This window comes from Aplidium turbinatum, chromosome 13 (assembly GCF_918807975.1).
Source record: "Aplidium turbinatum chromosome 13, kaAplTurb1.1, whole genome shotgun sequence".
Lineage (NCBI taxonomy): Eukaryota > Metazoa > Chordata > Ascidiacea > Aplousobranchia > Polyclinidae > Aplidium > Aplidium turbinatum.
Window position 1 is genome coordinate 4,927,225 of NC_137484.1, and position 72,089 is coordinate 4,999,313.

Sequence of the window (72,089 nt, forward strand, 5' to 3'; positions counted from 1 at the left end):
TCTACAATACCTGAAACCCCTGAAAATGTTCGACAACCCCTGAAAATGCTCCACAACCCCCCAAAAATCCGACAATGCCTGACAATGGGTATTTAGAGGTACTCTCTGTGACTGTGATTTGTTTTCAATCGCCAGAATCTCCATAAAGCAGTCCATGCGGAACGAAAATGTGACGTCATCACAAGCAATCCATACGTCAACTTGAAAACGAAGAAAGTTTTATTTAAACAAAAACCAAAAAAATATATTAAAAATAAAGTTGTTTTGCTGTGCCAAGTTTGAAGTCAATGCATACAGCCATAGCTACGCTGTTAGCCTTCAAGCATCGTTACGCACCACTGAGTTGCATATCTATATATAAGATATCTATGATGATAGCCTACATAAATAACAAAAACAAGGCAACTGTAAGGACCTTATTATGATCCTCTTTTTAGGGTGAAACAAGCTGTCAAGAGTTTAGAGCAGTGGTTCTTAACCTTTTGCCTTGTCGGCACCACCTTGAAATTACCAACCAGTTCTCGCATCCCCTCCTATGATTGGCTGAAAATAGTCGCCTACAGTTCGAAATTTTTGTTGAAACCTAGTAAACCAACCTTGCTTCTTAAATCATATTACAACAAACCTTGATAATTCAGCATTCCCGCACCGCCTAGGCACAGGTCTTGCACCCATTAGTGGTGCGTACACCCCTGGTTTAGAGAGTAATAACTATTTTTAAATTAAAGACACAGAGGTATGTGCAAAGAGATAAGCAAATGATATGTTTTAGGAGTAATTATTGTACAAATTCAGTTTAAAAACGTTTATATTTAAAGTACTAAAATCACGATCTATCCTACTAAACAAATCTAGCTTACACAAGAAACTCTTGCAGATGCAGACACACTGGGTGGGACCACTGGCTAATGACAAACCTGTTTTTGTGCAAGCACTTTCTCTGTCAACAATCTAAACATAAACCGCAACTCCGCAAGTCTATTCTAGCTATTCTTTATTTTATAGACTTCCTAAGGTTTAAGTTAGGCTACGTGTCCTATATCAATCACATGAGCAGTGTAAAAATACACACCACTTTCAACTTTGCTCGGAAACTACAGTGCAAGCAATGAAGCAAACATTGCATCAGCATCGATTCGAAGTCAGACTCAATTTCAACCAAACAAAAAGCTTCAATGACGTCACATACGTCATACGGTGATGAAAAATCACATGACCAAAAAAGCTACAGTAGAAAGCTTGGACCAGTAGGACCACCCCACCATCACCAGTCACCACATTCTGTGTATTCGTTAATGATAACCAGTCTCGAGTGACAACTTGTGCTATATTTTTCAATTTCTTGATCACTGAGCTAACGGGGCGGAATAGGGGCATGGAATAATTCACAGAAAACGACACTTCAACAACAAGCGGAAAATTCACTCTATCAATCTCGGTCACTGGCCGCGTCAGTAATTTAAACCTCAAATAAGTAAGCAAAACTTCCAGGATTAACATCCCATAGAAGCTTTCTCAGTCTGAAGACAAAGATTCAATCAAAACAGCTGAACTGAACAATTGAGTGCACAATTGCTTTCGACGGATTTTAGTTGTAACTGTTTTTTTCAATTAAAATAATTTAGGAATGTGAAACGAGGAGGCTGCTGGAAATAATTAACCACACTGCGTCAACTCTGAGAAAAATTGACAATCGCTTCAAGCATCACCGTACTGACATAAGTCGAGGATAATGTATAGTAAAAGCACAAAGGAGTGAAAAAATCCTTTATTTCCAAGCAAACTGACCAAGCGTAAAAGGACAACAGTTTTATCGTTCTAGCGAATTCAAGGCATTTACTCAATTATTGATCAATTCACACTTCATAAGTTCACAGCAGACAAGAGAGCACAGTGCACAGAGTACAGACCATTGGTGTGAATTATGATCAACTGATGATAACCCTAATCCAGAAGTAGTCTATTTTTCTGTAGGCCTGAACAAAAGATGGGTAAAAAAGAGAAGTCTCGTAAAGATGAGCAGTCCAGAAAATCGAAGCATCATAAGGATTCTCATAAAAAGAAGAAAAAGCATCGCTCACAATCATCTTCTGATTCACGATCTTCATCACCTTCACCGGACAGGTACACACTCATGCAATAATCATTTTGTTTATATATTTAAGCCTTCAGTGCAATTGCACATGCAGTATGCTACAACAAATGGCGCAGTATCAAATGCAGCACAACATGAAGCAGCTAAATGTGTACAATCAGCTGCTTATGTTTTACTACACATGTACACAATACCAGGGTTGAGAAAAACCCGGGTTTTTTAAAAAAGCCCAACCCGCCCGAGTTTTTTTTGGTTTTATTGTTTGTTTTTTTTTAAAACGTGCAAAAAAGGTAGATTCATGCTTACCGTATTTCACCTCAAAACTGCTTTTTACCAATGAAGTGCTCACTCACAGTACATGCTGGCATAACTAAATAAAATAATGCACTAGGGCTGTTTAGCTATGAGGCCTTCTTGCATAAATGAGTTTTAGTGTATAGTAAAGTGGCATTACTTGATTTTTGTGTAGCCTACTGTACAGAAATATCCACTGCGTTTTCACTTTGTCCTTGGAAATTTACTTCACAATCACATCCTCAAGTTCTAATTTGAAGTTTGTTTTAAGTGCCTTGCAGAGTCTTTGCTCATTTTTTCAATTTTCTAATAAAAATTGGACAAATATGATGCTTTGGGCGTTTTTACGGGTTTTTTGGGTTGGGTAAAATACCGACAACCCTGCACAATACACATCCCAGGCCTCGAAACTGAAGGCGGCCATCGCGGCCATGGCCGCGATTCACCTACAAAAACCGCCATTTTGTCTGCCGGGTCTCGCACTTCCGTCGGCCACATTTGTCCGCCATGAAGTTCCGAGAAAATTTTACGCAATCGGCATTGTGAATCAAGTATTTTGCCACTTATAATCACAAAGGATTAGAAAGCAGTCAAAGCACCCGATAAATCACAATACACACTGTCTATGCTTGAATTGTTAACATCATTCATTGAGCAAGCAGCTGATGTCTGACGATAAGCAGGATGCAAGTGACATTACTATACACTTTATTGATGCGATAAATCAACAGAAAGGAGTGAAAGCCGAGAGTGAATAACGATCATCGATCAACACCATCAAAGGAAGGTTTTAAAACAGAAAAAATTACCAGTACCTTAGATAAGATTGGTGGCTCTGACAGTGCATTGAAGTTTTATTTAAGACTAGCACTGTAGTAGTTTAATAGCAAGAGCGTCAACAAACAAATTCCGAAAAAAATTTACTCAAGCGGCCGTGTGAATGAAGTACTTTGCCACTTATAATCACAAAGGATTAGGAAGCAGTCAAAGCACCCAACAAATTACAATACACGCAGTGTGTAACTGTCTATGCTTGAATTGTTAACATCATTGATTGACCAAGCAGCTGATGTCTGACGATAAGCAGGATGCAAGTGACATTACTATACACTTTATTGATGCGATAAATCGGAACAAAAAGGAGTGAAACAAAAAAAGCGAATGCCAGAGAATGAATAACAATCATCGATCAACACCATAAAAAGAAGGTTTTAAAACAGAAAAAAAAATACCAATACCGTAGATAAAATGAGTGACAGTGCATTGAAGTTTTATTTGAGACTAGCAGTTTAACAACAAGAGCGTCAAAAAACAAATTATGCAGAAAAAGCTGTTTAGCTTCTGGGCGCCAGGCAGCAAGAGGGTAAGAGAAGAAGACAATGCACAGCAGCAAGATCAGGAGAGCACTCCAAAGAAAAAGTCTAGAACTTGCAGTGTAATGACAGTTAAAAAGTGGATTAGTCAACACGACTTCAAGTGGCTGCGCTACGAAGAAAACGATGGCAATGCTACAAAAATTTGGTGTGAATATTGCAAGGCTTATCCTGCAATTGTGGCAGCAAATATGCACAATTCCGGTAACCTCACAGACAAGAATGCATACATCAAGGGCACTACAAACATTAAGTTAAGTGCCGTTAAAGATCACGACTCTTCCGCACCACACATCTCGGCAGCATCAGCTTTCAATGCAGATAGTGTGCCTGCACATCAGTTTCCAATTGTGAAGGCCCTTGACCTAAATGAAAATCTGAAATTGACGATGAAACGTTTATTTGAAATTGCCTATTTCATTGCTAAGGAAGAGCTACCCTTTACGCTTTATCCCAAACTTGCGGCCTTGGAGAAGAAACACGACGTTGAATTGGGTGTGATGTACTTAAACGACAAACAATGCGCCAATTTTATTCATTATATCGGCGATACCTTATCACATGAATTAGACGAGGAATCAAGAAAATACAATGGATATTTCTCTATGATGTTCGATGGAAGCACGGACAAATCGTTCTCAGAAAGGGAAATCCTCTGCATGAAATACGTTCACAAAGGCAAAGTTACCGCTAAATTTATAGGGTAAGTATTCTCTTATTGACCACTGTTCTTTGAATATGCTTAATAATGAATATGCCTTACATCAATTTTTTTATTTATTAACAGAATCATGGAACCGCTCACCTGTAATGCTGATGGCATCAAAGCTGCGTTGAAAAACAAGTTCGAATCCTTTGGTATGGAGTGGAAGGAACGGTTAGTCGGGGCTTCTGCAGATGGCGCGGCTGTGAATTTTGGAAAAACAAACGGTATACTGGCTTCCTTTACAAAAGACGCACCGTGGCTTGTGTCGGTTCATTGCACTGCTCACAGGCTGGAACTTGCTATCAAAGATGGCTTTAAAAACACCTTCTTTAGTCAAGTAAGTTGGCATGAACATTTGTTTTTTTCTTTAACCGAAACACGTGAAATGATAAAGCCTTGCGATTAGTTTATATAGTAGTCTCAATAAATTAGAAATAACAATAGAGTATATTAATTTAAGTCTACTAGGCCTATATGGTGAAACAATCATTAGATAAGGATTGAGGTAATGTTTATCTTTTTATTTTAGATCGATGAAATGCTATCAAGTCTTTACTACTTGTACCGCAACTCTCCCAAAAAATGGCGTGAATTGAAAGAGTTGGCCAACATTTTAGAAACCAACATCACGAAGCCAACACGATCCAATGGCACACGATGGGCACATCATAAGCTCACAAGTTTGAAAGGGCTGTTGCAAAGCTATCCTGTTGTGATAGCACATTTCGAGGAGATGGCAGAAGGATCGAGAAGAGACGTGGCCGCTGAGGACTCAGCCAAGATAAGAGGCTATTTGAAAAAAATGCAAAGTTACGATTTCGTTTATTGGTGTCACCGATATGTAGACATTTTGCAAGAATTGTCTCAACTCTCTCTAGCATTCCAGAAGGACGAAGTTATCATTTCAAGTGTCATAGATTCACTTGAAGGTACAGTCGCCTCCTTGAACTTGCTGAAGCATCAAGGCACGGAGTTAGCAAAGTTCAATACCATGATGAGGAACGGTGACGCCATACTATACCGAGATGTCCAACTACATCCATCTCGCACGCCAGACCTACAAACAAAAGCCGAAAAATTCATTGATGCAGTAATTGCATGCATTACTCGTCGTTTTTCTTCATTTAATACTAATCCCGTACTAAGAAATACGCAAATTGTAGACCCAAGAAAATGGCCCATTGACGAAGTCGATTTACGTGACTATGGCAACGTTGAAATCGAAAGTCTAACCAATCATTTCCAAAGCATACTGCTCGCAAAATCTTGCGATGTTGGCATGATTTTAAATGAATGGGTAAAGTTGAAATTGTTTATTAGAAGGCTAACCACTTCAAATTTCACTCAAATATGGCCAATTATCTTCGAAAATCACTACAGTACATTTTCAAATGTTTTGCATGTAATAGAGATCGTACTGACCTTGCCTTCATCATCTGCGCACGTAGAGCGCTGTTTCTCTCTCTTGAAGCGACTGTTGGGAGATTGGAGAACTTCATTAAAAGCAAAAACAATTGAGTCATTAATGCGTGTATCTCTGGATGGACCAGACTTATCAGCATATGACCCCGAACCTGCCGTGATTGCGTGGCATACGGACACCATTATGACCCGTAAACTTGAGTAACTATGCCTGTAATACACCCTCATTATTTTACTAGAACACTCGTCTGAATTTAGCCAGCAAAACCTGCCTGGAAAAACAAGTCTTTGGACTATAAGAAAAAATATGCACTGGCACAATGACTAATTGTTTCTGGTTTTATTGAAGACTAATCTCCTTCGCTCGCTTTCAACCAAGAGAAGCATACCTTTGCAGCAATACATCTCGTGGATCTCGTGTTGAATTTTAAAGGTCTCACACGAAATTGGTTAATCACATTTCCAGTTCGTCATAGACGTAGGATTATCTGATATTGTTTCATCTTTGTTACATTGGTTTGGGATTTCAAATTATTTGTACGCAATAAAACGAATACGTTTAAGCGGTAAGCAATTAACCAATTTCGACTGCATTCTAGTTTTGCCTGAAATGTCCTCTCTTTGACCTTGATGTAGACTACACTACATATAAACTAATAAATCACCACCAGCTTTGGTAGGCTATGTTTGCACTGCCTTTTGTTTGAGAGCAGGTGATTATAACTACAGGTAGGCCTACCAAATACCATTATTTCTCGACCAGCTTGATAAAATACATAGGCCTTTGTAGCTGTAAAGTATTTCAACAAACCTTTTGCTTCAGATAAGCTGTTTGTGTAGATTTTATGGTAAACTTTTGTTCCTTCCCATACAACAAAATCCGTCATTTTCACATTGATTCAACCACTACAGACGTTGAATCAATGTAAAAATGGCGGATTTTCCTGTCTGGGTTATCAGTTAATTATCGCGCAACAGGCAATGCGATTTACTCATGCGTGTCAAAGTTCGGATGGCCGCCATGTGCTTGTGAATGGCCGCCGAACAGCTTGCTTCAGTCGGACACGTTTGGCCGCCGGAAGAAAAAAAACGTTTCGAGGCCTGCACATCCAGTCACATACTTTTGAGTTCAAACCAACAAAAACTGTATAATATTATATCATTCAGATACTTTCACCACACAGCTGGATGGATGGTCATTTTATTTTTATTTGGATGCGAAACGCCGAAACGTACATAAAATAAAAACGTACAGTGTGCATCCAATAAGAGAGTACGAAAGACCGTAGCCCTGAAGGCGTAGGAGGTTGTCGAGTCTGCACTCTCTCATTCAAATAGTTATACGAAAGAATGTACTGCGTTTTTTAATATTATACTGTAGCAAATTGACACAAACAAGAAGTAGAAAGAAAGCACAAAAAAAAAAGATACAGACGCAAGAAATACAAAAAATAATAACAATGGACATAAAGTCAGGTAGTGGATGTCGTTTCTATAGCTCTTGATTATTGAAGAGGTGTTTTTTGCACATTTTACTGAAAAATCGTTTACTCAAGATCGTTTATGTAAACTGAAAACAAAAAGGGGCCAAGTAGCCTACACTTCCTTGAGGAACTCCAATAGTAATATTTGGTACGTATTGCTGCCTATTGGTTAGATTTGAATGAATAAGGTTTTTAACATTTCTCCTTATGCCATAATGATTCAACTTATCAATTAAGATTTCGTGATTAACTGCATCGAATGCTTTTTTGAGATCTATAAACACTGAGCACTAGGGTGGTCCAAAAAACTTTTTTTTGTAAATGTTATCGTCTCACCCTAAAATATTGTTGCCATTTGATGAGAAAATGACATACGTGAATTTTCATAAAGATTGGTTGATATTTAGAGGTTGCTACCGGGGTTCAAAGTTTTGTCGTTTGCCCCTATTTTAATGTTTCGAGAGGATATGATACAGATATGATATGGTACAGTCACAGTAAAAAATACGGTCAGTGTCATGGTATATTGCAAGAAAAATACAGTTTAATAATTACTCTATAGTCTATACTCTGTTTATAAACTCGTGTGTCTGTATTACGAATTATACTAACTGGTATACATATACAAAATGTGCGACTTTGTATAACTTTGTGTTTAAAATTCAGAGACTAAATTTGACATTCAATAACAACTTTAAAAGACAGTGAATAAACTACATGTTCAATTGTTCATCTTAGTGCATGTACATTGTACAATGTATTAAATGTACATGATGTAAACTAATATACATAGTCATAGGCGCCGGGTTTTGAAAATTGCCGGGGGGGCAAACTTTCTAGCCGTCCGATTGCTTACATTCAAAATGCTGATGTTTGTTTGTCAGCATTGATGTTTGTTTGCGTCTATCTGCCATAGTATATCGCCAAGCTTTATAATGTAGGCTCAGGCCTCAAAGTTCACGGCGGACATGTCCGCCGTCACAGCATGTGATGTCCACGGGAAGTACCATCTAGATCGGTCATATTTGTCCGCCGAGAAATAACACAGGAACTAGCGATACAAATCGTTATTGCATAGCACGAACAATTGTTGCGATAATATATTTTCCAACGCATTTTAGCGCGCATCTAGAAAATGTGAATACTGTATCCCTTAGCTTCCATTCAAGGAGGAAAACTTTCGATTTTTACGTTGCTTCAACGATTGATGACGTTGAATCAGCGTAACAAAGGTGAATTCTTTGCTAAGAATCGATAGGAGTACAGGTACTTCTACACTAATCACGCGCAATTTAGTTCAAGTTTTACGTCACAATGTCTGGCTTCGATTTTCGAGTAATAATGATACGGCGCTGCCCCAACGAGCTGCCACATATCCCTCCCCAGTTTTCAGTTATACCAGCACTCTCCATCCTTCCTGGAGCAGACCTCTCAAGAAAGGCATGAGTCACATTGAACAGGATCAGATGTGACGTTGGCTGCACTGGAGCTAATCTATTTAGGTGGGGGTTGCATAATACGCCGATATGTGTCTGCGGAGCGGTAGAACAAACAATGCAACACATACTCCACGAATGCCCCATCTTACGGCCCCCAAGTGGAATCATTGGTATTCGAAAACTGGACCCAACTACCGTATCATGGCTGCACGATGAGGCATTGCCAATCTAAGCTACAGTACTACAAGTCAAACGAGAGAAGAAGAAGGCAAGGTTGGTTACTAAATTAGATTATACGAGTAGGTTATTACAGCAAGATGCAACAAAATTTGTTAAGTTGTGGTATTACAGTAAGAAAGAAAAGACCCAAGAAAAATTCACTTTCGCTCACATGACATGCAAAAATAAACTTAAAGGGCGGGGAAACTCAAATTAACTTTGCGAGTTTTTTGTTTCGGCGTGATGTCATTGTGTACAACATGCGTTTTAGCAATAAAAAAATCCAAATTTTGTTGCCCTCGTCTCGCTAAGGCCGCCTTTGTTTGATACCCGTTTGCGAGGTCTCATTGTGCATCAAGCTGTGATGCTGTTCGCTGTGACGTCACAAGGTAGTTGTGGCCAAATGTTTCAGACGAGACTTGATTTATGACGATTTTTGCATTACTTCAAAATACTGCATCAGATATAAGATGATGCATAAACATGATGCAACTGAAACAATATATGATGCAGTATTTTGAAGTAATGCAAAAATGGTCATAAATCAAGTCTGGTCTTAAACTTTTGGCCACAACTATATGTACCTTGTGACGTCACAGCGAACAGTATCACAGCTTGATGCGCGCGAGACCTCGCAAACGGGTATCAAACAAAAGCGGCCTTAGCGAGACGAGGGCAACAAAATTTGGATTTTTTTTTTGCTAAAACGCATGTTGTACACAATGACATCACGCTGAAACAAAAAACTCGCAAAAAGTTAATTTGGGTTTCCCCGCCCTTTAAAGAAAAAAGCCTGTGAAACTTTGCGCAGCAGAAAATAGTAGCGTTGGTGTAGAAATTTTCGGACTCTTGCCCAGAGCATTGTGACGTAATAAGCCACACGACCACGTTCGGTGGAAGTTAATCAGTTATGTGACGTATTGACCAGCTACACGGCGCTTTGACTCTTCAAGCGCAAGTCGTTCTGATGAAAGCCTTTCAGAGTGACTTTACTGGTTTTTTAAAAAGCCTTCTAAAACTGTGCGAAGAATTATTATCAAGATAAAGTAATTAAGCATGACGATCGACGGCTAAAACTGGTGTGTCCGCCGTGAGACTTGATTTGTCCGCCAAGATAGCTGCTCAGACCGGACACTAGGGTGGCTCTTAAAATTGAGTTTTTGAATTTTGCATGGGACACCCTTTCAAATGGTGAGGTTGTCAGAAAAAATAACTCTTGCAAATTTTTTTTTAATTTGAAGTTGATTTAGAGGTGGCCCTCCCCCCCTAAAGTTCCGTGCCCTCCCTCGAAATACCAAATCTGCGTATCTCGAAAACCACTTGAGCTAGAGATACGGTTTTTGTTTTAAAAGATGCAAAAAACATGGTTTTCTATCTGCTTTCTGAACATTGAATGCATCTATCTTGAGTAGAAAAGCAGTTATTTAGAAAAAACGCATTTGACCAAATCTTGATTTTACAACCTTTTTTGTGACCACGAAACCGTCTATAAAATTTCGTTTTTTTTCTTAATTTTTGCACCTTAGAGGGAACACTGGTAACGATATTCATTTCAAAATGTAATTCTGGTCAGTACTGCAAGAAGCGATATTATCGACAATATTTTACATATTGCCTTGCGTATCGTGACAGGATGTCTGCGACCTACACAATCGGACAATTTCCCTGTCCTTGCAGGCAACCAACCAGCTGAGTTTTGTCGCGAAGAAGCCATCCTGTCTCTTTCTCGGCATTACGAACCCCAACCACTTGCTCCACTCAAGTCTCTACAAGTCTGTGAGCGAGCAATCGAGAATCCTCGCCAACTGAAATCGAGACACCCATTTGTATGTGACGCACAACTCCTGATGAAAACCGCTGAAAACCAATCCATCAGCGCGGCTACCTGGGAGGACAACAAATGGAGCTCAGAGAGGAAGAAGAACTCCTCAAGGCTCTAAAGTTTTATCTTCGACACCAGCCCCCATCCAACCAGAATGCATAATTTGCCAAGGAAGGCCTGGGTGTGGCACAACCGCCTGCGTACTGGGCTACTGGAGTCAGACTATTCCGCTCAAATATGCACAAATTGGGGATGGCTCCATCCGCAATCTGTGAGTGTGGCATAGAGGAACAAACCACTGACCACACCATCTGTAACTGCGCCAAATGGTGTGCGTGGTCTGCTTGAACTGGATGACGAATCAATGCAATTGCTACTCGACACCTGCTCAAGCATCTAAACCACATCGGCACTGCCCAAGGGTGGTAAAAGATAGAGCCCCTTGACCCCTGGAGTAACAAAGAAGGTTTAAACGAAGAAGAATCGACAATATTGTTCTTGTTGGAATTTGGATTCAACAGTTTCCTGTGTTCAGTAACAACTTGCAAAAGAAACTGAAGTTGGTACTCATCTTCAGTTGAGAGTTTGTTAAAATCCGGGATTAGACTGAGAGCAACTCCTCTCTCTGCTTTGTCATTGACTACTGAAAGTCCCTTCGCCATGTGTAAACCTTGAATAAATGCATCATCTTCAGTCCAATGAGCAGGATCCTTTGAAAGTCTAATTATTGCTTCATCTTCACCCAACAGCTGAAGCCATTTTGAATTAGAGGTGCAATACTGTTCTAGACCCTTATTGCTAAGAAACGCTTCAATTCTACTTTGATGCTTCGTCTCCTTGGTGGACGTTCTGCTGTTTCATTTAACATGGTTGCCACCATTAGCTTTTTACTTTCCACAGACAATCGAGAGTCAAACAAGGCTAGTTCAACCATTTCTTCAGACAGATACCATAAATGCAGACCAAGCTTTTGCATAAATCGCCTTCGCCATCCAACAAGTGCAATGCATAGCACCTGAAGCTTGAAAGCGGATTCCACGCTCAGGAGTTTCTCCAAGGAATATGACAAAAAACGGGCATTTTAGCTATGCATGAATGCATAAAAGTTTAGGAATACTTATTTCGTTTATTACTTTACCAGTTTTACAGGTTAGTTTATGAACTTTGTTTATTGAATAGCTTGGGCCACAATACTTGTTTAGCACTGTTTTGTGCTAGAATACCGAAAACAGGTTTTTTCTAAATAACTGCTTTTCTACTCAAGATAGACGCAATCACTGTTCAGAAAGCACATAGGAAATCATGCTTTCTGCATCTTTTGACACAAAAACCGTATCTCTAGCTCAAGCAGTTTTTGAGATATGCAGATTTGGTATTTGGGAGGAGGGCGCAAAACTTTAGGGGGGGAGGGCCACCTCTAAATCAATTTCAAAGTCAAACATTTTTTGCAGGAGTTATTTTTTCTGACAACCTCACCTTTTCAAAGGGTGTCCGACACAAAATTCAAATTTTTTTCATTTTTTGCCAAATAAGAGCCACCCTACCGGACACGTTTGTCCGCCGTCAACAAAAACGAATTTCGAGGCCTGTAGGCTACCGTACTTCGAATTATATGCTCGTCACTTTGAACTTTAGCTCTTAATACGCGTAGATACTAAACTGAGCAAGCAGCAAACTTAGGGACTGCACCTCGTTATTGACACTCCCAAGAAAAAGCAAAGCGGAAGAAATCAAGAAAAACGTTTTTCAATCATTGTTACTATGCTTCAACGGCACCATGCTGGCGTTTATCAGCTACCGTATTTCTGTTTCTTTTGTTATCTTAGGAGCAGCGCTCTTGTTGCAATAAATAAGATCAACAAGATCTTTTAATTGAGATCGATCCGCAATGAAGGTCAAGCTAACACAAATCTGAACTTGGAAACATTTAATTTACGATTTTTTTTAAATAATTTGCGGGGGGGCAGCCACCCCGAGCTAAATTCACGGGGGGGCGCCGCCCCCCCGGAGTCGGCGCCTATGTACATAGTTACATACTGTAGTTCACAGTGTAGATTTTAACGATCTGTTTTAGCCTGATGCTGCGAGCTCGCTGTGGCAATATCAAATTGCACTAGCTTTCGGAACGCAGTTCCCTAGACGTGTGCTATGACGAACTCGCAGCATCAGGCTAAAACAGATCGTTAAAATCTACACTGTGAAGTAAGCAACGATCATGCTGCTAAAAGCAACTCAATCAATTGCAATACAATTACATAGTACACTACATACATACAGAAATTATTGCCCGAAGGTCTTTCTACTACAGTCTACGTATCGGTGACGGTGATCGGCAACAACGCGCAAAGATACTGTTTCTGTTCTTCGTCACATGTGTGTAATTAATGTGTTGTATTCCATGATCAACGCCACTCCACGCTCGGCAATGTCATTTACAACCTTAATTGCACTCACAATTGCTCTCGCTCTTTGATACGCGTCATTTGTCTCCCAGTTATCCGGGTCTATCTCCAAAAATGATGAAGACAAATTCAGGGCTTTAAAAAATCGGTTTGTATTTGAAGTAACAAAATCTTCCAAACTTTTGTGTGCAATTTCTTTATGGCCAATTACAGCTTTTTTCCTAGGCTCTACTCTTTCGCCCAGGGTTCGATCTTAGCGCTGGTCCTCTGGCCAATGTCTATTGCGAGTTCCCCGCGGACCAGTATGAATCGTTTCGCACTGGTCCGACTGTCCAGTGCAAAAATATCATTGTATTATGACTGTCGTTTGATCGTTTAGAGTGCGTGGTTCTCGTTTGCGCTTCTATTCAAACAAGAAAACACGTGATCCGTACGTGTTAAACCGTAAGAAAAAGGCAGCAACATCACGTGTTAAATCATAAGAAAAAAGTAATCGCAACATCATGTTAAATCGAAAGAAAAAGGGGAATCCAGGCCTCGAAATTCGTTTTGGTTGGCGGCGGACAAACGTGTCCGGTCTGAGCAGCTATCTCGGCGGACAAATTAAGTCTCACGGCGGACACACCAGTTTTAGCGTTGATCGTCATGCTTAATCACATTATCTTGATAATTCTTCACCATTTGAGAACTATAGCTACGGTTTAGGCTTTTTAAAATTCCAGCGAAGTCCCTGATTCTGAAAAGCTTTCATCAGAACAACGACGTGCGCTTAAAGAGTCAAAGCGTCGCGTAACTGCTTAATACGCCGCATAACTGATTAACTTCCACCGAATGAGGTCATGTGGCTTCTTGCGTCACAATGCTCTGGGCACGAGTCGGAAAACTTCTACACTAACGCTACTAATTCTGTTGTGCAAAGTTTCGCTAAGCTTTTTTCTTTAGGTTTATTTTTGCGTATCATATGAGCGAAAGTGAACTTTCCCTGGGCCTTTTCTTTCTTACTGAAATACCAAAACTAAACAAATTTTGCTGCACCTTGCTGTAATAGCCTACTCGTATAATCTAATTTTGTAACCAACCTACCTTGCCTTATCAATATTACTCGGAGATCAAAGCCAGACATTGTGACATAAGACTTGAACTAAGTTGCGCGTGATTAGTGTAAATTGTAAAAGTACCGGTAGTCCCATCGATTCTTAGCGAAGAATTCACCTTTGTTACGCTGATTCAATGTCACCAATGGTTGAAGCAACGTAAAAATCGAAAGTTTTCCTGCTTGAATGGAAGCTACGGGATACAGTATTCACATTTTCTACATGCGCGCTAGAACGCGAGGAAAGTATATATTCGCAATAATTGTTCGTGCAATGCAATGACGATTTGTATCGCTATTTCTCGGCGGACAAATATGACCGATCTAGAGGGTACTTCCCGCTGACATCACATGCTGTGACGGCGGACATGACCGCCGTGAATTTCGAGGCCTGTAATTGCAACAACGCGTGAGCTCTGGTAGCCTAGCACAGTACTCTCAAGAGATTTGATGCATAAAAATGTTAAGATTGGGCTAGAGTTTAGAGAGCATGTGAGTGATGAGGCATAAAATTAACTTAATAAATAGGTTAAATTAATAATGATTGTTGACTGTTATTATTGAATTAGGTACTATTGAATAAGAATACCGTACTTAAGGTTTATGCAAGATTGCATAAAGAATTCGCGTTCTGTTCAATAAAGTTCTCTTTATTACAAAATTTATCAGTAAACGGACGGACCAGTGCGATCTCGTGCGGACCAGTGCAAATGGTGAGCCACTAGTCCGGTTGGCCAGTGCGAAAAAAAGTTAAGGTCGACCCCTGCTTTCGCCACATGTCTTTATTGCAGACACCATCTTTCGTTTAGTGTCTGATGATACAGAATTATCAAAGAATGCCAACGTGATAAGCTCCTCTCCCAGGTACCACAAATGACGCAACATCTTGTTCTCTGCAGCCTTTGCCATCTCTGAATTAATATCCTTGTACTGATCGAGTTGTTTGAGAAATGCGAGATCCTGAGATGGTGCAAGAATCGACGATGGGGCAACAAACCAAGCTTTCACGTACACTCTCACAACAAACACACAGATATTGCGCAAAGCGACATCCTCCCTTTTAGTCAACGTGTACTGTTTTCGGTACATCCAAACTTTGAGTGCATAGATGGCTTTCGCCATCCACCTGGCACGATGAAGGGCACCAGGAGCCATGATTTTGATTCCACGAAGAGGAACTCCACCCAAGAATATGATGGTCAACTCAAGGAGCTCTCTGTAGTCGTCACGATGTTGCTGTATTAACAATTGTTCATTAGCGAAGGTTATTATGGCATCTGCTACGTCTGTAACATGCTTCAAAGCCTCATCGTCAGTTCTCGCACATTGTACATCATCTTTAGCAATGAATGACCATTTCATTTAAAAACGCTTAAAGAGTAGAATGTCCGGACCAGTCGAGGGACCCATCGCACATGAAAATATTGCCTCGAGAACTATCTCGTGAATATGATGACGTAAGCCAAATACAACAAGCCTTTGCCCAATTTCTGTTCTAGCAATATGCACGCGCCCAAACGACATCCTGTGTTGGAACTGGTAGTATCGAAGCACATCGCAGCGACACTATCCGTTATACCCCAGTCATCTAATGTTTCCTTCAGTGTTGTAGCCATTCCTTTGCCGGTGCCTGCTCTAAGTTTAGGTACTGCTAATAGTTGATTGACGTCTGCACCGCTTACAAGTTACAAGTATCGGAAGACGGTCTACGCTTTGTTTTTCAGTATTGTCGCATAAAATTTTCCCATCCCAATGAACGACCAATGGCACGGATGGCGCAAAGTCATCTTTCAACTTGCTCGCAACATTTTTTCTGAATTCAATTCTTTTGCGACAAATCGATGAGCGACTGCATACCACATCTTCCAAATTTTCGCCTAGACTTTTGACTGCTGTAGCCACAATACACGTTGCACTACGGTCACTGACTTTTGTACGATCAAATACGGTAGCTAGATCTGGACAAATAGTTTTACGTCTCTTCTGCTTGGATTGACTTATTTCGTACGTCGTACTGGTACATGTGCTGTCCTCCTCTCTGCTTTCGGAATCTTGTAAGATCGAACTCTGGCTATCTTCTTGTTGTCGCATACTTGAATTTGTCGCATACTCGCATACATAGAATTTCATCCGTGACTACAGTCGCGCTCTCATGTAGAGACTTTTTATTTGTGAAATGATGATGGAACAAGACGAACAGTATCTCGCGCTTAGACGGGAATTTGGCGCCTTTCAGTTCAGCTGAACGTTGTCCGATTAGCCAGATATTTGTAGAGCCATAGGCGGCGCCCCCCTCGTGAATTTAGCTCGGGGTGGCTGCCCCCCGCAAATTGTTTTTAAAAAAATCCTAAAGCAAATATTTCTAAGTTCAAATTTGCGTTAGTTTGACCTTCATTGCGGATCGATCTCAATTAAAAGATCTACTTGTTGCAACAAGAGCGCTGTTCCTAAGATAACAAAAGAAACAGAAGTACGATAGCTGATAAACGCCAGCATGGTGCCGTTGAAGCATTGTAACAATGATTGAAAAACGTTTTTCTTGATTTCTTCTGCTTTGTTTTTTCTTGGGAGTGTCAATAACGAGGTGCAGTTTGCTCCGTTTAGTATCTACGCGTATTAAGAGCTAAAGTTCAAAGTGACGAGTAGGGTGTACCATTTTTCAAAAAGTTTTTAGAAATTAGTGCGGCTATGTATTACGGGTTTCCACTTTTGTTAAAACGTATTTTGGTGAATTTTCAGAATTTTCCCGCCAAAACTGTGTTTCTGCCGCCATTTTTTCAAAATGGCGGCCAGATGAGATATCATCAAAATTTACAGCCTAAAACTGACGCAATGTGATCATATAATATGTCGATTACGGGGTTTTTGGGGTCACAGAACACGAATCTGAAGTCAAAAACGCTCTACGACAACAATTTTGCAAAGTGAAATTTTACCCTTTGAAATTTATGGTGAAATTTTACAGACATGGACACAACCTGACCAAGAATACCTCACGCCAAAATGAATAATCCTGAACTTTTGTCAAACTTTTGAAATAACAACACGATTCATTTACAAACAAATTGAGTTAATCACTCTTAGCCATGATCTATCCCTGTTTCTTCTGCATGCTATTCCTTATGGTTCAGTCCCGATTGATTTCAATTCGCGGTATTTTATCAATACATTACCAGAGTGCCGTTACACAGTACCAGAGTGCCGTTACTCTGTGCCGTTACACAACAACCAAGAGAGCTTGCCGGTGGCTCTCGTCAGAACACCTGCCAATAAAATCAGTGAATAGCTTAATCCCGCGTTCCACAATATCGTTGACCACCCTTACGTTCAAAGCGAATTTGTTTAGTTTCTCATGAATTTTCGAAATTTTTCCATTCTGATACTGGCATTTGTAGCCACTCTTGATCAGTATGTTCCAAATTGCTTTCCCAATTGTTGCCTCCAGCAATGTACAAGCACCTTGCCACCTCCCTGAATTGTCAGCAGGCGTATCAAACAACATACCACCAATGACAACTTTCATTCTCCAGTCTTCCACCAATCTTATTACGGCCTGTTCCTGAGATGATCCGGTGCCGTCTGGTATCTCAGGCACTCCCAGCAGCTGCATCATTTCTGCATTACCTTCATCATCAAAACTAACGTCAGACACATATACACAGTTAACCGTTCTGATGAAATATATCCTCCCATTTTCAGAATCTTTCCGTCCCAGTAAATTATTTCCAAATCAGGGGCCTGGAGCTCATCTCTGATATTTTGGGAGTGAGAGGACCTAGTCTTATTAGCCAGTCTATGAGCTGTTGTGGCTGAGATATTAGTATCTTCGACTTGTATGCCGAAAGCTTGAGCCACAGCAGCCACGAACATTGTTCTTTGCCGATAGCTCAATTAAAGTCGATCAGATGTTAAAGCTGTAGGCGACATAATATTCATTTTCTTTCTCTTCCTTTCAGAATTTTTCCAGTTGTCACTGTCACTTTCTGTTTCTTCATCTGTACTCCAACTTCACTGTTTTAAGATTGTCAGCAACATCGTCTTTATATTTCTTTTCACCAGCTGTACTGTGTCGTTTTTTCTCTAGTGAAGTCCCGTCTCTTCTACAGAGTATCTGTGCACAATGCGCAACCTAATTGATCTCGCTGGAGCGGATTTTTCAGATGTTCCAGATCTGTCTCCCAGTCAATGATACCAAAATGCATGCGAATTGACAGCGAGGTAGTCTTACATATGTTCAGAGCATCCTTGAGCTTTTCTTCCATATCACGCAAACGTTTTTTAAATGAATCACTATTATTCCTCTTCACGCCTGGAATCAAGTTCTCGTTGATACCGAGTTTCACACAAATTCCTCAGATGCCGGTCTATATCCGCATTTTTAACAATAAGCTTACACGATTCCTTGTCTGTTCCAGATTGCTTCTCGTTCTTCTTACCAAATACCAAACCAACGCCAAAATGATGTTTCCATACCTGGCAAATTTCCTCCCTTGCTATCACGATGGATTGGTTGATCGTTCTGTGACTTTCGTCTCTGAGGAACAACAGCCTAGCTAGAACGTCAGAGCTTTTAGGGAGCTTAGAAACACTTAGTCTTTGCTAGTGTTTCCAATAAGGAAGTACTTTCTTTTTGGTCTTTGTGCCAATAACCGGTATGCTTCACCGGCCGTCTCATTCAGTGACATAACTGAATCTTGTAGCTTGGGTAGAATCACTAGCTCCTCTTCGAGTCATTGTAGCTTATGATGATCTTCGTCGTGTAGAAGTAAGGCATTTACCCAGTTGGTAGAGTTTACTTCTGCTTTTCGAACCTTTTGGTCTGCCGTGGGGTACTCTGCTGTTGCTGCCCATTAGTTAGTAAGTAGGTATAGGTTAGCAACTAAATATACAGGTTACTGTAGACTAGTTAGTAGATTTTTATTGGATCTGAAGTACACGAGAAAGTACATGTTCATTTTTCCCTCGTACTGATTGATATAATCACACCGACTAGAAAAGATTTTGCATACAATACATGCATTTCAAGGTTAAAATGACAATAAAATGCTCTTTTCATGTAAATATGCAGTCCAAAACAGTGTGATCACATCTTATGTCAAAATTCACTTTACAAAATTGTTGCCGTAGAGCGTTTTTGACTTCATATTCGTGTTCTGTGACCCCAAAAACCCCGTAATCGACATATTATATGATCACATTGCGCCAGTTTAAGGCTGTAGATTTTCATAATATCTCATCTGCCTCCATTTTTTCAAAATGGCGGCAGAACCACAGTTTTGGCGGGAAAATTCTGAAACTCCACCAAAATACTTTTTAACAAAAGTGGAAACCCGTAATACATAGCCGCACTAATTTCTAAAAACTTTTTGAAAAATGGTACACCCTAGTGACGAGCATATAATTCGAAGTACGGTAGCCTACAGGCCTCGAAATTCGTTTTTGTTGACGGCGGACAAACGTGTCCGGTCTGAGCAGCTATCTCGGCGGACGAATCAAGTCTCACGGCGGACACAACAGTTTTAGCCGTCGATCGTCGTGCTTAATCACTTTATCTTGATAATAATTCTTCGCCATTTCAGAACTATAACTACGGTTTTAGAAGGCTTTTTAAAAAATCAGTAAAGTCACTCTGAAAGGCTTTCATCAGACCAACGACTTGCGCTTGAAGAGTCAAAGCGCCGTGTAGCTGGTCAATGCGTCACATAATTGGTTAACTTCCCCCGAACGAGGTCGTGTGGCTTATTGCGTCACAACACTCTGGGCAGGAGTCGGAAAATTTCTACAATGACGCTACTATTTTCTGCTGTGCAAAGTTTCACAGGCTTTTTTCTTTAAGTTTATTTTTGCTTGTCATGTGAGCGAAAGTGAATTTTCCTTGGGTCTTTTCTTTCTTACTGTAATACCAAAACTTAACAAATTTTGTTGCATCTTGCTGTAATAGCGTACTCGTATAATCTAATTTAGTAACCAACCTTGCCATATCATTATTACTCGGAGATCAAAGCCAGATATTGTGACGTAAAACTTGAACTAAATTGCGCGTGATTAGTGTAAAAGTACCTGTACTCCTATCGATTCTTAGCGAAGAATTCACCCTTGTTACGCTGATTCAATGTCATCAATCCTTGAAGCAACGTAAAAATAGAAAGTTTTCCTCCTTGAATGGAAGCTAAGGGATACAGTATTCACATTTTCTAGATGCGCGCTAGAAAGCGCTGGAAATTATATTCTCGCAACAATTGTTTGTGCTATGCAATGACGATTTGTATCGCTAGTTCCTGTGTTATTTCTCGGCGGACAAATATGACCGATCTAGATGGTACTGCCCGCGGACATCACATGCTGTCAGGGGCGGCGCCAGCCAAAAATGAGTGGGGTGGACAAAAATATTTCGAGGTAAAATGCTACCGTACAATATGGTCACTAAGATTACCGATTGCGAAGTGATTCACTGCAGCTCGGTTGTGAAATTTATTGAAAAATAAACAAAGGAAATTGAAAGGGGGCAAAAGCTTGTTTTCCATTGAGCGCACTCTAAATTATGAACAAAAGAATAGAATGGGGCCAAACGCTCCCATACATTTCCTATATGCGGTCCATGGAATTGCTGACTACGATCTTGATGTTAGCAAGCTTGTCGTTATTTTATGTCATGGAGCTGCTGCAATGATAGGCGGCGTCATAAAAATTTATTGGGTGGCCCCTTAAACAGGATTAAGCTCTGCAAGAAGCTTTCCCAGTCCGAGGATAAAGATTTAATCAATTTTAAAAATCTTAGCTATTACCCAATAATAGCTATAGGTTAAGAATCACTGCACTAAAGTTTATTTTGCGCTCGCAGGTCAGCTTAAAAGCTTCCACCAATTTTTGAAGATCAGTGTTATCTTCAATGTCTCGCTCACTGCTGATCTGCACCAGATGTTCAAGTCTTTGTGATAACACGGCAGGTCGCAGATAATTGTTTATTGTCTTAACTTTGCTGTGGATACGTTCACAAGACGCCACAGTCATGGGCAAAGTAGCAAAAATTTGAAACAAATCGCTGTACAAATGATTTAAGGTCGTTTTGTCCACACAATTTCAAAAGTGAAGGCAAACACAATTAACCACGCGGTCTTAGTCAATCCAGTTTGGTGCTTTTTAAATTCTAGTTTCCACTTGTGACAATTATAGCTGATCTCAAGAAAAGAAGATCCTATTGCTGCTCAACCTGATTTTCATCGAAATTATAGAATTTGACTAAATACTCAACTTTAGGCAAATTTGATAGAGACATGTGCGTGAAATAAAATGCAGCTGCATTTGACATTAATTCACAAGCTTGATCCGAGTAGCCTAACGCTTTTTAAGTTCATTTAGCATTCTGTCAAAGGGTAAAGAAAAATCTCTTCTCAACTTTTCTGTAATGGATTCTGATTCACTCCACGGAAGACTGTTGCAACCCATCAATAATATCTGACCATCTCGGAAATGGTTTGGTGGGTAGCGGCATCGTTTAGCCGGCGTGGTGGTTTCACTGGTAATTTGATTTCTACCGCAAACAGCGATGAGATGAAAACCAATTTGTTAAAATTTTCCTCTGAACGCAGTGAGTCAAATGCTCTTGTCAAAGGAACGTTCAAATATTACGTAACGCCTTCGAGGGGGAGGGGGGGGTTTATGCAAAGCGTTACGTTAATTAGCGTCACATCGGGGGGAGGGGGTTCAAGCAAAACGTTACGTAACGCTTTCGAGTACGGAATGGTAGTTTTTTGTGCTGAATTTGTAGTGAAAAAGCGTTACATGGGGGAGGGGGGGTTAAAAATTCGGAAAAAAGCGTTATGTAATATTTGAACGTTCCCCAAGTCGTTGATAGCAGCAACCCCAGTGGTGAGATCTATTTCTTCACTTTTTAAATAATCTGAAGCCTGTTTATTTAACGAAAAGCATTTATGAGGAATAAGACTAGCAGTAACAAATTCAGTTTGCTTGATGCGGAACAACAAACCAGTAGCTACACCATTACCTTCGTTTGACATTTGTCGGAACATTGACAGCAGTGCTGGATATAGGCTACATTAATAACAACATCCAGATCATCTAAACCTGCAGACCATCTATTAGTAGCCTATCAGATAACGAGTGCAATGCAATTTTTCCAGACATGATTCCCTCCTTTTTCAAATGCTCTTTATACAAAAAATGTCTGTTGGAAGAACAGTCCATAAAGTGGTAGATGTTACCAATTGTTTTAAAAATTGTTTTGACTGTCGCTAGTCGCTACGTTTTCAACACTGTGCTCAAGCACAAGATTTAATTGGTGTGCAAAACAATGAAAATATGCCGACAGTTTGACACCCGCTGCAACTAGGTGTTGCTGTGCACCGTCATCCTTGCCTGACATGTTGGTGGCCCCATCAAAACCTTTGCCTATTAGGTCTTACAAAGCTTGTGTCTCAGCTGTGATAAAAGCCATCACCTCAAAATGGTAAAATTATAAGCCTACTACAATCAATCAATACAACAAAGCGATAACAATGAAGATTCTTCATTTCTTCTTATGTCAATGCTGCAAAAGTAATTCATACGTAAGAAGTTGAAATTAATTTATGACGCAGTCACTAGGCCCCCTCTAACTCCCTGCATACACCCCCCAAGTTTTCTCATCGGATCTCGACAAATTACAAAATTGACCTTAAATAGGAGTGGGGTGGACATGTCCACCCCAGTCCACCCCGTGGCGCCGCTACTGCATGCTGTGACGGCGGACATGTCCGCCGGGACTTTCGAGGCCTGAGCCTACATTATAAAGCTTGGCGATATACAATGGCAGATAGACGCAAACAAACATCAATGCTGACAAACAAACATCAGCATTTTGAATGTAAGCAATCAGTCGGCTAGAAAGTCTGCCCCCCGGCAATTTTCAAAACCCGGCGCCTATGTGTAGAGCGCCTGGATATCTGAAACAGTAAAGACTAAAGATAGCTAACTGCTCTAGACTGCTGCTGAGTCGGAGTCTGCCTCGCTTTCTGACCTAGTCTTGTTCTGAAACGATCCTTGGTCCATATCTAGAAAGCTAATACCTCAATTGCAATTGAGGTTTTAGCTTCACAGTAAAGATAGCATGGCTATTATTAAATTATCCAAACATGATTAATTAAACATTACATTTACAAATATTCATCATATATTATGCGTGCTGAATTGATACAATTTGATTATTACACTTTGGACGATTTACGGATATTAATAAAAAATTCTTCTAAATATATTATGACAAATAATAAAATGTTTAAAGTTTAACTGTAAGCAGTATTAAATTGCTAGTGTAGTATAAAATACACATAACACTGTATAACATGCTTTATTTTGTTAAACTATCATAATTGCTTACCATGTTGTTGAACAATCACGTGCAGAACTGTATTTTGATCAACAAATTTAGCCAAGAATATAATAATCACTTCAATGTCACAACCTAGAAGACTACAGCCACCTAAGATTGAAAACATAACAAATTAACAATGCAGTATGAGGTGTGACAAACAGGTAATAGGACTGTATCAGCCACGCTCTTGGCTCAATGCCAATTGGCAAACTGCTTGTTTCATTGTGTGGCGCAACTTCTTAGCAGTATTGCGAAAGACTGACGCTGGCTCGTAACGGTAGCCGAAATATATTTCTGCTGATATAAGAACACAGACTGTTGACAGATCCCTGGAATCTCTAGTTTGACATGAAACTATTCAGTATTGATTGCATTGCAATATTTTTGCTCCAGATGACACCGTTATACCATATGTTTAACCGTATTGCATATACGGTGAAACTTCAAAACACGGTAGCAACCTCTAAATATCAACCAATCTTTTTAAAAATTCACGTATGTCATTTTCGCATCAATGGTAACAATATTTTAGGATGAGACATTAACATTTTAAATTTTTTTTTTTTTTGGACCACCCTACTGAGCACACAATGTGATTGTTGTTTAGTTCATTAATTCATTTATGATATCTTCATGAAAGTGAGTAATTGCTAAATTAATTGAGTAGTTTTTGCGAAATCCAAATTGCAAAGGGGAGAAGAGTTTATTTTTTTCCCAGAAATTAGCCAAGCGTTTGTGAATGATTGTCTCAAATATTTTGTTGAAAGGCGATAAAATCGATATCGGTCTGTAATTCTGAGGTTCCTGCTTGGAGCCTGATTTATAGATAGGTATGACTTTGGCTATTTTCAAAGCTTCAGGATAGTGTCCACTAACCATACAGTTATTAAAGACTCAGGTAAGATAAGGAGCTATTAAGAAATTGGAGCTCTTTATAGTAGTCAAAGGAATGTCATTGTATCCTGGGGACTTATTATGCTTGAGGTCATCAATTATATTTATTACTTTGTTATCATCTGTTGGTTGCAGCTAGGGGTGTTCAATTTCGATTTTTGATTCGATTTCGATTAAGGTGATATTCGAAATTCGTTTTCGTATCGGAAATATTCGAAATTATAGCCGCCCTTTCGGCTGAACGCGGTTGAAAGTAACGGGAGTGACGCGAAATCTGTCTTGTCGCATTTTGCAAGCGAAAAAAGACTTTGACGCATACGCATCGTCGATCACATGAGTATCACACGCTCTCGCGGCCCAACGGCCAGTCCTGCACACGTGCGTTGAGGAAAGTCGTGCGCAACGTCGTTGACTTCCACGCACGTGCAGCCAACGGGAGGTGTCAGTTCTTCCGATTCCGATAGCTTCGACGTTGAGCCAACACAGGCGAAGAGCGAAGACGCCAGACCACTCTGACGGAACTCTTCTCCATGGGCAGGGTCCAGACGCAAGACTCCAACAACAGTGATGATGATGAAATCAGCTCAATCTCAAACGAGATTTTCTAGATTTTTTATTTTATATAAAGCAGAAGCTTGCTTCTGGGCAAGCTGATCCGCTTTCCTGGTGGAAAGCAAACGAAGGCGAGCTACCGCTGCTGAAAAAGCTAGCCGAGAAGGTTTTTGTGATCCCAGCAACCTCGGCTCCAGCGGAGCGATCGTTTTCAAAAGCTGGCCTGACCGCCACGAAGCTGAGATCTCTACTGACGGGTGACCATGTCGATCAGCTTGTGTTCTTAAACACCAACATGGGCCTGGAGCTGTAGACGTTATTTTGTGTTCTTTTTTCGCAAATTTTCATGGCGTTTTTTCGTGTTTTCTAGCGAATTTTCATGGCGTTTCTTTCAATAAAATCACATTTTGCAGTGTGGTGAATAGTTGTGATATTCGAAATTCGGAAGTCGAAAATATTATAAATTGAATTTCGAATATACAAATAATCGAAATTGAACACCCCTAGTTGCAGCTGATGGAGGAAACAGGGCTAGACCGTCCATTTTGAGAGTATTTCTGTAATTTGTTTATTTTTGGCTAATTTATGACCAATATAATACAAAATAATTATACATTCATTTCCTCGCTGATTTCTTCTGGTTTTTCTGTGGTTGTGTGATTGTTAAGAGAGATTTTGGATGGTAATTCATTAGTTTTGTTTTGTTTACGTATTATCCTGTTGATAGTCTTCCAAGTATCTGAGGAACTCCTACCCAATTTGAATATTTCTTTGTAACAAGCCTTTTTCGCTTTAGTTTTTATGCGAGTTAATTTTTTAGGAAATTGTTTATATTCACAGTGTATTGTGGGATCCTTATTTTTGAGAAATTTTCAAAAAAATTTATTTTGTTTTTTGATAAGCTTCAAGATATGATTAGAAATCCAAGGTTTACCTGATGAGGTATGTTGTTTACGTGTTTGTTTAACTTTAGGAAAATGTAGGTTTGTTAAGAAGATCATTTTAGCAATAAGCCATTCAATACTATTATTGCAGTTGGAGTTTGAAGGATAGAGTCAAGTTCAGCTAGATATTTTTCAAGCTTTTGTGCAGTGATTTTTCTAATCAATGGCCTCGACTGCTGTTTATGTGATACCGTAAAATTTGTTTTGACCATAATGGGCAAGTGATCTGATACGTCACTTGAAATTGGTTTCATTTTATGGGCATGTAAACAGTTGGTGTATATTAAATCAAATATAGTTATTACTATCTGAAGCCTTTACAAATTGTTTCACCTCACCTAACGGATCATCAGAAGGTCTTATTCAAATAGAAGTTGGTGTATATTATATATGATCAATATTATAGTTGTGCTGGTAGTTGTACTTATTCTAGTTGGTATGTTTATTACTTGTAACGCACCCGCAGCGGTAACTTCATCAAAGTAAAGTTTGAATTTATTGTTTTCATTATATATACATACTTTCCAAAGTCTATGTTGAAGTCACCTAGAATCAGATACTTCTGCTTAGGTTTGAATGATTTAATCCAATTAATAAAGCTTTCCTGAAAGCAGCTTATGTCACTAGAAGGATGGCGGTAAATCAATCCGATGATAAAGAACTCATTGTTAGGCAACGAGATTTCAGCCCAGATGTCTTCGCAGTTTTTAAATTAAGGCGGACAGTGTCTAAGTTATTGAAAATTAATTTATTTGACAAGTAGATACCAGCTCCTCCTACTTTTGTGCTGGAATTGACGTTAATTGGTTTGTACCCAGGAAGCCGAACGAGACTTTCAGTGCTAGTGGTTAGTCGTGTTTCAGTCAAACAGAGTATATCAATTGGTTTTAAAATGTCAGAAAGGAGTTGATCTAGTTTTTATTTAGACTCACTATGTTAACATGACAAACGGTTAGATCTGATGTTGCATTAGTAAGTAATTCTTTTATGACACTGGTGGTTGTGTGTTTTTCACATACATTTCAATAGTTACTACTAAAGTCTCGATCTATTAATTCCATAAGCATACTGTTGTGACATTTCCAAAACAGTTAAAAACAGGTAAAAGTAATTTATAAGTAAAGAAAAGAGGAACAAATACACCCACCATCACAGCTTTTTTAGATTGTCTTCTTTGTTAATTATAATTGAATCGAATCCATCACTCTTTCTTACATATATATCGGTATTGTTTGCAGAGCCAGAAAAGCCTCTTTCGTTGCTGTGCTAAATTTTCGTTGATGTACAGTTCTCTCATTCCTTCTATTGGGAATACTTGGTCTCGAGCAGCTTCACGATTTTTATAAATGCGGTTGTGCACGACGTTGCAATTGCTGAAGCGCACAATGACCGCAGGTGGTTTCGCATCATCCTTTTGTTGTAGGCGATGTGCTGCTATAATTTCAGCTTCTTTTACTTCTACATCAAGCTTGCTGGCCAGTTGAATAACAATATTGCAAATATCTTCATTTTTCCTCATAGGTATTCCGACAAACTCAAGATTTTGTCGTCTTACGTATTGTTCTGGATTATCTAATTTGATACATTCTTCGTTTGTTTTGGTTTTTAATTTCTTTGCACTAGTATTTAGCTTTTCAATTTCAGTTTCCTGTACCTTGTTTGATTTCACCACGGTCTCGTATTGTTTCTTCAACTCTTCATATTTAATATTTATTGCAGATAAAGTTGGCTGTTTTTTAGTTGATCAATTTCAGTTTTAAGTACGGTAGTAAAACCTCTTCCTCGTGCTGTTGTACCAGTTTTGCCATTGTTTTATTTATCAATTCTTCCACTCTCGGCAAGCAGTTTTCAAACCTTATCCACGCTGTCTTGAACAGATCTGTTTGAGTCGTTTTCTCTTACAGAAGCACCAGACTTTCTAGATTTCTCACTTGGCATTATGCTTAAAACCAGAGAGCAGAGAAAAAAAAACACGTCCGTTCAGTAGAACGACAGTTTTAGAATGGAAACTGGAAGGCTATGTTCTTTCAACAGCATGCTTCACTTGTTTGTAGTTTTCACATGCAAAGCATTTAAGTTACATGTACTTTTCATGTTATATATAATTATGTCATTTCTGTTTACTAAAATGATAAGAAATGTATATAAATAAATATCTTATTTAAATTTTCAGAGATTCAAAATATCGTTCACGACTAGAAGGAGAACGAGAAAGATTAAAAGAAGAAAAAAAGAACCAAAAAGAAATTATGAAGGTAAGACAGAGAAAAGAATGTCTTGTATGATTTCAATGTGATTGCTTGTACCATATATAAATCTTTGTCACAACCATCACGGCTATCTGATTGAACAAACCAGGATATTTTTATGCCACACATGCATGTACCAAACATGCACACTGCACAGTGGTTGGACAACATAATCATAACATTTGCTTGGTAATCTCAATGAAAGTCTTTTCAGCCAATATAGAGTTCATTCTCATCTCGCCTTCTATTCATTTCTGTGGACACAATAATTATATTTCTATCTCATGATTGTTACAGTCTTTCCATATGTTCTACCTAACTTCTTCACTAATACGATACGTTTCAATTAAGATATTCTGCAAATAATTTTTTCAACACATGTGCATTAAGCAGCATATAGATTTGTGGAATTCAGGTATGGTTGCATACAGATTGTGTCATTCTGGTTGAAGTTATTCGGACCATGTTATAATGCCATGGATTGTATCAGTTTGAACATTGTCAACTCAAAAGATATCACTAATTGTAAAAGAAAGTTTGAACTTTTAGAAGATAGTATACTCCCAAAATATTCAGATAATGTTTGCTGGTTGTATTACCTTTCAAGGCATTGATTCAACTTAATGAATTCCGCAATGTGGTTGCTGAGCTCTAGCTTGTTATGTGTTTGGGATAAATTTTATGTGAGGTGGATGCAACCTATTCCATCCCCTGAACACTTTGTCCACCGATTTCGTCCCCTGAAAAGATCAAGAAAAAAAATAGAACACAGCTAATGTCGCTGATCGGAGTTTCCGCAAACATTTTAAAATTTTCCCCTTGAATTAATTTGAGGTTTATTTCTTATGTTTGTGGTCTCTCTGTAGGTATCATGGCTGATACACTGATACAGCCCTCGATGTACATTGTACAATGATGTTCCAGTTTGATCGATCTCGTGCGTTTGATGTTTGTGGTACTCATCCTGATGTTTTCTATATCAAAATGAGAATACTGTAGCTTTAAAAGAGAATATAATGTGGTGTATATTTATTTCATAACAGCAACTATTGCAATGCAGTCTTAATTTATTTTTTAAATTTTGATGTGGTATAGTCAAGTGGGGTAAAAAAAAATAGTGGGGTTATTGGGGTAAAAAAAAACACTTATCTCACATCTAAAATGAGTAGATATTCACTCAAATTTTTTAGTGTCTGTTTAAGTGGTCTCTGGTGATTACTTTGAGGGGTAGAGGAAAAACATTGGATTTGACAAATAAGAGATATGTTAAATAGAGTAAATATGACCAGCGAAGGGTGCAAAAAAAGGTTCGGAGGAGTTTATTAAACGTTTTTGCTAAATTTTAGTGATAGGTAGTATGAATATTATATTGTGAGTACTATGTTATGAGGCTACTAGATGCAACAAAGACTGGGGCCTCCAAATGTTTGTGTAAATTATTATTGAGGTGTTTTTTTTACCCCAATAAAATTCGTTGATTTGGGGTAAAAAAACCAGTGCATTTCATGGAATGTTTTGGCTTTGTATTGGGGGTCTGCTACTATTCGGTGAGTCCGATTCGGTGAGTCCGATTCGGTGAGTCTGATTCGGTGAGTTCCTAACCTCTAACCCCTAACCCTAACTCCTAACCCCTAACCCTAAAACGGCAATGATAATTAGGCCACGGTACCCGATAATTAAAAAAAAAATTGAAAAAATCCCCCGTTAAGGGATCGGACTCACCGAATCGGGCCATTCCGTTGTATTGGTGTCAACTGCCAAGCAGTAAATCACCAAAAAATACAAAAACAAACTTCTGGATGCATCAGTGCTAATGTATGCATGTGTTATGCACAATCAATTGATGTTTGTTGGAATTGAGGGTCCGAGGTTAAGGTTAGCGTTGTGGGTTAGTCGATCAATAGTGCAGATTAAGAGTACAGAGTGATCTATTGATCAATAGTGCACAACACATACAATTATACATACACAAACTGTTCTTTTATTTCCTGTCTGGTGTTTTTTAGTTGTATCTTTATTCACAAACTGCTGGTTGATTTTTTAGGATTCACAATTCGCGAAATTTAATCGCCCACTCGCATGTTCAAACTAGAGCTGCAGATAAAATTCAGGATGGCACTGCATAAGTATACTAGACACAATCTTTTGTCTTGCTGCTGTTTTTATTGCAGAAATGAGACTTTTCGATTTCACAATGTCATCATCATCATCAACCAATTTAGATTATACAGGCCAAGAATTAATCCTCATGTCGAGGGTGTGGCCTGTCTGTCTGTCGAGAACGAAGTCTTCTCCTCCACACTTTGCGATTTATTGGGTTGGCAGAGTCCATGTTCAGGGCTACAAGGTCACGTTTTCCAAGTTCTTCCCAAGAAAGTTTTGGTCTACCTTGACCCCGCTGTGCTGCGATGTTGACACATCTGACCTGTGAGATCCAGCTTGAGCTGCGCTCAACATGACCAAGCCATCTCAGTCTGCCTAATTGGAGGACTTCACTGATGTCTTTTAATTTGAGCTTTGATAGCAGAGTCTCAAACCGGATGTTGTCTTCAGGCCCGACCAGGCAGGTCCATCTTACCATCGCTCTGTCATTACGTTGTAGGCGCTTGACGGTGCTTGCTAAAGTAGCCCACGTTTCAGAGCCATAGAGCATGACACTCCTCACACAACTGGAGTAAACTTGTCCTCTGGTTGCAGCAGGAAGTTGCTTGCTTGTGAGGATAGGGAGAAGTTCTCTAAACTTTTTCCAGGCTGACTTGCACCGAGTTATAGCCGCATGCTCACACCCCCCTGCAGAAGACATGGTATCACCAAGGTAGCAAAAGTCAGCTACCACGTCAAGTGTGCCACCTTCAATCTCAACCTCGCTTACCGGCCTGCCATCTATTGGTCTTGCTGTGCCCTGACAGCGTGGGCATGAGTAGTGTGGGTCCGGTCTGAGTGACCCTTTAATTCCACTACACTTTTTGTGGACCCAGTTGGAGCAATTGGTGCAGAAGATAGAGTTGCTACCGGTTCCACTTAGGCATACCGAGCAAGGGTGCTTTCCTGATCTTCTTAGGGAGTTCTGGTTGATGCCAGAGATCATTATTTTGGTCTTACCCATGTTCACTCTTAGGCCCTTTGCTTCCATTCCCTTCTTCCAGGCGGCGATTCTGTCAACTAGTGACTCCAATGAGGTGTCGATAATGGCAAGGTCATCCGCATACAACAGCTCCCAAGGGCAGCCTGTGCGCAGTTCGAGTGACAGGGCCTCCAGGACAATGATGAAGAGCAGTGGGCTCAATACAGAACCCTGATGCACACCTACGCCTACTTTGAAAGTGTTACTGTGTCCATCCCCAACACGCACACAGCTCCTAGCATTTAGGTACCTACATTGATTGTACTATCCGTACTAGCCATTCCTCAACACTCAGCTTTCGCATGGCCCACCAGATCACCTTCCTTGGCACTCGATCAAAGGCTTTTTCTAGGTCTACAAAGGCCATATAGAGAGTCTTGTTTACGGCAAGGTGTTTTTCTTGAAGTTGACGGATGATGAAGATGGCGTCAGTTGTACCTCGGCCTGGCATGAAGCCGAACTGCATTTCATCAATCTGTACTTGTTGCCTAATCAATTGTTCTGTCACTCTCTCAAGTATTTTCATGGTCTGGTCAAGCAGCTTCAAGCCTCTGTAATTACCCCTATCAAGGGCATCCCCTTTACCTTTATAGATATTGACGATGTAACTTTCTTCCCAGTCTGCTGGTATACGACCCTCGCTAACAATAGCTTCTACAAGATCTCGTATAAGAGCAACTCCAGTTTCGCCTGTTGGCTTCAGTATCTCTGCTATTATTCCTGAAGGACCAGGAGCTTTGCCCATGCGCATCTTACTGATGGCTCTTTCGATCATCTCGGTGGTGATTGGTACACTAGGGCCCTCAACAGATGGTTCATCTGAGAGATTATCCGGGTTCCAGGGGAACTCTACATTGAGAAGTCGTTCATAGTATTGTTTCCAAGCGACCTTCCTTCCTTCCTCGTTGAGGGAGAGTTCACCGGCATCATTTTTGGTGGGTTTATCACCACTAACGTCTTGATTGTCACGCCGCATTTGCTTAGCCAGCTTGTAGACGGTCCCTGACTTTGAGTTGACATTGTGAAATAGTGTCTTCTCAGCTTAGGTTTTAGCATTGTATATGGCATACTTAGCAGTTCTTTTGGCATCGTTGTACGCTTCTCTGCTTCCTCCTGCCTTCCATGCCTTTAAGCATCTCCTCTTCTCCTACACAACATTTTCCACTGTATCATTCCACCACCAGGTTTGTTTTCTCCATCGGTGCCTAGATGAAACACCACAAGTGTCTTGTGCAGCTTCAGTGACTCCTTCCTTCAGAGTTTTCCATATCTCTTCTACAGTGGTGCTTGTATGGGCTCCTTCAATCTTGGAGGCAAAGAGTTCAGCATACTCAGCTTGTTTGTTTGGATCTTTAAGCTGCCAGAGTTTTATGCGGGGCTTAAACTGTCGCTTTTGTTTGTGTGAAGCTTGTACCGTCATATCCGACACCACGAGTCTGTGCTGGGATGCGCATTCTTCACCCAGGATGACTTTTACATTTGTAACAATGTAACATGCTTTCTGAACCTGCGCCGATATAGGATATAATCAATCTGCGTCAAAACTTCTCCAGATTGGTAAGTGACCAGATGTCTGTGGTCCTTCTTAAATACGGAGTTCCCTATCACCAGGTCGTTTGCTACAGCAAATTCAAGTAGTCTTTCACCTTCCTCATTGCGTTGGCCAATGGCATACCCACCATGAACTTCTACGTATCCGTCTGGATTGCTGCCTATGTGGCCATTCCAATCACCGCACACAAACAGTTCTTCAGTGGCAGGGACAGTGGTGATAAGGCTCTGAAGTTGTTCGTAAAACTGAGTCTTGGTATCTTCGCTGAGCCCAGCTTGGGGAGCATAAACACAGACGACAGCAAACACAACTTTACCCACAACTAAACGCACTAAGAGTATCCTGTCGGAAATGCGTCTCACTTCGAATACCTTCTCCCACCAATCTTCAGCCAGCATGATACCAACCCCTCCTGTGCCCTTGCCATTACCATTAATGTGTATTTTAATAAAAATTGCATACAAAAATTGTGGGCAAAATCGTTTACATCATCATCATGACCAGGCCTCGAAATTCCGGCGGTCATGGCGGACATGACCTCCGGAATGACCTCGTATGTCTGCCGAAGCCGACTCATTGGTCGGTCATAAATGATCGCCGCAAAATTCTTGACAAAAATAGAGCTAATGCAACTAAAAGATATTTTAAATTTGAATTGTTACAATTGTTTGTTTAACGTGAACAAATACGGAGCTGAAACAATAATAGTACAGTACAGGCTATTGCTTTAAAGATCACATTAGAGTGGCGTGGTTAACGAGCTGATGGCAAAAGTAGCCATTTTTACATCATTTCAACGCCTTGCAATGTTGCCTTGAAATAAAGTTGTCTGAACTTTTCGGCAGGATATGTATTCTAATTTTAACAATGAGGATTATTGCGTTACATTGATCGTTTGTTAAAAAGAAACGTCACAGAGAAGCAAGTCTCAGCTGGGTTCCGCACGTGCTTAGGCGCATGTGGCGACCTTATTCACGCTGATACTGATAGAAAAAGAATTTCTGCACGGAAGGGAGCATGTTAGACTAACACTATTGTGTTAGTTAGTTAACACTAACACTATTGAGGGCTAACACTATTGATATTGAGTCACTGATGCGCATTTGTCTGGACGGTCCTGAGCTAGAGATTTACGACCCCGCGCCGGCAGTAATCGCTTGGCACACTGATTCTATAACGCGAAAACCACGGAATAAGTGATCGTAGTTGTTTTTGTAATAAAGAAATTTGGATTGTTGTTTTCGATTGTGTTTATTGCGTCGTTACACGACTGTCATTAACGCACTGATTTATTTGCAAGCAATCTGCTCCAGTATACTTCAGGGTCGGTTAATTAAGCCATCAACCATTGTTTGTTTGTTTGTCGTATCTTTATCCTGCATTGCGGGAAAGCGGACTTGAGCGCTGTGCATCGGTGTACGCCTTCCGACGTACCCCTGACCCACACTGCAGTCGACGGCAATGTCTGTTTCCGGTTGTCTACTTTACTTATGACTTAAATTTGGTACTACCCATTACTCGAAATCGATCACTGCGTAGAGGCAATTATCGTAAAGTTTCTTGCCCAGAGAAACAACAGCAAGTGCGGGTGGCTGGAGTCGAACATGCAGGCTCTCGACTGCGAGCCCAACGCGCTAACCACTCGGCCACTGCTGCGGACATTGCAGAGTTATTCTGTTGTAGAAAATCTTCTTCTACAAACACGACTACACAATACTGTAGTGTGATTTTGCGCAAAATCTACATGCAAAAAATATGTCCGGTTGAGATATTTAATGTCCGCTGAAAGGGCCAGTCCGGTAGGACATGCTTGACCGCCGGAAAAAAATACAAATTTCGAGGCCTGATGACCCATCCGGTCGGTTTCGACTATGGGTTCAGCATCTCTCACACTCCTTGATATATGAGTTACACAAAGCTTCTTTCCTCTGGTAGAGAATCATTTACACTACATATGAAATCAATAGCAAAACATATGAAATCAATATTATAATAATAAAGAAGAAGAAGCTGCTATACTAACAGGTGTTTTTTTTTCGGAATGGCCCGTTTCGGTGAGTCCGATTCGGTGAGTCCGATTCGGTTAGTCCGATTCGGTGAGTCCGATCCCTTAACGGGGGATTTTTTCAATTTTTTTTTTAAATTATCGGGTACCGTAGCCTAATAATCATTGCCGTTTTAGGGTTAGGGGTTAGGAGTTAAGGTTAGAGGTTAGAAGTTAGGAACTCACCGAATCAGACTCACCGAATCGGACTCACCGAATAGTAGCAGACCCGTTTTTTTACCCCATGAAATTTTTTTTTTACCCCAAAGCTGGGGTAAAAAACATTTCAGGTTTTTTGTGCATAATCTTCAAACCAGTTCATGGATTTAAAAAATTTCTTTGGGGGATGATAGACATACATGGTCTGTATATTGTGACCAACTTTAGTGGTCATACTTGATAACTAAAAAATCTAGGGCAACCTTTCTGAAAAAAATTTTTTTTTACATTACTTGACTATACTTAAAAAAGGGAGCAAGTCTTTTAGGCGCAGACAGTTAGGCGCCGGTCAAATAGGCGCGCACACTGTGGCGCCCGTTTATTTAGGTGCTATTCCTAATAAAGTCTGCAGATTGTATCAGCTTGAAAGGTAGGGCAATGCTTTTCACACAAAATGTTATATTGAACAGAAAAACATGTTGTTTTGTTAATGCGCGTCTACGCGTGCATTTATTTGTTGTTAGTGTTGGCTTGAGTCAGTGAAGCTGCTTTATCCGGCAATGCTTTTCACACAAAATGTTGTATAGAACAGAAAAATATAGCCTATTGTGTTTTTAATGCGTGTGTTTGGCATTTATTTGTTGTTTGTCCAGGTTTGCGTCGGCGACAGCTTTATCAAGAAATTATTCAAGTTTCCGAACATGACTGAGTTCACTTTTAGCTAAGTCAAATAGCCCAATAACTACACTAAACATCAGTAAAAAATATACTTTAGCTTATATTCAAGCGGATGGTAGGCTTGAGTGAAGAGTAACTTAGTTTTCCGTCAAAACCCCGACTAGGTTTTGCCAAAGCTGAGCTGTTACTATCTGCAGATTTTTACTAGGAATAACACCTAAATGAACGGGCGCCACAGTGCTCCGCACCTAAATATCCGGACGCCACAGTGTGCGCGCCTATTTGACCGGCGCCTAACTGTCTGCGCCTAAAAGACGTGGACCCTTAAAAAAGCCTTTGAAGAATGATATAAATAAGCTTGGAATAATGTAAAATTTGTTCAGGCTCTTGAAACTCCTGAAGAAAAGCGTGCAAGACGTTTAGCAAAAAAGGAAGAAAAGGAGAGAAAGAAAAGAGAAAAAATGGGCTGGGACCAGGAGTACATGGGGTGAGTTATGCCATTTCTTTCAGTTAGAACAACATTCACATGTAATGTGTTGTAATATCATGTATTATTTTGCTTTGCAAAGCATTTATTCATGTTGATTATGTCTAGTAATACTAACGAATACTTTACTAAGTAATATTGAACATTGTGTAATATTCATGTTTATTATTACAGAGTTTGTAGTCAATGCAGTTGAAGTGTAAAGATCAGGGCTTAAGTGTTAGAGGGATTTTCATATGTCCGGAGTCGGAGATGTTAAAAAAAAGGGCCGACTCCGGTTTGATAGAAAACGATGAACTGTAAATTTTTGTTTGCAATCTTTTTTTTTACATATTTTTCTTGTTTTTTGAATTGCGCTTGAATTTTTTTCGAAAATAGAAATGTTTGTTCTTGTCATTTTTTGTGAAAGTCGCCGTTTCAATTTTGATCACAACTTTAGTGAACAATAATTTTTAAAATAGAGGACAAAAATGAAACAAAATCTGGCAACACTGAAGTCGGTGTCGGCTTGTTATAAACCGAGGAGTCAGAGTCGTATATTTTTCGCCTGATTCCACAGCTCTGCTAAAGATTCACTTGTCCTTTACAGTATTTCTATGACCAGCTTATGTTGTTGGCTTTTAGATACACCAACACAGACAATCCATTCGGTGATGGCAAGTTATTGGACACCTTTGTCTGGCACAAGAAATTGGAAAAGCAGGGTTTGCAAGACTTGGCTGTCAATGAGAAGAAAAACTTAATCAAACAAAAGCAAGATGCCAATAAAATTGAACTTGCCAAGGTGATTGTTAAATATGTCTAAGTTGTAATTTCAACAAAACTTGCAATCGGGCAGCCTCAAGCAACTCACGTACCATTCTGATGTACATATTTCACATTGTCACCATCGTTGTATGCAATGATATTTATGGATGAGACAGACAACGCAATTCATTGTGTTCGGGTTTGGAACAAAGTTTGATGCAGGCAAGATTATAAAAAAAATCTTTATTTTAATTGTTCTTCGTCGTATGAGCCTTTGGGGTCGAGGATCTCTCCTTTTCCCACAGATTCGCGATGTTGTCGGACTACACTGGAAGGCTACTATATAGAGCAGTCATTTTAATTGTTAGTGTGTACAGAGCAAGGCTGCCCAACCTGGGGGTTGCAAAATCCCATTCAATTTGTTTTTGTTGACATGCTACCAGGGTTGCATGGTGGCAATCATGCAGATAATGTGTAACGTTCATGCATTGCCAGGTCAAGCAACAACGGCTGGAAAGAGAAAGAGAGCGGCAACTTCGCGACGAAGAAGTTGAAATGATGCAACGAGACAAAGAAGCCGAACATTTTAAGGTAACCAGTCGGTCTGTCAGTGTAACAATAATTTTGATTCTTTGGGCAACTTTTCTATAAAATTCTCACTATGCATTATGCAATCAAAGAGTTGATTTGTTTTAGTCAAAATTAGGGCTCTCACTGGTAATGGAACATAGTCGTACGTAAAAATATACCTAACTTGTCACACAACCTTGTGGTTTCTTTCAATGTTTTAACAAACGAGATTGTTCGCACTTCACGCAAAACTTCTATTTTTGATTCAAGCTATTAATAAGTTTGACTTGTTTCGTGCAAAATACTTTAATGGCATTTAAACGTCAACGCGACTTGTTTCTTTGGCAATTTGACAAAGCGAGTTTGGAATGAGGTAGTGACGGAAAAATGGAAGAAAGGAAGACCAAAAAAACATAGGACACTGTGAAGGATGACCTGAGGAAGAAGAACTTAAAAAGTAAAGATACCAGCAATAGAGAGAAATGAAAGAGCTACTGCAGACAACTAGTCGACCCCGATGTTTCGGTATGAAGACCACACATCTTTGAGGCAAAATAGAGAAAGAGGCTTGTTTTGAACTTTGGTAACCAGCCAAGAGCCATTCATCACTTTATTACTTTTATCCGCATAATTGCAGCTTGAAGTAACCCTCAAATATACAATTATACATACATATACATTGTACCGGTATAATATATATCATTATCAATTTGTTTTCTGTTACATTTCAATCCTTGACCTTTTCATAAAGGCTTGGGAAGATCAAGAAGATAAATTCCATCTCGAACAAGCAAAACTCCGATCACGCATCCGCATCCAAGATGGCCGAGCTAAGCCGATAGACCTGCTGGCCAAGTACGCCAGCAGTGCCGAGGAGGGAGCCGAGGACTTGTCTGGTGTGGAGATGCATGAGCCGTACACTTACTTGAATGGACTCACCATGACTGACTTGGAAGACTTACTTGAAGATATCAAGGTTTACATGGAGCTGGAACAAGGTATCGTTTCATACCATAAATCTATTTACGGGGTTTGTAGCAATAGACTCAATCTTCTTCTCCCTGTTTTACGTCTCATTTCCTAGAATCAGGGTAGGACGGGGTCTGGCAAGGCACATCCTCAGTCTCCATTCATCACGATCCACCTGCCACCGCTTCCTGTCATCGTTTATGGTATCACTCCATGTCTTCCTGGGACGTCCAGGCTTCTTTGTACTAGCAACTCAATATTTGAAAGAATTTTATTTTATTGATCCCCTGAATAGTTACAGTGGTTACCGCTCGACTCGAATTTGCATACTGTTAGAATCTATGAGAAGATGTAGATGCTTAATCTTTAGTGGATAAAATGCTGGTTACGTAGATCATGCGCAAGACAAAGCAATACTAACTTGCTACGTGGTTGTTGTGGCCTGGAGATTGTGATTAACTACTGCTTCGTGTGGGTTCAATTCACCTAAATTCCATGAGGCAACTGGCAACACTGTTCCTTATTTTCCGATTCAAATACTCGATACTCATTCGCCATCCGGCAGTTCTCGCATTACCAATTTTTCAATGCAGTGGTTTTGTGAATAGATGCGGAGTTAGTTTCAACGAATCTTGTATTTATGTTATAAGTTGCAGTATTTAACAGAAATATTTGCACAGGTAACAACGTTGAGTTTTGGAAGGACATCACCGTGGTGACAACCGATGAGCTCCAAACACTAAGGAAGCTTTCAGCTGATAGCGTATGTTGCCATGTTTTATATGATGCTTGATACAATTAATTTGATCGCTATGATGAAGAAATCGTGAAAAATCCCCACAATAGTTTGTTGCTAATCCCTCGGGTCGCGGTCACGGTCGCGTTAGCTTTATTTTGTTTTGTTCGATACATTGTACCCATGGCGACCTTTTTAGACCTATGATTGCAACCAACCACAATTGTTTTCTATCCGTAAAGTTTGAGTGATCAAGGCCGTTTGCATGTTCTGGTTTAACATGATGCGAAATATTTTCGTTCAATGTTAACTTCTGCTTCAATTTCTAGTTTTCTAACTCTCGTGACGTCAGAAGAGAGGGCGTCAATAAAGCGGTGAACGATGACGTGGCGTCTTTGTTTCGAAGCAAAACATACACACAGTTGCTGGCGCTCAAAACTAACATCAAATCCAAGATTGAAACAGGTTTGTCGGTGTCTGATCACGGAATGGCCCGGTTCGAAGAAATCCGATTCCGAGAAAACTGATTTGGTGATTTCTTAAATCAGTGTTTCCCAAAGTGAGCGCCAGCGCCCTTCTGGGTCGTTTGCCACCCTGAATGGGGCGCTGGCTATAAACTGGGCGATTGGGGAGCGCTGAAAGTAAACCGGTGCAGTTACACACATACCAACAACTTACCCTGTCATGAACAGTAGATTTACACTAAATTCTCATCTGCTTAATTTTTTTAAATTTTTATATCAAAAACATGAGCGTTCGTCTTAACTTGTCCTTGAAGACTGCCATCAAAGTAGTGAATAAAATTGAAGCGCACGCTCTGAACACACGTTTATTCAAACGATTGTGCAATGAGAACGATGAAGCTTTCGTGACAGGAAGATTGCCCGTGGGAAAATTGCCCGCCGGAAAATTGCCCGTGTGGGAAGATTGCCGTCGAGAAAATTGCTACCCGGAAGATTGCCCGTCTTTGAGTAAGAAATAGCTGCGAAAGAAATCCAGCTGTGGGTCTGTATTGAACCATTGTTCCTCTAATAGTTTAAACTTAGCACCCAGCTGTGATAAAAGGCGTGATAAATTTTAATTTGCAAATTTTCTGTATTGAAGCATTGTTCCTCAAATAGTCTAAACTTAGAACCCTTGCAACCAGATTGGTGCGACGAGATGTAATTATCACGTTTTGACGTTGATCTTTGTCATGTATTAAGCGAAATTCATGAAGTAGCCTACTTTAATTTGTAGCAAACTTGAAAATGTACATTAGGTAATTCGCAGTAATAAAGGCACATCACATCATAAATTTATCATTTAGACCAGTGGTTCCCAACCGGGGTGCCAATTGCAATGCTCAAGGGTGCCGCGAGATATTGAGATATTGCAATACTGCGGCCCATTCTTTATTTTAACTTTAGGCCTAACCCGTTAAGTGCGGAATTTATTTACTTCAAACCGAGTTTCAGAGCGTATTCAGTTTCGCGTCTCGCAATTATTCCCGGCTCCTTTCTGGAGTCGCTTAGTGGGGAAGTCGCTAGCGGAAGCCTTTGTTTCTCACCCAGGAAAAACAGCGTGAAAGAGATCTTGACTCGTTGCTGCTCCTTCCATAAAAACGTTTGAAACGCATCATTATTGTCAGGTTTCATGATTTTATTTTACGTTTCACGGCGCACAAAGTCAAATTGCAACGATTATAAAATTACACGATTGTTTGGGAACCATTGTAAAGCAATATATTTTATTCACATGCCAGCATTGGGGGGATTAACGCATGGGTAAGCAATCCACTTTTACTTGACTCTCATATTGTATTGAATCTTAAAGAAGAAGACGAATTAATTGACATTCGTAACGATGAAAATTTTAAGGTTACGCACAAGCAGATGCCTCTCGACGAGTTCTGGATAAAAATTCAAAATGAATATCCTTGCGTTTGAAAGAAAGCTATTGTGCTTTTTCTGCAGTTTTCCACGTCATACCTATGTGAGAGTAGATTTTCCGTATTAACAAACATAAAAACTAAAAAACGTGAACGACTGCTTATAGTCGAGGAAGAAATGCGAGTGACTTTATCGTATGTGCCCCCAGATATTATAGGACTTTGCGCAAGAAGTCAAGCCCAAATTTCACACTGACTTTTGAATAAATACACTTATTTACGCGCGCTATACTGTAAAACTCATTCTATGTTATTTCATACAGTTATTTGAGTATTTGAAATACAGAAACCTCATAACATTGATCCAGTTTTGCCAGGGTGCCGCAAACTATTTATCTCTTTGATAGGGTGCCGCAAGGTCAAAAAGGTTGGGAACCACTGATTTAGACATTGAAAGTAGCAACAACTTTCATGCGGGAATGATAAGTATGGGGAAGGTTTAATTGATATCAGAAATTTACATGATTACTATTGTTGCTCGTGTGTTAACCAAAGCGATCATACAGAAAGCAAATAATGAGAATACATCCATCAAAACACTCGGACGATTCCATGATAATATACAAAGTGTAAAACAATTAAGAAAGGTGGCAACATAACAGTTCGTGTCATGTGCGTTGTGCATGGCAGATCAGCAAGTTTTCACTTCATAGTTAACAATAACAACATCAATTACAGGGATTTACAAAGGCATGTCGGTGAAGCCTAATGGGGGTTACTTTAAAAATTCAAAATATATGCATATTATAGGCCACACTTCTTAAATATGACATTTTATCATTACTATCATATTTCGAAATAAGATTTCTAAGCCGGGCATCTAAGTCTCGGTATTTTTTTCGCATGGGAAGTGTATCCCCTCTTTCTAATTGAATTCTTCTCGCATGGGCTAAACCTTCTTCACTTTTTAAGGCATTGATTAATTTCCAAATATTAGGCTGAGTACAACAAACGGATTTATTTAAAGAATTGTGAAAGGCCTCGACGGTATTATTGTACGTGGCAATGAATTTTCAAAACGAGCATAAACATTCCAACTAGCAATGGGGAATTGCCGGAGGTCCCTCCTCCTATTTTGTCGATTTCCCCTTTCAATTCCTATATAGGTGAATTCAAAATAGGATAAAAATTCAGGAGGGATTTCTTCATCATCGGAGAGTTCCTCAAAAGCTTCAACAACATCTTGAGTGGGAACAAACGCGAGAGCAGAAAAATGACGCATCTTCAAACTGAAGCTTTTATTATTATGGTATTCATGTGTTGCTCCTATGGCAGCAAGTTTTCTGTAATGAGCTTGGCAGAAATGGAAGAAACAGCCATTATGAGTAGCACCCGGGAAGACTTGTTTTACTGCATTCATTGAAGCCTTTTCAAAATCACTTGTCACATGCTCTGGAGCATCACCAACCAGTTCCTTAATTTTGGCATAAACCGCTCCATATGTAACCTCGGTTTTATTTGGCAAAAGGCCAAATATTCGTGGAATTGTTACATTAGCGATTTGAATATGAACAGTAAGAATTTGATAGTAAATGTCTGGAGCGACCTTAAAAGTCCCATCGACCGCCCAGTTCTTGTACTTTTTGAGATCTTCGAGCCCTTCATTTGACGCAAACATTAATATTCTATTACCATCATCTACTCCAGAATCGTATTGTAGAAATCTTTCACCTGAAGCAAGACTTTGAAACTGCAATGGAATATCATAGCCGCTTCTTACAGTCGAAACAGGTGGAAAATTGCATGCTTTTTGTCTCCAATTCCTAACATTTCTACTCATGTGATTTAAACTTGGTATTTGGGAAAGTGCATATTCGTCTAGAGATGAAACACACTCAGAAACTAAGGTACGACGTGATTGGTGAGAAGAAACTACCTCATCTTTCAAAGCTTGTTTTGCTTCCACAATATCTTTACCTGATGAATGTGTATGTTCATTTACTTTCTTTAAAATTTGAATATTGTCAATCTGCGAGTTCGTGTGTAATCTTGCTTTGCAACTTGTAGCTTTTCTTTCACTACACTCTCAATAAATCGTAGTACCACTTTTATTCGTCTTATTCCGATGATACATAAATTGCAATTCATCTACAAACATGTCTTTTACTTGCTCACTTTTTATGACGGTCACCATTTTGGGGTGACAAAATTTGATACAATAGCGGAATCTGAAAGAAGATTGTCCTCAGAACTCAGTGAAGCTGTATACTTTTGTCGGTATGAGATCGAGAGTTTATATTTATATTCTCCAGAAGCATTTTTTCATTTAGTTTGGCATTCGCAGATTAAAGTTTATTACACCATTTATCACAGCTGGGTGCTAAGTTTAAACTATTAGAGGAACAATGGTTCAATACAGACTTACAGCTTGACTTTTTTCGCAGCTATTTCTTACTCAAAGACGGGCTATTTTCCGGGTGGCAATTTCTCGACGGCAATCTTCCCACACGGGCAATTTTCCGGCTGGCAATTTTCCGGCTGGCAATTTTCCGGCTGGCAATTTTCCGGCTGGCAATTTTCCGGCGGGCAATTTTCCGGCGGGCAATTATCCGACGGGCAATTTTCCTAGTGCCGAAGCTTTTGAACGCTCACTAGTCTACATCAAAGTACAATGGCTTTCCAAGGGAAATTGCCTTGCACGATTTTATTCGCTGTTTGAAAATATGGTGGAATTTCTACCGAGTTTTACCCTGGCCTTGCGAATGACGTCCTGGTTGTGAGAAATGATATCGCCTACTTGTCAGACATATTATCCAAATTTATTGAATTTAATTTATCCCTTTAGGATAACGAAGTAAATCTATTCAAGGTGAAATCAGCACTGTCTGGGTGCAGTGATAAGCTCGTGTTGTGTCAGCGAAATTTAGCTAGACGAGAATTTTTCCAATTCTCAAACTTGCAACAACTTGATACCAGTGATAGAGGCATATCTGATGTTGATGTAGAGACGTACAGCAAACATCTTTAAGAACTACACAAAGACATGGGGCTCGATTCCAGGATGTATTTCAGTTAGAAATCCCTTACTGGATAATCGACCCATTCTGTGATATTTTTAAACATGAAGTTCTTGAGGAGGAACTGATAACATTGCAAGGCGATTTTGAACTCAAACCGAAGTTCAACATCTCGTATAAATTGTTCTGGCTGCAAAACCAAATCAAAAAGAAATACCCTCACGGTCAAAATTTTTATCATTGCTTTTCCCAGCTCATACTTGGTAGAGCGTGCTTTCAGTGCCGTGACAACGCTTCGGGATAACAAAACAAACCGTCTTGACATAGTTAGACAGGGACACTTAAGATTGTTCCTATCCAAACTGAAACCCGATATCAAGAGGCTAATGACATTGCACCAGCCTCATTAGAGTTGGGTCTTAAGTTGTGATGAATGGAAAATAACTTTGGTTGTACTTTTTTTGTCGAAGGGGTTTTTGATACTCTGTTCGTTTTCCAGGGGGCGCTATTAAAAAAAAGTTTGGGAAACACTGTCTTAACTCCAGCGACGGCTTTTTGTTTAGAGAATTTGTAGGGATCATTAGGGTAGACGGTTTTTGTATTTACTTTTCCAAGTCCATGCAAACGAGAAAGTTATCTTTCACTAAGGTAGATTTGAATTAGCAATAATCTTGCGAGTATAGGCTATAGCGATATCTAGCAACTTTAATAATGAGACATTTTCGCTGTGACTTTATTCGATTAACTCTATTATAAGCTAATTCCTTTCAATAAACAGATGCCGCTGTGAGATTTTAGAAATCTCCGAAAAAGGCTGTCTTCGAATAAGGATTTCTCCGAAAAGTAGAAAACCAATCTGATCATGCAATGAGCTGGTGTTATTAGTTATATTAATAAAAATATATTATCAGCTTTTTCTTTGTCAATTTTGCACTGTTCTAAAGGATTTGCCGTCGAGAAACCACTGACGCCAGACCAAATCATCGATGATGCTATTGTTTGTAGTTGGAATGATGTTGCTTTCAAGCTTTTGAACGTTTTTTACTTCTATTTGTGACCCAGGTGGTTCAAGCCTTGATGTCGGATACTGGGAGACACTGCTATCCCAGTTGAAAGCCTACCTCGCCCGGGCAAGGCTCCGGGACCGACATCAGGAATTACTCCGAAGCAGACTGTACAAATTGAAGCAGGAACAACATGCCGAAGAAAGTTTCCCATCTCAGCCTTTGTTACCAGTTATGCCTAAGGTTAGAGCTTGCAACAAAACACATATTCTCTGTTCCACGGAAAATTGACGCAATTCAAGATGGCTAAACTTGGCAAAAGTTTGAAACTTTGTGTTGCATTCATGTCAACAAAAACTTATTTCGTGTGGTTTTATCATTTCTTTCTCCATGCTCCTAGTCCTAGGTATTTTGTGGACTGTGGTACACGAAGCAACAGAATTAACCATTTTATTGGTTGCTATGCTCCTGAAACGTGCTCTACAGTTTTTAATGGTTATTTAAAAAAAAAAAATAATGGTTATTTGTTAAATCGATTTTCTTTTCTCTCTTTATATATAACTTAGGACTCCGATCCTGGCCCATCTACATCAAAGAAAGTGATAAAGCAAGAAGAAAAAGAGGAAGACATAAAAGAAGAGGAGGAAGATAAACAGATTGACAAACAAGCTAAAGAACTCACTCGTGAAGACATTGAAGAAAGATGCATGGAAGAGTATGATGAAGGTATTGCCAAGTGAATGAATGTAACAACACAGTTAGATTCAAAGAGACTGAGTCATGCTCTTGTAAAAGTTATAGTTATCTGAAGCATTCCAAACCTATTGTTTAACAATAGCGAGTACAAGGTTGCTCAAAGCTGTAGGATTTTGTCTGACTCTCTTTAGGAGCTTGTCGTCTGCATTCTGGCAATAGCTTCTGAAGAGTCAGACGAAAACCTGCAGCTATGAGCATTGAGCACCCTTTGTACTCGCTATATTAAAGTTCTGTACCATCAATTACCACCAGAGGGCTGACACTTTGCTTATAGCAGCCTTAGCCCTTGTTTACTCTTCAGCAGAGTACTGTGCACCTGTTTGGTGCCGCAGTGCTCACTGCCACAACATCAACACTGCCATAAACAGCGCCCTGCGCACAGTGACCGGATGCCTGCGTCCCACACCATTGGACAATCTCCCCATTCTCGCTGGCATCCAACCCGCTGAGCTTCGTCGCGAAGAAGCCACTCGGTCGACGGGCACTGGAGCCTAACCACCTTCTCCACTACAAGATCTCTGCTCTCCCAAACGAGCACCCCCGTCGACTGAAATCAAGACAACCATTCGTGCCAGCCGCTCAACTTCTTATCAACGAAGCTGATGTACAAGACATCTCTGCGGCTACTTGGGCGGACCATAAATGGAGTTCTGACTGGAAGTCAAGCGCCAACAGACTCCATTCGTTCATCCCCAACGCCGACACACGCCCCATCGGCCTAACACTACCAAGACAGGCATGGGTGCACCTCAACCATCTCCGTACGGGCGTCGGGATTTTCCGCTCAACCATGCACCAATGGGGAATGGCCTCTTCCTCCTCCTGTGAATGTGGTGCCAAGGAACAGACCGCAGACCACATCATCAATGACTGTTCCATCTTCAAGTTACCTAACGGAGTGGGAGGTCTGCGTGTCATGGATGATGAAACCAAAGACTGGCTGCTCTCTAGTACCGGTAGCCTTCCAGTGTAGTCCGGGAACATCGTGAATCTGGGGTGGTAAAAGGATAGACCCTCGGCCCCAGAGGCTCACACGACGACGACGACGACGTACCATCAATTAACTCTTCAATTATTGTTTAAATTTAACAAATATAATTAGATTCTGTTCTAATGTTGATATTATTGCTGTGAACATTGTTAATCATTTTCTCCCCAACTGTACGCGTGATGAGATCATAAAGGTGGCTGAGGTGCATGGCAATACACGTTTGTCTGCTTGTGCTGATGCATTTTATATGCATCGAGCACTGATAGCTGTTGTCACGAGATAGGATTGGTGAAAGTGTCAGTCAATCAAGAAAGAATTGATTCAATGAAAAGTTAACCAGTAAAAAAACAACGACATTCAATTTAAGTTGTCTTCTCCACTCTCCTTTAACAACGGTGTACGGTGATGATGATAAATAAATTTTCAGCGTTTCATTTGTAAACTGAGCGACTGAATGGATCGATTCGTGTATTAAGATGCAGTCTCCCCGGATGTCTGCTTCATTAGGTTTTGTTTTCTCCAGGAAATTACAGTCCCCGTCTGATGCAAGGCAAGGATCTTCCCCCTGATGCTGTGATCATTGATGCTCATGAGGATGCTCTCACCATGGAGGGGAAGAGAAGGCTCCTCTCAAAAACCGGGAATGCAAAATCTGGTCAGGAAGATGCTTTTATCAAGAGAGCCAAGGAAGGGATGGATACCCAGGAAGAAGCTCAATTCTCAGTGGAGGCTCCAGTCACGCAACAGGTAGGTTGTTTATTGATCTTCCACGATAATTATTTAGGTCCTTTTAGTATCTTCATCTGAGATGTTCATCTAGGTTCTCTTGCTTCAGTTGGATCATGATTTAAAATAATGTTAGTTCAAGTTAGTGGGCATTTTCTCTCATTAGTGCTTTTTTGGTGCGAACTTTCTTCTTCGTCCGAGCTTCTTGGGCCGAAGGTCTATCTTTACCACCTCAGATTTGCGATGTTTTTGTCTCCCAACTTTCGCGAGTATTTACAGTAATTCGCAATCCAGCTATTTCCACCACCATTGACTTTGAAGAGATATTTTTTAATGTGTTTTGTTTTCTTGCAAGTCAAGATCACCACCGTCATTCACTCCTAATGTTGTACTCAGGTTTTCCTTTGGGCTGACAAGTACAGACCACGAAAGCCGAGGTTCTTCAACCGCGTACACACAGGATTCGAATGGAACAAATACAATCAGACGCATTATGACTTTGATAACCCGCCACCAAAGGTTGTACAAGGTTATAAGTTCAACATCTTTTACCCGGACCTGATAAATCGCACAGAACCCCCCACCTACGTGATCACCCCCGATGGAGATGGCACTGACTTTGCGGTAAGTAGAACTAGTGATGGCTTGACATATCTTTCCCATTATATCTCCTCACAAGATAATGAAATAATTCTGCACTAATGATCTTTAACTTTAACCTTTTCCAAGACAGTTACTAGTCAGTTTTGTATGGTGGCTGTTAGCAAAATGGTTTATATTTCTTCACTGCCCCAATCACCGAAGTAATCTCACACTCTGCAGTGACCTGCATTATAGTAGAAGCCATGTTTCTGCTCTCAAATATATTTCATGGCTACTGGTTCTTACCTTTCACTGACGCTTTTATTCCCTATTTCCTGCGAAAGCGACGCGTTCAGAATTTTTACAATTTCAAGATGTTGCTATTGCTCCGACTAAATGTTAAATTCCGCTTTAGATTCTCCGCTTTTCCGCCGGTCCCCCCTACCAAGACATCGCCTTCAAGATTGTTAACAGAGAGTGGGAGTACTCGCACAAGCACGGGTTCCGTTGCCAGTTTCTCAACAGCATATTCCAACTCTGGTTCCATTTCAAGCGCTATCGCTACAGGCGGTGATCTACAAGTGGCGTGGCTCCATGAATTTGATCACAGTAACACAGCGCAACTAGTGAAGAGAGGAAGCGTATTTGAATGACCCAACGGTGGCGCATTTGAGCATTTAGCAACTTATTCAACGTCGATGCCACATGCCGTGCTTGTGGCTGTGTGTCTGCACTTCACAACAAATGGACTACAACTGCAAAAAGTATATTTTACTGCTGCTACGCTATATTGGTATTCCCTTGAATAAAGTGCATTATTTTACAATAAACAAATTAACAAATCTCATGACAAGCAATGAATGTTGTAGGCTGTACAGCGATGACGTCACACTTGTATAGTGATTTGACAATTGAAGATTAATAGGACATCAACATCATGTCGGGGTAGCGGCTTACTCAAAATAAATTTACCGAACTAAAATTATAAGTTTCTTGAAATATAAAGAACCTGCATAAGTTATAAACTATACGATGGTGTAATTGGTAGAAAATTAGTCTCTTAAAATATTTTCTTATAAACGTTTATGGAAAAGTGTATTTCTTGCTTTCCTTATGTATCCAACCTATACGGCTTTGCCTCGATTCAAGGTTCCTGACAACACTTGGGTTAACCCCGTTAGATTTTTAAATTTACAGACTACTCTACATGAATGCTGTTGATCTAAAATCTTCTGGACATCAAAGTTGTCACCAGGTGTTGAAACGATGTGAGAAATAATAAATTGACGACTTAGGTTGGACCTTAAAACAACAAATACACCAGTGTATGCAACAAAAGATAAATTTTACAAGGTTATTATTGAATCATTGTTCCAAACTCGGAATTAACGTTGCACTCTTTATTTATTGTCCTGGTTTCACAAACATGTCAGAGCGCAGTTGTTTCTTGTTCGTAGTCAACTTTGGAGAAGGTCTTATTCTCAAAGGCATAAGATGGGCTTGGACTTCTGCAAAGAAAAAGCATCTCATTAAGAAAGAATCGATAGAGTAAGGACAATCTTGAAATATCTTTCCTGGCAACACTTTTTTTGCCAACACATTTCCATATCGTATTCCAAAAATTGTCAGTTCTCAAGTGGAAGATCCGTGTTGCAAACACGCAACTCTGTTAAATCCTGAGTTGTCGCTTGGTACCACGCTTGAAAGGGCGCCAGCTCGACACAGCTCAAAATCATACGTCTGTGTCTTTGGCAGAACACTTAAAGGCATGCCTGAAGGCGGACACGAAGACTGGCTTCCTTGCCTTCCCATTTACTTGATTTATATCGTCAACTACAGGGCGTACATCTGAATAGGCTACAGCAAAAAACTTACTCTGAATCGCTAGATCCGGGACTCCTCTTCTCATCGAACGATTCGTAGTGACTGAAAATAACAAAAGTTACAATGTAGGGCTTGTGGGCTATTATCAACTGTTTAGCAAAACTCACAACTTTATTTCACAAACAACGAGAGAAAACACAATTAGCCAGCGTACAGATTACTGTTTGTGAACATTTGTACGCCAATTGTGGCGTAGCTTCATTTCAGGCAAAAAACGCACGTCATGTTCTACGTTTTGTTTTTTCATATCTTTATCCTGCATTGCGGGAAAGCGGACTTGAGCGCTATGCATCGGTGTACGCCTTCCGACGTACACCTGACCCACGCTGCAGCCGACGGCAATGTCTGTTTCCGGTTGTCTACTCTACTTATGACTTAAATTTGGTACCACCCATTACTCGAAATCGTTTCTTTGTTTGGATTTCAGTGCCCTCAATAATTACACCGGATCCTACTTTGCCAAGCCGCACGGTAACAATAAAACCAGGTGTTAAAAAAAAGACTTTAAAACAATAAACTATTATAAATTATTATCAACAGAAACTCAAAAGCAGGGTAACCTAAGGTAATGTAAGGTATATTGTCCTACTGTAAATTTATCTTTCGAAAATTGATGAAAGGTAAACGAAAATAACCTAAAAATGTCAATTGACTACACTACTACAGTATATTGTAAAGAATTTAGTGGAGCACACCAAACAATTATTCCATCCGCAAGCTAGAACAAGTGATAACGATATAAGAGAGAGTGAGAAAACTTTAAATTTCGTCTGTTGTGAGTTTAAGTAGCCTACAACAACTACCTCGAATATGTTTTATTCTATCTTGGAGTCGCAAGTCACAGATTTGGAATCATTGTATCGAATTATCGTTGTAAAAAACACCTATTGTGTATTCGAAGCAAAAAACAGTTTCTTGGTAGCCTACTTGTTCTTTTCTCGTAATCATAGCCTATTCATTTTCTACCACTCAAGAGTCAAGAAAGTATTTCACTTTTTTTAAATGAAAGCAACCAAAGCCTTACTTTTCGGCTTGTGTTCTTGAATCGTCTATCAATTCTTCGTCAGGATAATCTTCATCTTTTTCACTAAAATAATTTATTTCATCACGTTTTGATTTTTAGCTTTTTATTCATTTCATCCAAATGCATTGTTAGCCACATTTAAGTTACCAACACAGCACTTTTTAGCTTTATGATAGCTAAAACAAGCACGATATGTGACAAAAAGAGCAGACCCTCCTGCAGTAATATTTCAACTTAACTCCGATATTGAAAGAGCCCATTTTTGAAATCTTGGTTGGTTGGTTTTGAATCTTTATCATCGAACTAACAAAGCGTTGATTCAGGGATTGGGTAATCCTGGTAGTTTCGCATACTTGTAGAGGCTCTTGACACGGCCGGTTACCGAGATTGCCGGAGTAAAGTTTTCCGATTGTTGAAGTTGCCTGGAAATTATTCCGTTCACTAGGTGCTGCTGAATGGAGAGCAGTCCTAAAATGCGTTGCTCAAGCGCACACCCCGAGAGTCGAACCAGCGCTGCGTGATTTTGAGCCGGCCGCGTAACGACTGAGCTAACGGGGCGGAAATCTTGATAAAAAAATCATACTTTTCTGTACGGTCGTGTTAGAGAAAACGTGACCAGAATTGTGATCGCATACCACACCAAACTTTTTAACAAGGTTTCGAAATCTCGGCTAGTGTAGGCTACTGTAGCTTTTACTTACTAAAACTGTTCGCACACGTAGTGGTTGAGCATGAGAAAAGCAAATGCAACGACAAGAAATACAGCGACTGCAATTATTCCAACAATCCAGGGCTGTAGGTAGGCGCTTCCCGTTCCATCTACAACAAGGAGTTGCAAATTAGGCTTTAATTAAAACGTTACACTTGGAAATTTAAACTTTTTGTCCTTGATCCAGTGATTTTACCTCAAACTACTAGCCTGCAAGAACTTTTTAATGAATTTAAAAATGAATAATTTTATCACAAAATTAAAACAGATCACAACTTAAGCGATGGCTAAATTAAGCCATAAAATGTTCAATATTTAAACCTACTCTACAGTGCAGTATTTGTATAGTAAAAAGTAGCACAATACAGAAACATTGCAACAAATATAAAAGAACCAAACAAGAGCACAGATTTAAAGTCCAGTTGTTGTGAACGACTAAGTCGTCGGGTACAATAGCGATATGGGGTGTTACAATTAGGCCAGTGGTTCCCAACCTTTTTGTCTTGGTGACCCCCTTTAAAAAATTTCGTAGATACCGCGACCTCCACTTATATTCTTTCCTAAATGCAAGTATAGCCTACTATTAACAAATAATACAACAAAAGGCAGCACTAAAAATGTTTTTCTTGCATTTATTGACAATCAATGCGATGGTTGACCTTATTACGTCTGCAGCTAACCGTGAAATTCGAGGTTGTGTGCTAGACAGAGCCAGTCTCATGTCGTCTTCCACATCCATTCTATTTCTTTCCTTCGTTTTCATATGCAGAAGAGCTGAAAAACCACTCTCACTTAGATAGGCCTACGTCGTAGCGAAGGGCAGTAATACTTGAAAAGCCTGCTTAGAAATTTGTAGGTATGAATCATACATTTCACACCAAAATTGAGAGAGTGACTTTGTATTGCTGGTTCGCAATTGCTCACTTAAATTAAACAACCAGCATTCTAGTCCCAGTTGAAAATATCTATCATTATGATTTCAAAAACACAAAGCTTTCGCACTGATGTAGGCTAATGTTCAAGTTCTCTTTTCCTCCTACACTACAAATAAATACTTAAACAGACCACAAACTACTAGCACTAGGGCTAATCTCGTTGCTAGGATTTCATTGCGGTGTGTTTACATCACCCGAAACCACTTTATTTCGGTTTCATTTCTGTTGAAACTACCGACATAAAATCCAGACCGCCACGAATCTCATTTCGGTCATCGCATGCAAACAGACTACGAGTCTGGCAAACTAACCGAAACGAAAAATTTTCATTTCGGGCGCAATGAAACGTCATGTAAACGTAGCCTGGCACATACTACTAGCGGACCGGTACCTCGGCCTACTTACATTCACTTTTGTTGTTGCATGAGCAACAGCTTCGCGACCCCCTATAAAAAGCTCTGCGACCCCCTTGGGGGTCGCGACCCCCAGGTTGGGAACCACTGAATTAGGCCTTTGGTCAATCTAACTAACCTACAAAATCAATTTAACATTTTCACTAAAAAATCAATAATTAGTACGGTAGAAACTTTGCAAGACTTTCAATCAAATAGTAAATTGAATGATGTCAATACATTCTCGGTGCTGTTAAAAAAAGGGAAAATTTGATGATGTAGCATAATATTCGCCCAACTGGTATGATAATTTCCGCTACGCAGTAAACTGATAAATTTATATAATAAAGTAGGCTTATAGTCAGCAAAAGTACAATTTTGTCTATATTTGTGATTATATCAGGCTTGACTTAACTCACCTGCCGCTAAGCACGGTTGTGCTATAACCAACAACGACAAAAGACATACGCTCAAAGACAATAACCTTTTCATTCTGAACAAGTTATTCAATGTTAGGCTGCCTGAAATTTCCAAAACAATGAGTGGGAGTGCCTTGACCTTAGTTCTAACAATGACGGTCAAGTTAAAGTTATTTCCACCTAGCCTATAACACCTTCTGTAGTAGGCCTAAGCTTCTGTTTTTCTGTAGTAAAGTTAGTGGTTCAAGTGATGGAATCGCTTGCATGGCATTTGTAACCGACCAAAAAATATCAGTGTGCCACAGCCAGCAAGCGCGCGCCTCTGTCTTGGCAAGACACTTCACAACCTCTGTCGATGGATCAATGACTAAAGTGGCATTCGCTGCTTTCAGCGGTTCAGCCATTTGTCGTGTTGGTTGTAGCCTATACAGTAATAATTGTAGCCTACTGTATGTTATCACAATGGACGCGAATTAAAACAATTATTCTTTTTCTGTTGTATATTTTATTTGTTATTTTTATCGATCCTCGTCCAGTAGTTTCAAATCTATAAAACGAGTCCTAATCACGATTGTCTACCAACATATCTGCTAGAAAGGGATGTCGAACTTTTGCGCATTAAGTTAACCCGACTTGAACTTCAGTTGAATAGGTTACTGGGCTACTAACTGTCCGCAGCACTTCAGAACAAATCGGGAAATAAAACGAATAAAATTTTGCTGTCGCATGCGCTGACAAGCCTGGCACGTCTTTGTTCGCCAACTCTGAACAACAAAGTAAACATTGGTTTAATGATAAACTCACTGTTGAATCACCGTTGCATTTGAGAGACGATTCCCTCATAAGATTTCTTGTTTGCATAATAAGTTTTTCAACCAAATGTGTAAAGCAAATCAACAAAGGATAAAATTACTTGTCCGTAGGTTGTGCCTTCGTAAATAAGTGGAGTTATGTAAAGATTGACGTCAGAATTTCAAATCGGGCGATTTTATGCAACACTCCTGAACCTGATTTAGGATACGAAGGTTAGACAAGTAGCCTACCTGCTCACATTGTAACAAACATTTGTTTAAAACCTGATTTTAGAAGGTATGGCTGTAGGCTAAATATTTTTATGTAGGCTATGTGCTATCTTATAGGTTACCTCACTATAACAATGGTATTTATCTATACTACCTACTCTATCTACACTATCAATACCGATATTGCAATATTTTCCAAAGATTTTAAGAATTGAAATCTTTTTTGTACCCGTATTCTAAACAGTCCGTTTGGATGAAGCATACAAACCTGTTCATTTCTTTTACTTTTTGCTGATATGCCATGGTAGGCCTACTCATAGGACGACTAAAAAAAGAATTATTTTCTAACAACATCAAGAAAATTGCAGGACTAAAATAATGTCAAAATTAGTAACAAAAACAAAACATAGAACTAAATGGAGGGAGTGGGATGTCACACCAGATTAAGAAAAATGACCGTACCCGATGAAGAAGAAGAAACTGAACTATCGCTCTTTGAAAAGAATGTGATTGTTTGATTTTAGGAATTTTTTCCCTTTGACTGAAATGGTTCAAAATTAAGCGGCGCTGGTTGGACTTGTTCGGCGGGGTGTGCGCTTGAGCAACGCATGTTAAGGACTGCTCTCCATTCAGCGGCACCTGGTGAATGGAATAATTGCCCGGCAAAAACACTTTAACCATCGGAAACTTTACTCTGTCAATCTCGATACCCGGGCCTGCGTCAGTGGTTCAAAACCTCTACAAGTAGGCCTATGCAAAACTGCTAAGGATCAAGCTCTCATCAAGTGCACATCTCGAGAGTCGGACCAGCCCCGGTTGATCTTGAAGCATCTTCGTTCGTCACAAAGTCACGCGATAATCATTAGAGCTGACGGACGAAACCAGAAAGTTTTCATCAAAAAGCAAAAGTTATTTTCAAAAAAAGAAAAGTAGCTATCGAATACACAGATCTAGGCAGATTTGTAAAATACCGGATTAGACGGTAATTTAAAATGAAATTACATTGGCCGGGAGTCGAAACCTGCCCCCCGCGTGGTAGGTGAGAATTTTACCACAGACCCATCAATGCATCAATGTTTCTATACCGGGAATCGAACTCGCCTGGGTGAAAGCCAGGATTCCTAACCACTTAGACGATGTAATCTAAAAGGCACTACATTATAAAATAAGCGGGGAATTGAAAAATGAAAAACACTCAGAGACAGACTTGCAAAGCAAGCAGACTGAACAACGGTAGAACTAAAAAGGTTAAATTCACGACTGGAGAATGTCGCTCTTCTGACACCGGTCGAAATAAACTGGATTGGTTAGATATTTCTCAATTTCCCAAATACCAAATTTGTAACTTTGATGTAATAAAAAATGATTAGGCTAATTCTATTTAATTCGTTTTGCCTTTTATGTAGGAAGTCATACCCCTAGACTAGACAGCCAGAAGCCTAAATTATCCTTTTTTATTTAGAGTCTCTCAATATTCTTTTAAATTATCTTTTTTTTTTTTTATAAACAAAATTACGACAATAAGTTAAGTAAAAACCCTACACTAATATGTAATATTTAGTCTCCCGATCGCGATTTAATTATTTTATCATATCATGTCAATGATATCGTTTACTTTTTGTTATTAACGTGTCCAGAACAAGAAAGATGCTACAATAGTCGATACCACCACGTCAACGAACTGGAAAAAGTAGCGAAATCTTGAAAGGTTTAAGAATAGTAGGCTACTGGTAGCCCCTTGCTCATGGAGTGCTCGCCTCGGCAGACGGCAATGTGTCTAAAGCAGAGCTCGATCAATTGGCTTGGTTTATCCTCGGACTGATAAAGCCTTGGTAGGCTATTCCTGGTCGTTTCGCATACTTGTTGAAGCTGGTAGAAGCTTTTGACCCAAGGCCAGTTACCGAGATTGGTAAAGTGAAGTTTTCCGATTGTTGAAGCGTTGTTGCCGGAGAATTATTCCATCCACTTGGTGCCGCTAAATGGAGAGCAGTCCTTGAAATTTGTTGCTCAAGCGCACACCCAGTCAGCTGACCCAGCGCTGATTGATCTTGAGACGAGCGCGTAACCACTGAGCCAACGGGGCGGACAAATTCCAATTGTTATTGTAATTATATGTAACTAATTACGCATTTTCATGCAGTTGTAATTGAAACTTTTTGGTGTTGTGTATAGGGCCGTAGCAACAAAGAATGTGGCCTCCTCCGAACATAAGTCTGGGGGCCCCTTACAACGCAGAAACTGGAATGTGGTATTTATTTTACACAACATGCAGGGTTCATATTATGTATATACACTACAGTCCAGGGGTCACCAACCTTTTTTGCATGCGGGCCACTTTGGCACTTAGGAGAGCTGTGGCGGGCCGCACTAATAAAATTTTAGGTAGGTTGACTCTTATGCTAGAAATGAACGCATTTCGTACCCAGTATTTAGCGTTACATGTTGTTACTATTTATCTTAGAATACCGCAGTAACAAAATTAGTCAAACAACGCTACTGCCAGACCAAGCTCCCTTAACAACACTTTTGACTTCTTTAACAATGTCTAATAAACGAGGCCACTTGTTTTGCGCACTTGTAGCGAGGCGAACGGTTTCATTAGAATATTTATCGCCAAGCAAGAGTGATGTTGTCACGTCGCTTCACAAAAGATACCTTGCAATTAACAGTTTCAGTAACCAAAGAAATGTTTGACACATCGCAATACAGGCAACAACAGTGACCTGCTAACATATCAGCGAAAAATAGGCTTCAATAACAGGGAGAAAGAAACTAGGCACCATGAAACAAACGCTTGTAGAAATCACCGAAAAAACGTTTCTATCGTAACTCATGAACGGTGTTCCCTCTAAAAAAGCAATGAGTTGGTTTTTCATCTTTTTGTGAGAGTCTATAAAACCGTATTTCTTGATTATTAGACAACTGTCACTTGCGGTGCTTATCAGCATGACAAGAATTGTTGATTAACAACATTTTGCAGTAGGCTACCAAACTAAATGTTTTCATAATACAACCAGAAGTTGTCTTATGAAAATACAACCAGAAGTAATACAATACAACCAACACCTGCCAAAAGATATTGCATTTTCTTGATACAACCAGAAAATGTGTTTAAATTTATATAAAATATTTTGCCAATTTATTATAAATTGAGTTGGCACACCGGCCTATTTTGCTAACAAAAACTTGCTTAACGAGAACACTGCTCGTGAAACACAATAACGGTGAAACGCACACTAGTGTTTACATGACACTTACAAACTTAAAATAAGCAACCCTATGCTCACAGACAATTTCGGAATTCGAAAACAGACGTTTTAATCAACCACTGGTACAGTGTGGCTGGACATCGCATTGGAATAACTTTAAGCGACCCCCGCCTAGAACTACAATCTGAATGGTCGGTCGGTGGAATCGTATGCAAAGCGAAAATATGCTTCCCGGAAAGTATTTTTTATCTTCATGCTCATTGACTCCTCAAGAAAAGTATTTTTGGTTATACTTGTACGCTGATACCTTCCGCGGGCCGCAGCGATACAGCGTGGCGGGCCGCATGCGGCCCGCGGGTTGCCATTTGGTGACCCCTGCACTACACTATACAGTAAAGCCTGTAGAGGGTGTAACATGTACCATGTTTTTAACTAACAAAATTATATTTTAACATTTAACCGAAAATTATCAGTATTGCAAAATGCATTTCAATGCTGCAAATTCAAAACCTAACGTTCTCATAGAACATAAGTCAAGCTTCCTGTTAACAAACGCCACTCACACAGAATCTAGCTCAACACATCTGTATTTTTAAAGCGACATAACTATGAAACCGGTATAGCTTTTCCCTTGATTCTTACGATAGCTGTTATTGATGAAAAGGCTCTACCGGTATATTATGAAGTAAGCGGGGAATTGAAAATGACAGGCATTCGGAATTTGACTAGCAAAACGAACGGACTGAATTTTAGAACGAGAAGGTTAAATTCACGCCGGGAGAATGTCACTCACCCGACACCCGTCTCAATAAATTAAATTAGTTAGGTATTTTCTCAACTCCCCGAATACTAAAACTTGTAATATTGATAAACAATAAAATGTATGATTCTATTTAATTCGTTTGCCTTTTGTAGGAAGTCATACCCCTAGACTAGACAGCCAGAAGCCTAAATTATCCTTCTAAAGTATACTTTTAAATTAGAGACTTAGAGTCTCAATATTCTTTTAAATTATCCTTTTATTTTATAACCAAATTACGACAGTAAGTTAGGCAAAACCCTACACTGGGGGCTCGTCCGGGATAGTAAAAAATTTTTAGTTTGTGAAAAAATTTTTAGTGTAGCCAAATTGGACCGAATATTTATCAGGTGGTCAGACAGTCTTAATATAACTAACTTATTAAACCTTTAATTTGACATATGTAATATAAATGTTAGCCTACCACATTGGTGACACTCAGACAAGTAAGTTTAGAAATATTCTCCAAACTAGCTTTAAAAAAATCTGGTAAGTACCCTATGCTACAATTTTTATCATAAATACCTTTTAAAAACATGTTACTTGATAACATTTCACACGTTAGTTCGACAATAAATTTTGTGTAGCCTACTGTACTCTTAAGCGCAACGCCGGCAATTTATTGCTTGTCAAACGTAACTGATTTTTGTTGTTCGATCATAGGAAGTAATAAGGCGAATTGTTCAGCGGTAGACCGCTTTAGCCGCCGATGTCGAAAATTTTATCTACATGCCGAAGCGCCATTTTCCACTTTTAATATTTTTAGACGTTCAAATTAGAATAATTAGATTTACTAATTAGTAATTACCAACAAGTTGCCTTTTCAGGGAAACATAACCATGTAATTTTTTGTTTAAAATTCACAGTGTCAAATGTAACTTAAATTTTTAGCTCATTTTAATATTCCTTTTATTTTGCCTTACTCGGCATCGCAGATTGCAGGACACCCCGTCCCAATCTTATTTTATACAGACGTGCAGGCACCGCTCTGCAAAGCGTTGTGGTTTCGCTCCCAAGCAACCATCGTAATTTTTGTGCGTCTTTTTACTCCGGCTAGGAGACACTTTGGTACCCTTATACGTTCTCAGCTGAAGCTATCAGTTCGTGCAACTCCCTGGGGCAAAGGATAGGGGAAATCATGCGAAGCCGCCTGGACACATAAGGTTGTTATCGTTCCCCCCATTTTTTTATAATTATTAGGAGCTAACATGATTTGAGAAACTTTGTTTAGCTATGTTTTAGCCGCTGTTTTCTTTTGTTTGGAATTGCAGTATATGCACAGTTAGTTACCCTGAATATGGAACGTTGTGTGTAAAAGCTTGGTTGGCATTTGGCCATGTAATTTCTTTTGTTTCTTGATAAGGCAGGAGCGCTGCCACGTTCTAAAATCGATTAAACAGCACCATTCATCCCACGTCGTTCAAACGTTGATTAACCATTACAAAACATGCTAGACGTTTTATGCCTACCGATTTTATCTCGGTATGTTCTATTGAACCATTACTGTTTCCTGTTACATAATTCTATTAGCCGTAAGCTTAGCCTACGCCATGACACTGTCATGTTACGTAGTATTCCCATTTATCCTATGTTATTATTTACCGCTTTTACATATCGTACTTTTAGCTACGCCATGTCTCATTGACATTGTTCATTCACTGATATCGCATCACCACCTGTTTTTCACTGCATTTTATTACAATTTTAGGTGCTCATCATTTCACCTAGCCTACGTTAACTAAGCTATTCGTTCTCAACGACTTCGCTCATTCACTGACATTGCCTCCCCTTTATTGTATCACATTGTACATACTTACAGATACAGTCTACCGATTTTTCCTGCCTGTTCTCACACTTGAACAGCTTCCAGAACCTGGCATTTGCTGCCATGATTAAATCATGTCGTTTAGTCGTTTTAACCATTCTTATGCTTTTTTATCGTATTACAGTACGGTATAAGTACATTACTAATTATTATAATTACAGTACATGTATCTCGCGGATGCTACTCTGTATCGAATTTTGCAGATGCGCCACCTCGCCACATGGTTGCTGCTACGACGAGATGCGAGAGACATTGAGAGACCTCAAGAGACATTGAGAGACTGACAGCACTACGACGGATGACACGACAGAGCTATCAACGTCATCGCCACCACACCGTGGCCCTCATCAACTTACCTCCACGTGAGATGCCTCTATTCAGACATGCCTTTACTAAAGAAGCTCTACGGACACGACGTCAACTCGGCTGACCTCATTGCCGCCTACATGCACCGAAGCTGCATCGTTAACTTTCAACATGATCAATCCCATGTCCGCCGTAAAACTGCACTACCGTGCACAGTAGTTGCATTGTTACGCACTCAAACCTTCTTCACACAAGAAGCACTCTACTTCAACAACATCGCCGCAGCATTCAGCTGCCCAAGACGTCTGCTTTACAGCTTGCGACCTTACAAGCTGACCACTCATTCATGTCGTGCTCACTGCTCATCATCCGTCAACAGACATAAACTGAACTGCTCATCAGCACTGCTTGTCATAGTCTCGAACTCAACATGCTTGAACTGTATAGCATAACTGGTCCTCAAAGACATTACTCTCACAAACGCCATCTTTGTCTAGCTAGTACAACCTTCGCGCACGCGTAGCACACCGCTATTCTATTATTATTATGGTTGCTTCTATGAGTGTCAAGCCTATCTCCCCGGACGCGGGGCATGAACAATCAAGGACACTCACCTGCCTATATAGCCTAACCTACCATATTTGTGTATTTTATCTTGCAAGTGCAATCTGTGTATATCATACCAAGCCAAAGGGCTCCCAGGGAACTAAGACATCGCCTTATCTCTTATGATAACCGACTGTTACCCCTGTAACCGCAACTACTGTAGCCTATTACAGTCCCGCAATTATTGTAGCCTATATCGTAGCCTACTAAGCCAAGGGCTTCCAGGGAACTAAGACATCGCCTTATCTCTTACGATAACCGACTGTTACCCCTGCAACCGCAACTACTGTAGCCTATTACAGTCCCGCAATTATTGTAGCCTATATCGTAGCCTACTAAGCCAAGGGCTTCCAGGGAACTAAGACATCGCCTTATCTCTTACGATAACCGACTGTTACCCCTGCAACCGCAACTACTGTAGCCTATTACAGTCCCGCAATTATTGTAGCCTATATCGTAGCCTACCAAGCCAAAGGGCTTCCAGGGAACTTAAGACATCGCTTTATCTCTTATGATAAACGACTGTTATCCCTGCAATCACGTTATCGACTACTTGTTAACTTATGTGTGCGTCCAATCTCCTCATCCCACGAAAGGAGGGGGGTCATGTGTCTTCCCCTAGCAATTGTTAGCCTACAATTGTCAATTTTCTTTGTAAAAAACATATCTTATAACCACACACCTATATATTATTGCATCATGTATAACCGAGTTATTGTAATATTATTTATCTGTTATTTTGCCGTAAGGAGGGAAGTGTGTAACATGTACCATGTTTTTAACTAACAAAATTATATTTTAACATTTAACCGAAAATTATCAGTATTGCAAAATGCATTTCAATCAGGGGCGTATCCTCAATGGAAGCAAGGGAAGCATTGCTTCCCCTGTCAAAATTGAAAAAAGAGAAGCTGATATTTTTCAGTAAAACGATTTCGTAATTTCTTTACCTAAATGCGATTTAGAACGGTTTTTAACTCATGCCCCCCGTATGATTTTAACTCGGTTTTAATTTTAAAAAAGTTGGAAGCCAACGGAAGCGAAGATTCGTATTGCATCCGTTGCTCTCGTTTTTGCAATAAGAAGAAACAAGTTTGAAAGAAAGGAAAAAAGCAGCGCAAAGTTTTCGCAATTTAGGTTTCTTTTAACTAATCGCTGGAAGCGATTTAAAAATTGCTTCCAGTCGCGGGGTTGCCAGATTAGCCAAATTCCGCAAATTAGTTTTTTTTTCAAATAACTCTTCAAAATGCATAATAATCAATATGTCTCTAATATTGTAACCTTACCAGATGAAACCATATTCAACATTGTTCAATACATGTTCTATACTTGTTTAATACTCGTAATGTGGCGGATCAAAACTCATCCGCTACTTTTATAGGCTAACTTGCTATTTTTTGGGCTACTTTCAGAATTATTTTTGCTACAATTTATTAAAATCCACTACAAGTTATAAAATATATATGTAAATTTTATTATTTTTGATAGAAACTGGTAAATATATCCATTTGACCTTTTTTGTTTAATATTTTCTTTGTTTTGGCCTTTTCTTTGTATTATTTTGACTTTAAGACTTTTTCATAGTCTGGCAACTCTGCTCTGTTGGATGTTGTGCCAGTGAGCTATGTAATGAGAAAATCTAGGGCACTGTTATGGTTATAATATCGGCCTTGTAAGCAAAAGTTTGAGCCAAATGTTGGCTTTACACTGTTATCCTGGCTGGATAGACTTTGGAATAAGACATGATATGTGAGGTCTAAGCTAGACTTGACTTTGTAGCTGAGTTTTTGGTGTTCTCTAATTATAGTCGCATTTTTTGCCCTTTGCCCGTTCGTGTGTAAGAGCTACCTTTAATAAGTTAATAGCTGTTTATCTGCTAATAAATTTCATACAAAAATTACCCTAAAAGTGTTTCCAGAAAGCAGTATAATTCATTATTTGAGTGTAATTTTGCAAAACTTTTCCGGGGGAGCATGCCCCCGGACCCCCCTAGAAAACACGTACCTTCGGCACGCTCTATTCCCCCACGAGTTTCATTGCTTCCCTTGCTCAACCAACCAGGATACGCCACTGATTTCAATGCTGCAAATTCAAAACCTAACGTTCTCATAGAACATAAGTCAAGCTTCCTGTTAACAAACGCCACTCACACAGAATCTAGCTCAACACATCTGTATTTCTAAAGCGACATAACTATGAAACCGGTATAGCTTTTCCCTTGATTCTTACGATAGCTGTTATTGATGAAAAGGCTCTACCGGTATATTATGAAGTAAGCGGGGAATTGAAAATGACAGGCATTCGGAATTTGACTAGCAAAACGAACGGACTGAATTTTAGAACGAGAAGGTTAAATTCACGCCGGGAGAATGTCACTCACCCGACACCCGTCTCAATAAATTAAATTAGTTAGGTATTTTCTCAACTCCCCGAATACTAAAACTTGTAATATTGATAAACAATAAAATGTATGATTCTATTTAATTCGTTTGCCTTTTGTAGGAAGTCATACCCCTAGACTAGACAGCCAGAAGCCTAAATTATCCTTCTAAAGTATACTTTTAAATTAGAGACTTAGAGTCTCAATATTCTTTTAAATTATCCTTTTATTTTATAACCAAATTACGACAGTAAGTTAGGCAAAACCCTACAAGGGCACAGTTCCGCTAACCGCTAATTAGCGAAGCTAACGTTTTGGTTAGCGGATTAACACTTTCGCTAATATTTAGAAATTTTAGCGGACTCGTTAGCAAAAGTAAATTTATTGAAAATCCGTTGATTTCTTAGTTAAAAGCTAACTTTTACGTTAGCTGCGCCCACCACTGTGTATACATAGCTCTACAGTGACAGTGTGTACAACTGTAGGCTACATGTATTCCATAATGACGCAAAGCGCTTCTTTCGAGCCTTGTTCTGCGCAAATTGTTTAATCAATGCGTCATAATCCAGAAATCAGGCAATCTTGTTTTCGATGGTAATTGCAAGAGCAGAAAGCCTGTCATCTGTCATGGTTGAGCGCAGGATATTCTTGATCAGTTTCATTCTGCTGAAGGTTCTTTCAGCACTGGCGACAGTAACTGGTGTGGTCGCTCAGAAAAATTCTGATGCAAATGCAAAGATGGTCGAGCAACAGTGGCTGAGTGGTTAAAGCGTTGGGCTCGCAGTCGAGAGCCTGCATGTTCGACTCCAGCCACCCGCACTTGCTGTTGTTTCTCTGGGCAAGAAATTTTACGATAATTGCCTCTACCCAGTGATCGATTCGAGTAATGGGTAGTACCAAATTTAAGTCATAAGTAGAGTAGACAACCGGAAACAGACATTGCCGTCGGCCAGGGCCGGATTAAGGCGGGGGCTGATGGGGCTGCAGCCCCAGGCCCACCAAAAGAATAGGCCCACCGATAACAACTTTTTAAGAGCAACTGACATGCTTATAATCAGGATCGATAGAATAGAAGACTAAAATCATAGGACGAATGCTAACTGTGCAAACCAGTGGTTCTTAACCATGGGGCACGCCTCCCCAGGGAGGCGTCAGCTAATTTCCAAGGGGCGCGAGACCTACTGAAACCACTTCATTTGTCAACAATTAAGCCTTTGTCTGATACACGGTGGGAGGCACGATATGACGCTATACATGCGTTAAGAAAAGGTTATCAAGCTGTTCTTCAAGTCTTTAAAGCAATGTGTAATGACAATGACGAACAATCACAGACTAAAGAAACAGCCAAGGGGTTTATCTTGTCAATGGAAAAGCTTGAAACCGTTATTTTAATTGAGTTATGGTGTTGCATAATGGAACGGTTTCATAAAACTAGTCGGGCGTTGCAGGATAGCAAAATTACATTCAATAAGGCAACAAATTTGCTTCAGGGTCTACATGACTTTGTTCAAACATTAAGATCCCAGTTTCAAGAATCGAAGAAAAGGCTAGAATATTAAGTGGCTGTCATCATTATATTGATTGAAGAAATCTCAAGAAACAAGAGAAGAAAAGTATGCTTGGATAGCGAAGGTGGATCTGAAGACAATTTAGGCTACTTGGTCCATCGAGCAGATTCAAAGTAGACTCATATTTGCCAATCATTGACCAAATTATTTTGTGTTTGAAATCCCGAATTGTACCATACGATCGTCTTCAAAGAAGATTTTTGTTTCTGGCGGAATTACACACTATGTCTAACTGTAAAATTGAAGAGAGTGCTAAAACATTGCTTCACAAATCCAGATGATCTAGATTCTAGAAGAATCACTGCCTGAAGAGGTGATTCATTTTTCTGCACTGCTAAAACAACACCATTTTAACAGCGAATGCGGGAAAGAAACTCAAATGTTTAGATTTATTAATGAAAATGAATTTATGTATGTATTTCCTAACGTATCTGTTGCACTAAGAATGTAGCCCATCCTTGTCTGAAGATTTATAATTGTTGAGTTGAGCGCTCATTTTCAGTGCTTAAAAGAGTAAAGAATCAACTGCGTTCATCCATGGGCCAGAAAAGGTTGCATTTCTCAGCTCTACTCTGCATTGAAAACGAGATTTTGGAAAAAAAATAGACACCGATGATGTTATTAACAGCTTTGCTTTGTTTACAGTAGGCTAAATCCAGAAAACATGTCAGTTAAATGTGTTTAATAAGTAAATACTGTACTTCGAGTATATTTCCTGTTCTTTCATTTTAATTGTGATTGGTACAATGAGGGGAATGAAATATAGGCCTCAGATTACCATATAGCCCCAGGTCCATCAAAACCTTAATCCGGCCCTGCCGTCGGCTGCAGCGTGGGTCAGGTGTACGTCGCAAGGCGTACACCGATGCATAGCGCTCAAGTCCGCTTTCCGCAAAGCAGGATAAAGATATGAAAAACAAACAAATTCGGATATATCTCCTGAAGGCTGTTCTTGTAGGCCTACGTTAAAAATTGCTTGCCGTGACAAGTCCTCTCTCTTTCTCGTTGTCGTCGTTTGAGCTTCTGGGGCCGAGGGTCTATCCTTTTACCACCCCAGATTCACGATGTTCCCGGACTACACTGGAAGGCTGCTAGAGAGCAGCCAGTCTTTAGTTTCATCATCCATGACGCGCAGACCTTCCACTCCGTTAGGTAGCTTGAAGATGGTACAGTCATTGATGATGTGGTCTGCGGTCTGTTCCTCGGCACCACATTCACAGGAGGAGGAAGACGGCCATTGCCCAGGAGTGAATGAAGAAGAAGGGAATGAAGAAGCCATTCCCCATTCTCTTTCTCAATGACATTAAATAGAACGATTCAATTCCATAATTAGTTTGTTGGCATCAATGTCTCCCATTTTTCTTTTAATATTTTTGCAGTGATTGTCCAGTTCCATTGTCTGCCGTGTTAGCTCAGTGGTTACGCGCCCAGCTTAAGACCATACGGCGCAAGTTCCACTCTCAGGATGTGCGCTTGAGCAACGCATTTTAGGACTGCTCTCCAATCAGCGGCAGCTAGTGAATGGAATAATTCCCCGGCAATAACACTTCAACAATCGGAAAACTTCACTTTGTCAATCTCAGTAACCGGCCCTGCGTCAAAAGCCTCTACAAGTAAGTTATAGGCTATGCGTAACTACCAGGAATGACATATCAAGGTTTTGTTAGTCCGAGGATAAAGATTAAAAACCAAAACCAACCCAACCATTTTCGCTGAAACACTTCTTCAGGCTGCTAGCGTTGTACAGAAATCCTAACAACTTGTACCACTTCACGAGCTCTGCTATTTCGCGTACATTTGTGACCACGTAATCAGAGATGTACGTATGTCGTATAGGCCTACGCCGCAAATTCTACGCCGTAGATTTGAGGCGTAGACTTTTTGTTTAAGCTAACGCTTGCGGCCACATTTTTTTTGGATAGTTGTCGCTTGAGGCTACGCCGTAAAGTTTTCGCGGTTTTTTAGCGCATAGTGTCAACGCATACTTTTTAATGTCTTGTTTTCGCTACAACACGCCAATACCTTCCAGCGCTGCAATTGAAAGAATGTTTTCACTGGGCAAAGACATAGTGAAGCCAAAACGCAGCAAAATGTCAGATGAACACTTTCAGATGCTTGTGTTTCTTTGTGGAAATTTAAAATAAAACTGGTTTGTTTCGAGTGGTTTATACCGTATGAATGTTTGGCACCTATAGCAAACAAAATGAGTTTACGCTAGTGTATGCGCTGACGCCGTCAACTTTTTACAAGTTGCGTTGACGCATACGGTGTATGGTTTTTCAAACGTTTGCGTTTACGCTGACGGCGTCAATATTTTTTGTATGCGCGTACATCACTGCACATAATTATATCCTGTATTTCGATAGTCTTCCAAAAACTTCTGCGGATGGGCCCTCATTCCTTGAGGGGTACAGAGGGTGGTGGCTACGCCTCTGGTTGTGTAGGTTAATTATAATTTCAAAAAAATGTGGTTCAAAATACAATTAGGCCTAGCTACATATGCTAAGTTAAATGCATGATAGCCGACCAGTAAGTTTTTGAGCCGTTTGTTAACCGTATCTGTTACTGCTTCCTTTTGGCGGCTAGAGTTACTGGCCGAGACCACCAGGTCTACGTCTCTCTTATTGCTAATTACTCCGTCGGCTTAGGCTATATCAAATAACAACGGTAAAAAGTATGCCGTTGGTCAAAAGCCTTATCTATCACTTCAATCAATTTATTTCACAAAATATATTTGTGATTGTGTATTTTAGGTAGAAAAGGTGATAAAGACTCGGTTTTTGACCTATTTTCGCCATTTCTTGGTCAAATTTCTCAGTTTACATTTTATTTTGAAAGTTTTCTTGCGTTGAACACAGAATTTCATCAATTTTTTTTCCATTTCTGTGCAAACAGTATTCCGTGCACTTTTTGCACTACAAAGCAATTTGCGCAAATAACAATTTAAGCTACCTTCCTAATTATTGTCTGCCAACAAAGAATGACTCATATCGGGTCAGATCGCGATTCCCTACCCAGACAGCAAAATCAACATTGAATCAATGTAAAAATGACGGATTTTGCTGCCTGGGTACAAAATGGAATTTTAACGCCGCCGACAAACACAAAATGAAACCGCACGCTAATAGTAAATTGTCAATCAAGCTAATGAATATCAGCAAATTTCTTGCATTTCATAACTCAATTGATAGCTCAGTTCGTTAGCGCGTCACTTCTGGAAAGAAAAAAGCTTCAAGATCAAGCGGCGCTGGTTCGACTCTCGAGGTGTGCGCTTGAGCAACGCACGTTAAGGACTGCTCTCCATTCAGCGGCATCTAATGGATGGAATAATTCCCCGGCAACAAGACTTCAACAATCGGAAACTTCACTCCGTCGATCTCGGTGACCGGGCCTGCGTCAGTGATTCAAAGCCTCTACAAGTATGCAAAACTGCCAGGATTAAGCTCTGCAAGAAGCTTTCCCAGTCCGAGGATAAAGATTCAATCAATCAATCAATCAATCAAAACTGGCTGTGACAAAAGGTTTATTGTGAACTTCACAATTATCCGATACCAACATAATCGGGATTAAAAGTTGGGGCAAGAAAAAAAAGTAAAAGTCAAGAAATCTCAGGTTTCTAGCGTCACTGCTTCTATGTGAAATTGCGGAATTAGCAGAGAGCGAGACCATAGGGTCTACGCCAGTAACAGGTAGGCCTACGGTTAAAACATTTAATTTTGTAGCCATCTGTAGGCCTACATTTAGAGATAATTGCAATTTTAATGTTATTTAAAAAGTTCAAAACGATGTAATTGTGATGAAATCAAAGATTCTGGTGTTGTGGTCTTCCGAATTGAAAAATTCAGTTCAATTATATTTTATATTGCTGACGCGAGTAGCTTATGCAGGCTAGAGAACGTCAAAGTAAACACACAAATTTGGCACCAACAAAGTTTTGTAGCCTAATTGTTCCAATTCTGGTCTTGAAGAAGCCTATGGTAGTTGGTTTGATTTTGAATCATTATCCTGGGATCGACAAAGCCTTTGATAGTTTATTTTGGGTAGTTTTGCGTAGCATACTTTTCCTATGCAGAAGCTTTTGATTGATGCAGCACCGCGGGTTATTAAGATTAGCAGAATCAAGTTTCCACTTGTTGTCGAAGTGTTGTGGTGTGTGAGCTATACCATTCACTAGGTGCCGTTGAATGGAAAGCAATCCTAAAATGGGTTGCTGAAACGCACACCGCGAGAGCTAAACCAGCCCCTGTTGATCTTGAGTCGGGTGCTTTACCAATGAGCTAAAGGGACGGACTTCTGACATCGATGCTTTTACTAAGATTCTAGTGATCATTTCTTTTTTGGGTGGCGAATTCAACTGTTTTTCTTCATGAAGAATTCCTATACCGTATGTAAATCATTTTTTCTGGAATCAAAAGCTTTTTAGCTTGTAGCGGACGCTGCTTTCAGCATATCCACCCATACACAGCCATCAGTGGGATGGCAACATTCCTGGGCAAAGTCGGCAAGGAATGATAGGACACGAGGTCGATTACGCTGCTATTGTTTACTAACTCAGCTCAGAAGATCAATGCTTGCTCACAACGTAATTGTTTATAGTTTTTAATCTTCGATCCAGCAACACAGAAAGTAAAGGAAAACACCGGAATATTAAAGCTCCACCACCAACAACTGGATACGAAATGTCGTCGCTGCTACATTAACAATAAACTGATCCAAACGTCATCCTGGCAGTGCCAAAAATAGAAAACGGTAGCAACAACAAAACTGATATATTGCTTTAGAATTACCAAGACTGATTTCTTGATACCGGTTTTAAGTTCTGACTTTTGATATTGCATTCAACTGATTTCCATATTGAAAGAACCGACTTTTCATATTGAACAAAAACTCAACAAACTATTGATTTTCACATAGCAAAAACTTAACACACTCTGATTCTTACATGTTGTAGAACTCTACAAAAGACTAAATTTCACATAGCAAAAAAACTGATTGACTTTCACATAGCAAAACGACTGATTGATTTTCACATAGCAAAACGACTGATTGATTTTATAGCAAGAACTGATTTTACATATTGCAAGAACTTAACAAACGATTGATTGATTTAAAATCATGAGCTTAACTTCTTTAAGAAGGTACTAGTGTGAGATTGCGAGTTTTACATATGATCACACAACGCAACACGACTGCAATTCTACATAACGATGAACCAAGGTAGGAATTCGGCATAGTGACGTTGATTACAGAAGTTGAATTCCCGATTGCTGAATTGAATTCCCGAGACGTGCAGTTATGCGCTCAAGGCGGAGTCTTCTGGAAAATTCTAGTGACGTGTACGTGTGACGTCAGAGACGACAGAGCTCTCTGGCGCTACAAGCTAAACAGTGACAACCGAAATGTACATTAGTTGTATTTTCAGTGGAAACTCTGAAGCGTTTTATCTAGGTAATTGGTAGCCACTTTAACAAGTCGAAATTCTGCCACTGAAATTGATTAGAATGAAACCGCCAACCAATCACAAGCTACGGTTTAAGTGACGTAAAAAATGGCGAAAAGAAGATGATAGAAAGCAAATTAAGTGATGGATTTTTTGTCAGCTGGTTGGCTTAGGGGTTAGGGCTAGAAAGTAGTCATTTCATTGACGCGGGTTCGATTCCTACTACTGCTATTTCTCTTTTTCTTCTGTAATTACCAAATAAAGTTCAAAACAAGCATTAACTCTCTGGATGAGTGCGAGAAGGATCACAATTGGACGGTAGCCTCTTATAACATGTTCTGATTGGTTGGCGGTTGCATTCTAATCAATTTCAGTGGCAGAATTTCGACTTGTTAAAGTGGCTACCTAGGTAATTCCCCATTCATAGGAGACAAAATTAACTAAAAAAGGGGAAAAACCTAGAACATCACACAACTAAGGCGAAAGAGAAAATTGAATTCAATCAATCAATGTTTTGTTTGTCAGTAACAGGAACATAGGTTGTACATGTTTGAAATATGCAATTAATATACACAATGCAAAGTTACACAAGTTCCCATACCGACAGGGAGACAACGAAACGACCATACGGTCTACAAGTCAATTGCCACTCTACGGAAATGACGATTTTGCCATTTAAACTAAGCTTACAAGAGAAAAATAAAACGATAAAACGTTTCCGCGCTTCAACATACGCATTGAGTCCTGTCTTTGTCGTGAGTTACCAAGGGGTGGGGGGGACTTATATACCAGTCCCAGGTATACAAGTCCCTCTCCTTGGTATACAATTTCCACCCTCCTTGGTAACTCATGACAAAGATAGGACTCAATTCAATTTTCTCTTTCGCCTTAGTTGTGTGATGTTCTAGGCGTTACCAAAAAAAGGAGCCAGTGGCTGTCATATGTCGGTATACCTCATATCATTCATGCGGCATGCCTAATAATGAATTAATTATTAAAAATGATAATCGTGCTTAGGGGAAATACTTAAGTGGTATAAGCCATTAACTTTAGTCAGTCAGTCAGTCAGTTCATTTATTTGTCACAAACACAAACATGAAAAGAATACAAAGTATACAATAATTGGTTGTGTGTCATATGACGATTTAAGGCAAATACTTGAAGTGGAATACGGTATGGCATTAAAATGAAGATGACATTT

The 72,089-nt window shown here is 39.8% G+C and overlaps 2 protein-coding genes across 2 annotated transcripts; one reads left to right on the top strand and one right to left on the bottom strand.

The window, feature by feature from the left end:
• Positions 1-1,840: 1,840 nt before the first annotated feature.
• LOC145782077 (splicing factor Cactin-like) lies at positions 1,841-49,665 on the top strand. Its single transcript, XM_082593813.1, has 13 exons — positions 1,841-2,124; positions 28,283-28,364; positions 36,299-36,402; positions 37,027-37,186; positions 37,645-37,740; positions 38,471-38,717; positions 39,369-39,451; positions 39,754-39,889; positions 45,374-45,558; positions 45,882-46,041; positions 47,586-47,809; positions 48,185-48,412; positions 48,786-49,665. Exons 1-13 carry the CDS (start codon positions 1,988-1,990, stop codon positions 48,942-48,944), a joined length of 2,001 nt encoding a protein of 666 aa, XP_082449939.1. The 5' UTR covers positions 1,841-1,987; the 3' UTR covers positions 48,945-49,665.
• On the bottom strand, positions 49,121-53,831 carry LOC145782078 (uncharacterized). Its single transcript, XM_082593814.1, has 5 exons — positions 53,734-53,831; positions 51,980-52,097; positions 51,279-51,341; positions 50,246-50,296; positions 49,121-49,878 (listed from the first exon to the last, which is right to left on the bottom strand). Exons 1-5 carry the CDS (start codon positions 53,804-53,806, stop codon positions 49,800-49,802), a joined length of 384 nt encoding a protein of 127 aa, XP_082449940.1. The 5' UTR covers positions 53,807-53,831; the 3' UTR covers positions 49,121-49,799.
• Positions 53,832-72,089: the final 18,258 nt, after the last annotated feature.

What these genes read in the sequence shown, in the direction of transcription:
- LOC145782077 (XM_082593813.1), top strand. Translation starts at nt 1,988, where the DNA reads ATGGGTAAAAAAGAGAAGTCTCGTAAAGATGAGCAGTCCAGAAAATCG. An exon ending in AAGAAGCCGAACATTTTAAG is followed by an intron (nt 37,741 to 38,470) that starts GTAACCAGTCGG and finishes CTTTTCATAAAG; the next exon opens with GCTTGGGAAGATCAAGAAGA. An exon ending in TGTTACCAGTTATGCCTAAG is followed by an intron (nt 45,559 to 45,881) that starts GTTAGAGCTTGC and finishes TATATAACTTAG; the next exon opens with GACTCCGATCCTGGCCCATC.
- LOC145782078 (XM_082593814.1), bottom strand. Translation starts at nt 53,806, where the DNA reads ATGAAAAGGTTATTGTCTTTGAGCGTATGTCTTTTGTCGTTGTTGGTT. An exon ending in TACGTGTGCGAACAGTTTTA is followed by an intron (nt 51,342 to 51,979) that starts GTAAGTAAAAGC and finishes AAATTATTTTAG; the next exon opens with TGAAAAAGATGAAGATTATC. An exon ending in TCAAGAACACAAGCCGAAAA is followed by an intron (nt 50,297 to 51,278) that starts GTAAGGCTTTGG and finishes TGTTATTTTCAG; the next exon opens with TCACTACGAATCGTTCGATG.